The following is a 71072-nucleotide window of genomic DNA, read 5'->3' on the forward strand; positions in this document are numbered from 1 at the left end:
CTGGGTCCGGGGCTTCTATCGTCGGGGACCTCGGATTTGCAAGCAGAGGGACTCCGGGTGCTGGATCTCGACTCGGCTGCGACTCTGGGTCACCGGTGGCTTGGGATCTGACGACGGAGACAGATCTGTAGAGGAAGGTCGCAACGGCAGGGATTGGCGCGGCGTCCGGGGCTTCGGGTCGGCGATGGCAGAGGCAGAGTTGGGGCGCTCGGGTTGCGGAAGTGACTGGTGTTGCGGTGGGGCGCAGGCGCGGCGGGCTTCAGCCACCGAGCGAGCAAGAGGCGAGGTGCTGAGGCGGAGGTTCGAGCGGCGTGCAGATGAGGCGACTCGTGCGGCTCGGTGGCTTCGCGGCTGCGGGTGGAGGGCAAAGCGGAGCCGGCGAGTGTGAGGGAGACGATGAACAGTAAACGTCCCCTCACCTCTGCCTTTTTACTTTTTACCTTTTCCTTCTCTCTCTCTCTCTCACGTCACTCTCCTTGCAGACTTTTCCTTTTTTTCTGCAATTTTTCAGGAAAAGAAAAGAGAAAAAGCTCTCCTTTGACTGAAGATGGACGAGGAAGAAAGCCTTTTTCACTCTTCTTTTACTTCGACTAAGAGAAAAACCCTCCAAAAAAGCCTCCCTTTAATGTGGCCGTGTATTCAACATGTGTGGCCTCCTCCTCAAACCCTACGCATTTTTTATTTATAGGCCGCGAGTTAGATTTTAATTTTCCAAATCCATATCCACGAAAATTCCTTTTTCCAAATGTAATATTTGCTTTTGATACGATTTAGGATTGCAAAAGGATTCTTTTAAAATTTGAAATCTCGCATAAATCAATCCGTAAAATCTTTCCGAGGATATGGGCTTGGCCAATTTACTCCATTTATGCTTAAATCAATTCACTAAATTAATATTCTGAACCATCAATTTGAACCCATTTGTCACCTACCAATGTAAATGCAAATTAAGAAATAAATGCACCTAAAACTATATGCTATGCAATTAACTATTTTTTCAGAAATAAAATTAACCCTTAATTTTTTAATGCAATAAATGACTAAGCGATTCGCCAAAATTTAGGTGTCAACATGAGGCAAAGACTAAATCACTTGCAAATACGAACACTTACTTTATAAACCAGTATTAGACTACTGGTATGGGTTATAGATCCATGAAATGAGGCACGTCGTCCATATTTAGTCGTATGCCATTACGTATAGCACGTTTGTCTTGCATTGATATCCAATATTAAAAGCCTTTTTGTACCCTCTCTCTCTCTCTCTCTCTCTCTCTCTCTCTCTCTCTCTCTCAAGCGGCTTAAAGAGGAATGAGAGAGGAGAGAATGCGGAAGAACCCTAAAGAACACAACTCTTGTTTTCTACTCTCTTTTTTCTCTATTTCTCTCGACGTCCATGGTTCATGTCAATGTAAAGAAGCAAGGAGAAATTCTATGTTCTCTCTACAAAGCAAAGTTCCAGAATATTGGAATCGACAAGGGCCATCTTCATGCAATCGATTGCCATAGATTAAAGGAAGCACCCAATACTAGGCTGCACTCTCAAGAGGGACGGAAAGGGAAAGACAAGATCCGGAGATCGCCTGGACAATCGCCAGTTGAATTCCACCACTACGGCGATTATGTCTGAAAGATTATGATTTTGAGTTTGATCGCATATATTTGATGTGGAGATTGGTATTATATTTATAGCATGTACATAAGTGGGAAAATAATAATCAAAAATATTTTACAAAAGATAAGAATCTACAATATTATCACATATTGTAGGAGATTTGCTCTCTCAATGGAATTAGCACGTATTATGAAAGATTGACTCTATCAACGAGATTGGCATAGATTTGTGGAAGATGTTTTGTCCTGGGAGATATGATCCATCACACCCCCTCAAGCAAAATGGTGGCGGAGTTACCGTGAGCTTGTTGAGTAAAATAAGAAATTGGGATTTGAATAAAGGTTTTGTCATGAAATCAGCCGTTTGCGCTTGTGAAGAAGTACATTGAACTTCCAACTGCTTATTACTAATTAAATCAAGAACAAAATGGTAGTTAATTTCCACATGCTTGGTTTGTTTATGGAAGATGGGATTTGTGGCCAAATAGATTTCCCCTACATTATCGCAAGAACAAGTGGTGACCGGTGGAGAGTGTATCAAAGATCTCGAAGGAGATGTAATAGTCATAGTAATTTAGAGGTCGCATTAGCCACCCCTTTGTATTCCAATTCATGGTTGGATTGGGCAACGGTAGGTTGTTTTTCAGAATTCCAGGAAACCAAGTTGGGACCAAAATAAATGCAATAACCACTAATAGAATTGGTTAAATTCAAGTGCTTGGTCTATGCATGTGATCCGATTTACATGCAATTGGTGAAAATCAAAACACGTTTCATTCAATTGCTGCTCTGTAAATCCGCTTGACACCCGACCAATTTGCCCATTCCATAGGGGTGTTCTTTTTGGGGCTATTTATCAATAGGTGGAGCTCCGTTGGACATATTAGAGGATATTATCTTTGATTCTCTATATCAATTAAAAATATTAAAAATATTTCCTTTGATTCTCCATATCTTTCATGATTAAGTATATATCACTAATAGTAATCAAAGCAAACTAAGCTATTTTTTTAGGGTTCGATTTGGTTCGGTTCAAGGGTACCTTTTCCAAAACACCGGTGGTTCGGTTTCAACTCTTTTGAAACCAAATCGAACCAAGCAAACCTATTGTTTTTTTTTTTTTTTGGTCGAAATAAGACTGCCATTGATTTACTTAGTCAAGTTTGGGGGAATTACATTAAAAACATCAGCGCATAACAAATCAAATAATGCAAGCGGAGGGTTAAATAACCAATTAGACGGAAGACATTTAGATCTGCATGCTTTCGCGAGCCAATCAGCTGGCCTATTTGATTCCCTGTTGCAGTGGGCCAGGGAGAGGCCCGGGAACTCCTTCAGTTTTGATTTGGCCAAGTCCAAGATGGGTTGTGCTTCCCAACTGATCTCCATCGAAGTCATAATGCCTTGCACAAGTAGAAGGCTGTTAGAAAGCACTTACAAATTGAGATGAGTTCTGTTCGAGAGGAAAATTAGGGTTTCGAAGAGGGCGATAGCCTCCGCCTGCTCCTCCGAGGAGGCTGCAACTGGTTTGGTGAATCCGTCGACTAGGTGACCCCTGAAGTCTTGGCATATGCACACAACAACTCCCCTGTGCTCATCCGGCCCTCTACTCTCTCGAGAATCTGAAGCAGCTGCGTTGTCTGGAGCAAAGGACGCATCAATGTTGATTGTTAGCAAGTCTGGAGTCGGGGGTTGCCATCGGTTGGGTTGAGTCGTGTTGTGTGGCTCTCCTTTTGATTTTCGATGCCATTTAGTGTAGTTTTCTTGTAGAGCAATTGCCTTGAATACTATTTGCTGCAGTTGCAGGGGACGGTGGCCGAATATGTATTGGTTTCGGTCCTTCTAGATGCTCCAGAGGGTAGCAGCAATTTGGTCGAACTTGATGGTACTACTTGGGTCGGCCTTTACCTTATACAACCACTCATCTACTTGGTTAACCCTATTCTTGAAATTTTAATTTGCAGGGGATTTGATTTCCATATGTGGGGTGTCTAAGGGTAGAGCAGAAGGGTGTGTTCCACGGTTTCAACTTCCTATTTGCATAGAGGGCATACCGGGTCAGGTACGATCTTTCACTTATACAAATTGTCCATCGTGGGTAAAGCATTTTGACATGCATTCCATAGGAACAATTTGATTTTGGGGAGGGTTCCAGAGTGCCAGATGTGTTTCCACAGTTTGGGTTTTGTCTGATGAGATGAAGTTGCTGCTATTATATGTTTGGTGGTTGATCTTTTTCTGGTTGAGAAGTAGTCGCTCTTTATTGTGTATGAGCGGATTTGTTTTCATCCAAACCAACTTGTTTTCTGCATTAGGCATTCCTATAGGGGTTGCAAGTATTTCTTGGACTCGTTGGTCATCAAATAGCGATCTTATCATGAGTTCATTCCATTTTCCAGTCTCGGGATCAATTACATCGGCCACCTGCTCTGGTTCCCCACTTGTTGCTAGGCCACCAATAGGTTTGCTCTTTGGCCATTTGTCATCTCTAATCAAAATTTCTTTCCCATTACCGATTGAGTACATTACGTGTGGAGATATGGATTCTCTTCCCAGCAAAATACTCTGCCATCCCCATGAAGGTCTTGAGCCTTTTCTAGCTTTCCAAAAACCACACTATGGATAGTATAGACCTTTCATTACTTGGCTTAAGAAGGACTAAGGATACTGAGAAATTTGCCAGGCTTGCTTACCTAGCATAGCCTTGTTGAAAGCAATTAAATATTTAAAACCAAGACCCCCCTCATCCTTCCTGAGTTTCAGATTTTTCCATTTTTTCCAATGAATCCCAACACTTTTGTTACTAGTTTTCCACCAAAAGTTAGCAACTTTCATCTCAATAGCTTTGCAAATTGAAATAGGGATTTTAAAGATAGTCATGGCATATTGAGGAATAACCTGTATCACCAATTTAATCAATATTTCCTTCCTTGCTTTGGAGAATAAATTCTCCTTCCAACTTTCCAACTTCATGTTGTCTCTAGCAATGATCCAAGTGAACATATCTTTCTTTGAAGCCCCCCAATCCGAAGGAACTCCTAAGTGCTTTCCTATTTTCTTAATTTCTGGAACTCTTAGTTCTGAAGCCATGTTTCTCTTCAAGGTAGTTGGACAGCTTTTGCTGAAATATATGTATGATTTATTCAGATTGATAGCCTGACCTGAAGCAAAGCAGTATTGGTGTAGGATGGCCGCTAGATTTTCACATTCCAATATTGTTCCATGTAGAAAGAAAATGGAGTCATCCGCAAAAAGTAAATATGACAACGTAGGACAGCTACTATTCATCTTAATTCCTTTAAGTGTGCTATCTTCTATTGCTTGTCTTATCATGTTTGATAAAACATTGGCCACTAGAATAAAAAGATAGGGAGATAATGGATCACCTTGTCGAATCCCCCTTGTAGGCTTGAAGTAAGGTAGGGGTTCTCCATTAAAGTTGACGTTGAATGATACTGTCGAAACACACTGCATCACCCATTGGACCCACTGATCACAGAATCCCATCTTAGTTAAACATGCTTTAAGGAAATCCCATTCGATGTGATCGTACGCCTTCTGCATATCAAGTTTTAGAATAGCTTGGAACTTCCTTTTCCGCTCCCTGGTTTTCAATCTGTGTAGAACTTCCTGCACAAGCATAATATTATCTTGTATTTGCCTTCCCCCCACAAAAGCACTTTGTTCTTCAGCAATAAGGTTCGGTAATATAGGCTTGAGTTTGTTTGTCAACACTTTTGAGATGATTTTATAGATGAAATTGCATAGGCTAATTGGGCGATATTGCTCGAGTTTTTCTGGGTTTGGAATTTTGGGAATAAGGGTTATTTGTGTTTGGTTTATATCAGGATTTAGGTATCCGGTAGTGAAGAAATTCTGAGTTTCCTTGAATATTTCCTAACATAAATCTGGCCAATGACTTCGGAAGAAAAGGCCATGAAGCCCATTTGGTCTAGGAGCTTTTGTGGCACCTAGTTGTTGCATAGCTGTAGTTACCTCCTCCAAAGTGATAGGGCCGATCAGCTATTGGTTCATACTCTCATCCACCAATGTTGGGATTTGTTGAAGAATAGGTTGGAAATCACGAGGTCCCACTGACTCATAGAGCTTTTTAAAGTATTGCTCCGTCATTTCCTTTAAATGTTGGTCCTCTCTTACCCAAACATCATCTTTAGTTTTTAGCAAAGAGATTTTGTTTCTAATTCTTCTTTGAATAGCTATGGTGTGGAAGAATTTTGTGTTGCTATCCCCCATTTTAACCAGCTTATTCTCGATCGCATTCTCCAATACATCTCCTCTTGTTGCTACAATTTTTCTATTTCTTGTGTTATCTTCTTTACTGCCTCATTATCTTGAGATATGCCCGTGTAATTCATCAAGTCTTGTAATTCATTCTTCAGCCATTCAATCCTCTTTTTTGCGTTAGAGAATTTATTTTTACTCCACTTCATCAGCTTTTGTGCCACAAGTTGTAGTTTCTCCACCACATTTAATCGCTAGTAATAAATTCAATCCATGTTGCCTTTACTAGTTGTGCGCATTCCTCATCTTCTTACCAAAAGGCTTCATATTTAAATCTTTTGCCTCTTCGTTTCTACTGTGGGTTGAGTGTTAATATGATAGGGCTGTGATCAGACCCTATAGCTGGTAGTGCTGAACATTCTAATGTGGGGTGTGCAATTCTCCATTCTAGATTACACAAAGCTCTTCTAGGTGTTTCTTGACCAAGTGTTCTCCTTCTCTAGTTATTTGTCCAGGTGAATGCGCATCCTTTGCTTTCCAAGTCCATCAGAGAGCATTGGTGCAGAAAGTCTCTAAAGGCTGTGAGACAGTAATTTTCTGCTCTTTTCTTCCCCACTTTTTCCCAGTGATATAGAATTTCATTAAAATCCCCCATGCACAGCCAAGGTAGATAATAATGTAGACTTTCTCTGTGAATAGCCTCCCATAATAATACCCTCTGCTGAAATTTAACTAGAGCATGTAGAAAAGTAATATGCATTCTCTGTTTGGTTGTTGTAATTTGACATTGAGCATTGATAGCATTTGCCGAGAAAGAGTCAATAGATAAATGAACCTGGTTATCCCAGAAAATGGCCAAGCCCCCTACTATGCCTTCCGGATTCACTAAGAAACTATGCTGAAATTCCAGCCTCCTCCTTATCCGATGCACTTTTTGTTCTTGATTTTTAGCTTCCATAATAAAGATAATATTGAGCCTTTCCTGAGTCACTAGGACTCTCAAAGTTTGAATTGTCAGGGGTGTGCCCAACCCCTGACAATTCCAACTCAATATCTTTATGGATAATTCAGTGGCTTCTTAGGGCTAGCCACCAAAGCCCATTGATTTGACTTCTCTATCACTTGAATGGGAGTCTCCACTAGCTGTGTGTTCTCTATGAGTTGTGCTTTTGATGTTTGAGCACCATAAGAGCAGAATCGTTTCCCTTTTTTTGAGGAGGATAACTTGGTGCTCTTAGATTTGTGCCTAATTAGTCCCGTTTCGCCTGTTGAGTTCTCTTGCATTGCCACCTCCACTTCCTTTAGTTGTTCTTCATATATAACCATTACAGATTCTTCATCTAAACAACAACTTCCTCTCTTTTGGTGGCTTTTTTCTCCCATGATTACTAGTGCTCGAGAGGAAGGATTATGGCTATTTTCCTTTTGAGTGGTTTGATAGGCAGCAGTGTTCTGTTCACTGATAAGAGGATTTTGTTTCTAATTTTGATCTTGCACCTGTGTCTCCTTTGCAGGTATTTGGCTCTCAGGCACACTCGACCTTCTTCATGTAGATTGTTCTGTTTTCCATAGAAGATTTTCCTATATGGACTTAGCTCCCGCGCTTCTACTCTTAACCAGTGCCCAAATCTTCCTGGTAAGTTTTCAGCCAATCCTAAATTCTCATAAGGTATTTCTTTACAAAATGTGGCATAGTGGCCAATTTTCCCACATAAATAACAGTAATGCGGAAGTCTCTCATATTTAAACTTGACCCACAGCCTCTTGCTTTCTAGATTCACAATAACTCTAGTCTTCAGAGGGTTTTCCAAATTCAACTTTACCTTTGCCTTGCCAATCCTGTAGTTGTTGTTTCCCTTTGCTTCTAATTTCACTTCTATTACTTCACCCAGCTTTGATGCAATGTCTCTAACAATTTCATTTGTCACTCTCCCAAAGGGAAGGCCAGCAAAGTGTACCCAAAAGGCACAATGGTTAAATTCATAACACATTTCAGGGGAGTGTCAGGGTCACATTGCTATAATACTAGCAGGTTACTAAAGAAAGACCATGGTCCAGAGTCAAAAACTCTTTGTTTGTCAGCTTCCGACTGGAAAGAGAAAGAAAAGTAGCCAAACTCTATTACTGCACATGTAAAATTTTCAGTTCTCCAAGCTCTTTTCATAGTATTGACAAAAGCTGCATAGTTGACATTCGGCTTGGAGAAAAATTTCCCAAACAGAGTTTTTCGACATTCTAACAAATTCTCTTCTGGAATAGCACCTGTAACATCTACCACATCTTCTTCAGACCATAGCTTACCTAAGCTCTTGCAGAGGGCAGCAACCCTTCTCTCTTCCTCATATTAATCTGCCATCTTTTGTTTTCTAGGAATAGGGAGGAGCAGGAGAAAGCAAACCTATTGTTTAACCTATTACTTTTCTTCTTCTTCTTCTTTTTAACTTTTTTAACGCAAGAAGTAGCGATATATTTCTTGAAAAAATTGAGATAGGTTTGATTGAAATTATAAATTGTTGTGGACTTCGGTTCTTTCTCTTCGTTAAATTGACGCGTACTTTGAGTTGGCAGAGCCCACATCAGCCTGCAGAAAAGGCAGATTCAAGCTCCTCCCGCGCAAGGCCACCCTCGTAGCCCCGCCACTGCGCCATCACCTCTTCCGAACCAAGATGAAGGTTCAGTCTCCTTCTCTCCACCCACGCTCTGATCGAAGGATGCTCGGGAAGTTTTACTCAAATCTTTTTTTTCGGTTTCTCTTTGCTTGTGTGCTTTCGCAGCTCAACATCGCCCACCCTACCACTGGCCGCCAGACGAGGTTCGAGATGGACGATGAACAGAAATTGTTAGTTCTCCCTCTCTTTGCTCTTTCTTTATGCTCGTTGGATTTAATGCAAGTCGGTCCAATAGTGGGTTTAGTTCTTGAGTTCGACGTCGTGTGGTTGGAAATTCTTTTCTGCGCTTACAGTCTATTCTCGTCGTTTTGCTTGTTAAGACATTCTGCTGTTGGTGTTGGGGAGTGTGTTCTATGCATTGAGTTTTTCCAACCTGTCTTGATCATCAGTAGCGTATGGGATAAATCCGGATATATCCGGATTGCCCTTTTCACAAATCAGGCTTGGCTTTAGATAGAGAAAAGGCTTCATGGGTGGGGGCGGGGGGACTATAAATGCTAAATCTTGAGTAGATTTTTCACTTCTTTCCTGCTTGATAAAGAATTTATCTTATCAATGTATGTTCCCATAAACTTTGCAGTTGATGCCGAGTTTGCGTAGTCCTTGGACACTGCAATACATGTAGTATTTACAATATATGACGTGAATATGTTACATGTGTTCATTCTGCCATTGCTGTAGCCTCTTCGGTTGTCCAGTTCTGCCTAATTTATGTGTTTTTTCTCGAATGCCAAATATTATTTGCCGCTGACTAATGGCTTCCACGTCTCGTAGGCGAGTCTGTAGCCTGAAAAGAGGAATGAAATCTTTTCGTCTTACAATAGGCTTAAAACAGGGCACAAGGTGAGGTGTTAATATTGGCAGCATCTTTGTAGAGTTACTGCTACACTGTCCGATTTGGCATATTTGATGGCCCAACTTTTATTTCCCTTCTTGAAGTATAAAATAAGGTTTATTCATCATCTGGTCAGGGACCCCTTGCTTCTGCGGATACGGAAGGAGGAATGGAGAGAGGAGGAGGAAGTCTGTGCGTGGGGGCATTGTCAGCCCTGACCTTTCTGTTCTGAATTTGGTTATCGTAAAGAAGGGCGAGAGTGAGCTCCCTGGTCCACCGACACCGAGAAACCAAGGATGCGAGGTCCTAAAAGGGCTTTGAAGATTCACAAGTTCTTCAACCTTTCGAAGGAAGATGATGTCTGCAAATATGTCAACACTTACCGCAGAACATTTATGACAAAATCTGGTATGTTTCCATGATAGCGCGTGTTCCCCTTATCTATAAGGGAATGAAACTGTCATGTACAGCTAGTGACTGTTCTTTACAAATTTACCTTCAATGTCGACCCAGTATCTGTGGCCGCAAAATTATAGGAAAGAAGGTGAGCAAAACCCCCAAGATTCAGAGGTTGGTCACTCCATCGACTCTGCAAAGGAAGCATGCGAGGATTGCTGACACGAAGAAAAGAATTGCCAAGGCCAGGGCTGAAGCTGCTGACTGCCAGAAGCTCCTTGGCACCAGATTGAAGGAGCAGAGAGAACGTCGCAGTGAGAGTTTGGCCAGGAAAAGGTCTCGGCTTTCTGCTGCCTCTAAGCCATCAGCTTAGACCATATCGGTTGTCTGGAGTTTGATTTTGAGCGGAGTTTACTTTTAAGATTTTTACAGGTTTGAAGTTCAATTTTGATGGCCGTGAGGTCATCTGTTTTTTCCATTTGGATACTTTGAAGTTACCTCTGCTTACTATTGTAGTCAACTTTTTTTTTTTGGTCAAACTATTGTAGTCAACTTCGTAGAGGACTGTTTAGTACAGATACTGCATCTCTTAATAAACTAAAAAAAAAAAAAAAGCTGAATGCTGCATTATCATTCTTGTAGGAGGTAATATAATGTAATTAATCGTGCCATAAAACATGTGGCATGTCATGATTTTTGTCTTTCTCTTTGGGGGTCAAATTGTGATTCAATAAATGTACCATCGGTAGGTAATTCTCTCATCGTTATGTAACCATAATTGGTTAGCACCAATTCAGTGAATTAAAGCCATTAGATCATGTGAAGAATTATTAGAATCAAAATATTGAATGCACTAAGCCCATTGAATTAGATGCATCAAAAAATCGATCTTTGATCCTCCATCATAAATGATCATTCTATGACCAAACGGGCCCTCAGGTCTTTTTTCCTTTTTAGGTCAAAGAATCCTTGGGTCTAGAGAAGCTCTTATCCTCATGACTCGTGATATCTATTCAACCATAAGACGCAAGTAGATTAATCTAAAAGAATGATTAGTTTAACTGAGGAGGTATATGCACTAACTGAACATGCAATGCAAATTGAAAAACAATACTCAACGATAGTAATCAAATCCACACGGAATTAAAGCCATTACATCATGTGATCTTACGTGAAAAATTACTATCGAGATTTAGGATGCACTGAACCCATTGAGATAGGTGCATCTGAAAATTGATCTTGGATCCTCAATTATCAATAATCTTTCAATGACCAAATGGGCCGTTGGGCCTATAGAAGCCCACATCTCCTCATGGCAGAAATGAATTAATCGGTGTCGGAGTCGTCCGAAGTCGTTCTTGATGGAGTTGAAGAAATCCCCGCTGGAAGGGACGCCCTCGCCGGAAATCTCGAGCCGGTTGAAGTCGTCGGCGTCCGCCGCCGCCGCCGCCACTGCCCTGCCCTAAATCTTCGAGCTCCGCTAAGCAAACCCATCGGCGGTGGTCCCATCGTTCTTCGAAGCCTTTGGTCTCCCGCGGACCGTCGAATTTGGGGCGAGGGAGGATCTCCCGCCGCCGGGGGGCATGACGGGACCGTCGCTTGCCGACGGGAGGTCGCCGGCCGGGAAGAAGAGGAGGAGCGGCGGCGGCGGCGGCGGCGAGAGGACCGCTTCCATAAACTCTCTCGACCACGACATTCTCTGCATGGTCTTCTCCTTGCTCGGCCCCTTCGACCTTGCTCACTGTTCTTCCGTCTGCAAATTCTGGTCTGTCTCTCCCTCTCCCTCTCCCTCTCCCTCTCCCTCTCGTTTGGCACTTCAGTTCAATTTAGTGCCGAAAGCTGGAAAATTTCTTCGGAGTTATGGTTCTTGAGCTGTCTTTAACCCTTCGCTCGCCATTTAGTAGATGATATGTAGTGGGCAGCGCATTGGAACGAGTTGAAGTATGAAGGAATTGGATCGGAAATACCGTGAATTGAAAACTTTAGACGTGTATTTCTCGATTAGACGGAAAGTGCTGCAAATGATGCTTTATGTCTTATGGATTTCGGGGAGAGCATCATTATAATCTCAGTTCGTCTTTTTGAATTGAATATTCTCCAGACTAGTGGTTGTTTTTTGGATGGGCTTAAAATCAGCCTATGTTGATTTCAGCTAATCAAAGAATTTGGAGGGATATGCTTCATTTTGAAACGCATTTTACCCCCCTGGTTTTGCAGGAACGATATTGTCAGCAAATCCAAGTTGTTGCAGGACTTGTATTACAGGCGACGTGGCAGTTATGCACATTCTTCCGATATGCCCGCACTCTCACAGAAACCACTGAGATATTATATGCGGGAATGGGCAATACAACGTCACCAATCTTCTTTGAGAGAAGGGGATGTTCAAGTTGATCAATGGAAAGGGCATTCAATCGGGTAAGTTTTCCATTACCACTACGGTCTCACTTCCTCTCCGCCATGTTTTAATTTGAACAAAACCACCATGCATTTTGCTGCTTTCGTGATTACCCTCTATTAGCATGAGCTTTTACTCATTCTCGGGAACAAATTTCTTTATGCTCTTTTGGGAGCACGTGTCTCTGGTTGTTTACCATTGATGGGACAGGGTAGTTGGATACTTCACTTACCATGACATAGTATTTACTACCTTTTGGTGAGCATACAGCATACCATTTGCTGATAAGTCACTGAGGAAGAGAATGAATTAAATATAAGGATTCAACAATTCCTCAGTTTTAAATGATTGAATAAACGACAGGTTTTGTTTAGCAAAGAGACTAAATGAAATCTTAATCAGAACAGGTGAATTTAATCTTTACCAAGGTCGTGCAAATAGTCCAAAATAAGATTTATAGTTTCTTTTATCCATTTTTCCAATTTTTCTTGTTTAGACTAGCTTTTAATTATACTCTCTGTTAGGGTCAATCAGTGCCGAATGAAGATGGGTTTGATCCTCACTGGTGTAGGCGACAAGGTACAGTCTTCTTTGATGCACCACTGCTTTTTTCTCGGGATTTACCTGAAAGAGGTACCATTATGAGATTTACGCAGATGATTCCCTGGGTGGCTTATTCGAATAAAGCTACTGCTGATCGCAAGGAAGTCATGACTAGAACTTGTACTTCAAGACTTATTTTCCTTTGCTTTTCTTGTTGATAGAATCTCCTTTGTGTGCATTACATTGGTAGCATGAGCTAAGAGCCCAAACAAAAGATATTTGTTCTCATATAATGTAATAACATAGTTTTTTTTTTTAATTCTCTGGCCAGAGGTCTAATACAAAAGGATATTAACCTGAAATAAGAAGAAAAAGTGCAAATATTGTTCCTCCTGTGCTATCCTATTGTATTTATCTACCTTCTCATGAGCTGGTTACATGATTAATGTGTCGGGGATATGATATTTTCTATCATGCTTCTTGCCCTTGACTTGTTGCTAGCTTCTTACTATGGTGGCACATTAGATAGTAAAAATGAATCAAATAGCTTTCTTGAGAGTGGTTTTCGAATGATTCATCCTGGTGGGGGTAAACTTATCATGTCTAACTCTTGATGAAATATCAGTTAAGGTCTAAAGGCAGTGATCAATCACTTGCATAGTAGTTAACTCTCTCTCTCTCTGATTTTTTTTTTAATACTGTTCACTTGCTAAATTGTGATAAACATTCTTTCAATCTTTTATGGTGTCTAACTTCTCTTTCTCTCATGACCACTAATGGTGTGCTGTGATGTTAGGTTATGCATCTCTGGTCAGCTGAAAGCTTCAAATGCCTTGGAGAGTATGCTATTCCACATGCAGTTTCTTTAATTGATTATGAATTTGATGAAAGCAAGGTACTATTAAGATTTCTTTCTCTTGAGATGGTGGCAAAGGGAACAACCCATTCTTGCACAAATACGACCATATATGTAATACGGTTATTTCTGTGCATATGAGGTGCTCTTTTGTCTTGACAGCCTAATTTTTAAGTGTATGGTAGCTTTTCATTAAATTTGCAGTACCCTTTAATTCAGAAACATATTCTGGCAATTTCTCCACACAATCCATAATTTCCATATAAAGGTGCTTCCTGCACAGAAATGCATCTCTAAATGGCTTGCTATGTTTCCACCATAATTACTTTTTAGTCTTGCTGAATATCATAAAGCTGATGCTCTCCACCTCTATCATGTGGTTGACTAGCTGCTGGTTCTTGAGATGGATGAAGGTCTAATGATGATTAATTTTGCTTGGTTGCATAATATGTTGCAGCTATATACATAAGAAATTCTAAAAGTCTCCTGTCGACTTTCTGCAGATCGTTGGCTTGATTGGCACTCGCATAGGCATATGGAGGCGTGGGGGCCAGAGAAGCATATTTCCCTCCCGTGAAGGAACCTTTCCTAAGGGTTTGTGTCTGCGGTGCGTTGAAATCTCACTTGGATATTATTTGCCTTTTCAGAGTAATAATTTCATTAAAACCTGCTATACTTTAGATATTCGTGGGACACAGTCTATTGAATTTCCCGGATGGTTATTAACAGAGACTTTTTTACTTGATTGCATGGAAATAGGCATTCCATGTTATGGACTTGTCATTTGAGTCAGTATCTAATGTTCATATTGGAAGTGAATTTGGGATGTCTTTCTTGTGAAATATGTGGATCTGTATCTTCCAACTTTATGTAGATGAGAACAAATGGAGCTTTCATTTTAATCAACAATGCTAAAAATTACTCTGGACTATCCTTGACCGGGAAGCTGGCAAAATTGCCATACCTATTAAGCATCGAATAATTAAAGATCAGCTTTTTTAATTTTATAAGAAGACACAGTGCAATTAATGTTGCTTTATCATTCTTAATCATTCTGTCATTTGTCTCTAGGATGCCTACCTATTGAAATAATAGACTCCAGTAAGTCGGTTTCTTTATTTTTATCTCAGTGTAGTTGCTGGTGTAACAACAGATTTGATTATTGTAAGACTGACATCTGATCTGCAGTTACCTTGATCCCGAGGCAGTTGTTGGATGTGAGGATGGTACTGTTCGTGTGTTTGACATGTACAGTCGGAAATGTTCTCGAATCATTAGGTATGTTATTCTGCTTTGCTTGTTGTAACTTCCGTCAATAGAATTTCTTCAGTGAACCTAAGTTTGATGTCGATCCTCTTATGATACATTGGTAAGGTGATGATACTATAATGATTTGCTAATGATAATTCTGGTCGACTGCAGGATGCATTCTGCCCCAGTGACCTGCTTATCTTTGAGCAGTGAGCAGTTGATTTTTAGTGGTTCCTCACTTGGCAGCATCACAATATCAGGCCTTTCGTCTGATGAGCGAGTAGCAACATTGAGGCCACATGATCGCATAGGTTGTTTGCTTGCTTGTTCAGCTTAGTTTCAAGTTTTCATGTTCAATTTAGATTTTTATCAGTAAATGTCTTGACCTATGAATTTCTCATGCTTTTTCTTTACACAAATTTTGAGCATTGGTTTAGCACAAGGTTCTAAACTTATGTTGTAGGAATGCGGGTGGTAAATATTCCCCGTGGTTATATAGCTAATGCCTTCAAGGATGATTCTAGTTTGTCCTCCAACTTTTTAGTTGTTTCCAAAACTAGATTTCTTAAGCTCTTGATGGTAACTCATCTTTCAGCTAGTCCTTTTACCTGCGCATGGGGAAAAAATTTCCTGAATGTTGAATATTGTGTTGTCAATGGCCATGGTGGTATCAGTGCGGACTTGTGGGTTTTGGTTGTGTAGAAATGATTTGTTCATGGATCTTTCTTTTGGTCTGCGATGCGATACTGATGAATGTCATGATGGATTTTCATGGCACCATATCAAGAGTCTTAATATGGTCAAAGTGGTCTCATGATTGCTTATCTTCCTCTTTGCTGCATGATTTTAGGTTGCATGTGCACTTAAACATCAAAACCTTCACCATATCACGAGTCAAATTTATCTTGTTTGTCTGCACCATGCGGGTTTCTTTTTCTTCCTTCAGCTGGATATGATAAATTGCCTCAGGAAATGCTTGCACCGTATCTAACCTACTTGAACTTATCTATTTTTGACAGGCATAAAGACATTGTGTTTCAACCCTGGTTCAAATTTAGTGTTTGCTGGATGTGCTTCTGGATATGCATCTTGTTGGGATCTCAGGTACTTTAAAGTTTATGACTGTCACTTTTTCTCCTATCGTTACCTTTATGAAATTAAGAAAGTCCCACACTTACTGAACATGTAGAGTGAATGTGCGCTTTATTTAATCATGATATTCGATACCCTTAGACAAAAAAAAGGCAGCTGATAAATGAGAAGATGCTAATTGTTCAGGAAAATGGGGGTTCTGTGGGAAAGACGAGTGAGCCCGAATGTGCTGTACTCGCTTGGACACATGCAGTATGATACGTCAACGCTGGTTGTTGGTGGAATAGACGGGGTGCTGCGTGTTTTGGATCAAAGCACGGGCGAACTAGTCTCAAGTTACATCATGGACCAACCAGTATCATCAGCTTCTTCAGGAGGGGTAGAGAAAAGAAAGGGAAGAAGGCTCTCAGAAGATGCTCAAATCGACAGCATTCCTAGAGCTGCTCGGCCTCAGATTACGTGTTTGGCCGTGGGAATGAAGAAAGTTGTCACCGCTCACAATGAAAAGCAAATAAGATTGTGGAAATTTCACTAGAAGCTGCTCCTTTGGAGGTCGTTATAGGTTCTCTGGTTTTTTCTTTTTTCCAGTTGTGGAGAAAAGCAGAAAAAAAGAATGAAGAGATAAGGCAATTTGTATTGACATGATCGTAGTTGTTCAAACAAATTGAAAGAAAATTTCTGATGAGATCACTTAATTAGAAATTTGATGTATCTGGGCCTCCTGTAATTAGAGAAAAGAGTATGTTTTCTCGAAATTATTCAGTCCAAGTGGCCAATAGAAAATTTCTGCATGACAAAACCTATTTATAAATAGGCAAGAAGTGTAATTTGTCTTTTTCTTTTTCTTTTCTTTTTCCTTTTTTTTTTAATTTTCCTTTTTTAGAATTAACATTGCAATTATAATACCCTTTTTTTTTTCTTAAAAGCCATTGTCCACGCATGGTATGTGACATAATTTAGATTAAACCAAATTAATATTACGTGGCATGTTTTACAAACGTTTAAGAAGAAAATGAAATAAAATCAATTATGTTACGAAATATAGTTCTTCTACAAACTAGATCATAATCTAGAAATGAATTTAAATGGATGTCCGATTTCATTTTTAAAATTTTGGAGATTTATGTTTTTGCGTGTGGCTTATCTTGGTGAATTTAAATTATTGCTTTCATAATACGAATCATGATTTTTAGATTGAAATAATACAAAAGGGCCAATTAATTGAATGAGTTCATGCCTCTTTACGTCAAAAACAAAATCTACTTTGAAGTCAAGTCCCTAGAAAAATCAAAACACATTTGGCGTTGAGTCAAGATTGGAGGATTATGTGGGAGTGAGATAATATATGTGTCACGACCTCAAGGTTTTTCATGAACAAAAGGTCGTATACGATCCAAAAAGACCATACCAAGTTTGCAAGGGTTTCTAGAATATTCCCAAATGTACCAAATTCTAGGGTATTCTTAGTGTAAATGTGAGTAATTGGTAGATAGGAAGATGCAATATCTATCATTAGATCAAAGGGAAACCTATGATTGTAATGAAATGGACTTTTGTATAAATAAGGATTCTCTCCTTCATTTATATTCACCAAACATTTTAACAATATAAACATTATCTTCTAAAAATCCAAGAAAATTTAAGTCATGGTATGGTTCCAATCTCAAATAATCAGCCTATTGTAACTTATTGATCATATAGATATATCAAGTGTTTATGATAAATGGTAATCACATCGAAGCTACTCAAACAAATTAATTGAACATCATAACTATCATTTTACTAGATGAATAGTTACAAACTCATTGGGAGATTACTCCTTTTAAAAAGAAGTAGCTGCAAAGTGATTAGTTTTATAGGAACTTATCTTCATTTTTTAATTTTCGGCTTTAACTTATTATAGAGTTTTGAAGTGACCATTTTATTTGTCATGACAAAAATAACCAAACTGTCGTAAGTCATGGGGTTTAATGCTCCTTTATATATATTTTTTAGACAGTGACAACATGTGCATTTTTTATGCAAAAAATTAACGAATCAAGAGATATTTTTTTAGATAATTGCTTACCAAAGTAAATGAATGGAAAACATTCTTACGAAATATATGTATTTAGCATATAAGGTCATTGATGATAAAGATGCTTTCTGTTAACAACATTTTACATTTCTTTAATTGGGTCGGATCATTGTAAGCTGTTTGATTTATTGGCACAAACCACCACACTGAGTTGACAGAGCCCACATTATCATGCTATATATAATAACGAAACTCTAGTTTTTTTTTTTCGAAAACAAAATGACAGTTCTACCAACGAGAAAAACCATGCTTCATGAAATCTTCAAAACCAGGCAAATCAATCCAATTCACTAACCAGAAACTTTCCTACAAAAATGAAAAAGAAGCACGGGACGTATGGTGTTCATGAGCTGCTTGCTTTGCCGAGGGCGCTCCGACAACTAGGCCGCAACATCACAATGGACCTGATATAGGCAGTCAATACGTCGTCCGGATATTTGCCTATCTCTGCCACGATGTAAACAACAATGCGGCCGAGTAAGTCTTGTGCCTTCTACTGAAATTGATGCTAGGTAAAGATGGAGAAGTTGAACTGCTGCAGTGTCTTCTGGGGGGGAGGAAGCACCATTCTGTTTTGGTATTTTGGGTGGACAAGGAAGTAAGAGAGGGCGCTGCTAATGAAATGCAAAAAGAACTGGATTTTAGTAATGAAAAAGGAACTAAAAGCCAACAAAAAATCTTAAACTAAAGACACATTTATCTCAATATTTTTTATCGAAGTTTGTAAAATATGACATATTTACCCCAAGTTTTTTCTTATAATACAAAAAACTCCAAATTTGTATTGTGTGATATATTTATCCCAAAAATTTAATATCATAAAAAAAAAGTTCAGAGAACAAAAAAAAAAAAAAAAAAGTTCACAAGTGATGCACAAATTTATTCATAATTATTATTTGCATATGCAATCCATCGGTGGAAGATTCATATTAAGTCAATATATCTAGTAGCATTTCACTATATGTAAAAAAAAACAGAATATTTATTTATTTCTGATAAGTAACTGACATGCGAAAACATAAATCTCCAAAATTTTAAAATTGAAATCAGACTTTTTTTTATAATCGACAATCATTTAAATTCATTTCTAGATTATGATCTAATATATAGAAATACTATATTTCTTAACATATTTGATTTTGCTTCTTTTTCTTCTTAATTGTTTGTGAATTAAATGCCATGTAATATTAATTTGGTTTGATCTAAATTAGTTGTCACACTTTAAGATGATATTGTAAATTATATTATTTAAAAAGTGCTAATCACTCGGTAATTGGTTATTATAGAAAAGGAAAAACGATAAGACAAATCACACTTTTTGATTACGTAGAAAAGAGTATCATGGGGCAGAAATTTTCTATTGGCCACTTGGACTGAATTTCTAATGTAAAATAAGTCTTTTCTCTAATTACAAGAGGGCCATTTATATATATCAAGTTTCGATTTTAAAGATCTCACCATAATTTTTTCTTCGATTTTGTTGAACAACCAACAATGATGTCAACACAAATTACCTTTTCTCTCCATTCTCTTTTTTTTTTTTTTCCCACTTTCGCAAGAACGATCTTCAAAGGAGCAGTTTCTAGTGAAAATTCCACAATCTCATTGGCATTTTGTTGTGAGTTGTGACAACTTTCTTCATTCCCACGGCCAAACAAGTGATCGGAGGTCGAGCAGCTCCAAGGGCGCCGTCAATCCGATCATCTTCTGAGAGCCTTCTTTTCTGTCTCTTCTCTATCCCTCTTGAAGAAGAAGCTGATGATGCTGGTTGGTCCATGACGTAACTGGAGACTCGCTCGCCCCTGCTTTGATTCAGAAGCCGCAGCACCCCGTCAATTCCACCACCAACAACCAGCGTCAACGTGCATGTAGGCAGTCAATCCATCATCCGGATTTTTGTATAATCTCTAGCATGATGATGATGGAGAAGCTGAACTGCCCCATCTCGTAAGTGTCTTCTGGGGGAAGATGCACCTCTCCTTGCACTCTTGCATGGAGACAACATCGTCTATCGTGGCCATTGTCAGACATTATTTATTTATTTATTTATCAACAACAATTTAAATTCATCTACAGATTATGATCTAATATGTAGAAATACTATATGTCTTAACATATTTGATTTTGCTTCCTTTTCTTCTTAAATGTTTGTAAATCACGTGCCGTGTAATATTAATTTGGTTCAATCTAAACTAGTCGTCACACTTTAAGACAATATTGTAAATTCTATTATTTAAAAAGTGCTAATCACTCGGTCATTAGATATCATACAAAAGGAAAAAAAATAAGACAAATCACATTTTTTGATTATATAGAAACTGGTGTCGCCAGGCACAAATTTTCTATTGGCCACTTGGACTGAATATTATTATTATTATTTTAAAAGTCTTTTTCTGTAATTACAAGAGGGCCATGTGTATATCGAATTTCTATTTTAATGATCTCATGATAATTTTTCCTTCGATTTGATTGAACAATCAACAATCATGTCGACACAAATTGCCTTTTCTCTTCGTTCTTTTTTTTCCCCTTCCACAAGAACGATCTCCAAAGAAGGAGCAGTTTCTAGTGAAATTTCGACAATTTTATTGGCTTTCCGTTGTGAGTGGTCGGAGGTCGAACAACTTTCTTCATTCCCAGGGCCAAACACGTGATCGGAGGTCGAGCAGCTCCAGGAATGCCCTCCATCTGATCATCTTCCGAGAGCCTTCTTCCCTTTCTTTTCTCCATCCCTCTTGGAGAAGAAGCTGATGATACTGGCTGGTCCACGACGTAACTCGAGACTAGTTTGCCCGTGCTTTGATCCAAAACGCGCAGCCCGCCGCCTATTCCACCACCGACAACCAGCGTTGACGTGTCATACTGCATGTGTCCGAGCTAGTATAGCACGCTCGGGCTTACTCTTCTTTCCCACAGAACCCCCATTTTACTGTATAATCGGCATCTTCTCATTCATAAGCTACAACCGATGTTCAGAAATAGATCAAGTTCATGTAAGTTAGATATGGTGCTAGTGTCACGGCCCAAGGACCTGATGGGCTCCGAGCCAGCTCGAACAGAGGCCATGGCCTGTCTGTGACCAAGCTCGAGCCCGTCCGTGACCAAGGATGATGCCCATATGGCCAGCCGTCACATGCTACTAGGATATCCTCCATTTCTTGGAAGGGCACAGAAAATTTCATGCATGTACTTTATTTCATGACTGACTCCTCTGCTCATCTCGTTATGTTACTTTTAATACTTACGGGCTATTATTATAGAGTATCTGTTGGGAAAAAACAAGATAAATCCGAGCGGATGTACATGGTCCAGGTGATGCGACTTACTATACAGAGGAAGAGCCAAATGTGATTTATAAGATATAATAGATATAATAACCACGCTTGAGCTGCTCGATCGGTATTTCCTAATCCCTACTCCCGCATCTTTTTTCCCTTTCAGTGGACCAAGAAAACTCTCGTATAACTATTCTATTTCTCGTCTCTTATGAGCGAAGGACTTTCGCTCGTACGAAAACTCCAGCTGGGGATGGAAAAAGGAGCAAGACAAAGAGCACTATTCATCAGCTTTTAATTCTAGGTGGCACATGCTCCTCTCTAAAGTCCAAAAGCAATCCTTAGCTTCGTCCAAGTTTCTGTACATCTTTTCCGTGAACACCTGATTTGGACCCATCGAAGCCTTTCCACCCACGGCATCATTTCCTCCGAATGCTTGCCAATTTCTCATCGCTTTCCCTCTTTTAACATAACAAGCACCTCTGCTTTAATGCCATGCATGCAATTATCTTACCTGTAATACATTCTTCTTTGGGGCAATCATTAGAGAGGCTAGGTTCAGCAACAAATGAACACCAGTGATAAATCAGGCCCGAGTCGTGAGCGGATTTCTTTGCGGCTAAAGGGCTACCGGCCAAAGAATAATAAAGAAAACAGCTAAATCCTTCCTCCTGCTACATACATAATTCGATTTTCTTACAGGGGAAAACAAGATGAGAACGCTATTTACAAGTTGAGTAGAATTCACGAAACTGACCTACCTGATGATGAAAAAAAAAAAAAAACAAGATTTTACGTACAGAAGTAATCTTGAATGAATCGATGGCTGTGGGGTTAACAGACAGAACTGGGCACAGCAATTAAATAATGATGGTGGGAGCCCTCTGTACCGAATATACTCCAAGTATATGCGATAAAGCAGTGCCAAAAGCAACTTTGCTCGCCTTGTAGCCTTGTGGATAAGAATCTTGAGTGGGCTCTCCACATTTCCTCCAATATCGAGTACTCCAATAATTGCTCGACTTTCACCATTTCACACATCCTTTTGTGTTCTTCACGATCCTCTTGGGAAAAACTACCTCCGCTCCAATTTGACCCGGATCCATATCCGTATCGACACGCGTATATCCACGTCAAGAATGAAAATTTGGCCACGGCTCTAAAATCCCACGATTCCTCTCCATGCACGATTGCTTTTTCACATATCCGATTCCTCGAAGATTTATGGCTGTGCAGGCTACGCTCTTCGGAACCGAGCAGGCACTCTTGGGGTTGGCACGACCACCTCCTGACGCGATTCTATCATCTTTTGACGGTCCCTTATCGTTTCGTCAAAAAGCCTATTCTGTGGGTTCTCCGCATAACACACATAGTAGCAACTCACACAAGCATAAGGCAGTGCCATGGCAATTCTGGTCTGCCAACAAATTGCAAAAGGGAAAAGAAAAAAAAAAAAAAACCCTATCAGATGTCATCAATCAAGTATCTCGGTGATTGTTAAACACTAGTTGATCTCCTAAAGATTTTCAAGTAAGGTGCACCTACCATTAGGTACCCAACGCAGAATGCATGTAGGGAAATTGTGGCAGTGAAGCCTCCGTGTACTTTGACAGTCCAAGCAGCAGCTACGATGACACAGATTGAGCCACTACAAACGCCAGTGAGAAAGCAAATTGAGCTGGTGATGTCTGAATCAACAATGCGCACCATTTCTTGTCTCTCGAATAGTTCCCATGTATCTTGTGATGCTTTCACAAAGCCTTTTCCATACGCTGCTATCTGTTGCACAAGTTTGATTAATAACACCGGCTTGAAACCAGCAAGGTGAACTAGTTCACAATTGAGGACTAGGCACATCACTGAGGAGACGTTTGAGGCTAAAATATCTCCAAAGGATGTTACTCGAGATCTTATAAAATCAACAATTAAATTCGATAGCTTAAATAACAATCAGCATTCCTAAGTCACGAAGCACAAGAGAGTGCTCTCCTTTGAGTCTCTAAGGCTAACTCCCAAAATCATCAACATTACCTTTTTCAGATAACCTTGCAAGACCGAACTCAACCAGTCAGAGACTTTAACAATATTAACCACCAAATCCACGGCTTATAAAAATTTACTGAATTGCAGAGGAAGTATCATCTGACACTTGTTAATATATCGATTCCTAGGTGACAATAATTTTTTGCTATCTCAAAGCTATGTTGCAGATGTTATTTTTGCTATCACAAGCTATCCTCCTAAAAGATTTTATAATAAGAGATGGAACAAAAGCGAACTTCACACCACAAAAATTTTTCTTGGAGCATTACCTGCACAAAGGCCCAGCCATTACCGAATTTGAAGATGAAGTCCATCAAACCGAGGCAGCAATTTGCACAAGAAAACATGAATTCATCTTCTCCCTGAAGCAAATTTAAACCTCGAGCAACAATTCTCAGCGCTTCGATGGTCGGAACAAAAAGAGATCCAAGACAAGCACTTCCCAAATTGTACGTCAATGCTCTCTGGAAGCAAAACTGAGTACTAGATTGCATTCCTCTCAGATAATACAAAGCAATGACCCGGCTAACCGTTATATTCGCTATATTTCTCATAACTTCAGTCACCCAAGCCAAGCTCAATGCCAATAAAATTATGATCAATGGAGTAAATTTGAAGTTCAACGCCCCTATAACAGCTAAGTTCCACAGAGACATCCATAGAAATCCAGCTCCAAGCATTGCATATATGGGTCGATTTATGTCTGGGAACTTTGAAAGAGGCTCCAGCGATTTCAAGAACATAATGCAACAGAACTTAGTCCGTTGCGAAACCCAGCACGCATATAAGCCATTGCAAATGGCAAATGCAATAAAACAGACTCCTACGCCATCGGTAGGAGGCGTCTGGAAGCAAAGTAGCAGAGCTCCGGCAGACAATGATGTGACGAAAGTGCTCCACAATATGAAAGGGACCATCAACTTAGGCCATTCCCTCACAGCCTTTTGCCAAGCAAATGCAAGAGTGATACTTAGAAAGGATGCAGCTTCTACTTGTGGAACATAGTACTTCAGCACAGTTTTTTCCCATTTTTTAATGTCCTCTGATGACTCTATAAGACCTTGAATCCCCTTGAACACGAGAAAACCAACTAAACCGACTGCTATCACCAAGTGCAGGAGGAACAGGAAGAGAGAGAACTTGTTTGTGTATTTTCTTGAGTTCAGTGTTGTTATGGACTGCCCCAGAAAAACCAAAAGAAAAGGCAACCAAAAAAAAAAAAAAGTAATTAGGAAACTTAACTATAAATTGAACAGAAGCATCTAACTCTTCATATTCATTCAGAAATTCCACCAGAATTCAAAGAAATAGAAATGCTGTACTTTTGCATCTTCCCCTTCGATTTGTCAAACGCGCGCGGGCGCACAGAGAGAGCTAGACTTGAAGATATCAAGGTGAAGCATTTACCTGAGGAGTAGGTGTGGAGCGAGGGACGGAGGGATAAGAAGGGGTAGGTGTGGAGCGAGGTATGGAAGCATGAACAGGAGAAGGAGTAGTCACTCTCGTCCCTCCATTGATGACAATCCTCAAAGGGTTCGTCGGGTGCAACCCCCGCAACATCGAAGCATTATATTCCGTCGGGTGCTGATAAGAACCATCCACTCCTTTTCGAAATCCCACCTCGCCTCTCTCCACATCCTTCAATTCCTCACCGCCTAATTTCTCCTCTCTCCCCTCCTCCTCTGTTCCTCTTCCCCCACCTTCACTCTCTCTCTCCACCGCCTGCAACCACAACACACACCACACACAAAGAAAAGCTTAGAACTTTCCGTTTACCCACAAGAAAAGCTTCAAACTTTATCCATCAGAACATCAAAAAAAAAAAAAAAAAGAAGAGCAAAGACAGAAATGGAAATGGGAGAAGCCCCAGCGAGAGCAAAATTACGGGTTCTGCAGTAGCCCCCATGACGGAGGCGGCGATCTTGATTCACCGGCGACGGCGGTCGTGGTGGTGTCCGGAAGGCTGGAAACTTCGTGTATTTTCGGGTGGGTGAGGGCGTTGGTTGTTTCTTTTTGGGCACTGATGGTGGTATCGCTATTGGTCGAAGCTGTAGTTTTTTAAGACAAGAATGCTTTTGAATCTTACCTCACTGTGTATCTCAAGGCCTAGGACCCCGCGCCCACCCGAACAGGAGACCCCCGTGGCCATCGCCACGCGCTCCGAGCTCGTCTCGACGGCACGCACCAATCGCGCGTCCCGCTGTTCTAAGAAGACATGTCTGACTGACGCAAGGTCTAAAACATACATAAGAGCACGTGGAAATGAAGGTCTGCATCCGCCGTCCGTTTGACGCGTGCAGCAGCCTCGGCCCGTCGCCTGCGAAGGGGGGCATCGGTGACACCACCACACCAACCCTTCCACGCAACTCCCGCCGTTCGTGTTTGACGGGAAGAGCGTTGAAATTTAATTTTGGAAGCGTTTCGTGAAGATTCAGGATATGAGTAATTGTTGCAGGCAGTAACGTGGGGCGATGATACTTGCGAGAACGAACGCATTGAGTTCACTAAAAAGTTCCGTCTCCTTTTCAAGTTTACTACTTCTGTGGATTCGGCAATCACGGGAAATTCCGTTTGCTATAATGCATGGGATATGTTCTGTGCGGACGAGGCACCGCTCATCTACTTTGCTATGAGTTCTCGTCGACTCCCAACATTTGCAAACACGTTATTGCTATCATACCGAGCAGTGAAATGTCAGAGAATCGCTAAGTTCTGAGATCGGTTCACGATATGACCTCGATCCTGGCTACTCGGAGTGGTTCTTCAACCGTGTTAGAGACACAGAGAGAGGGTGCCCTACCAAGGTTCTTACAAGTTAATAAGCAGAACATAGAAAATCAATTCAATTGGCAACCAATTCAGAGCCCAAAGTCACCCCATGAGCAACCATTTCTGGTTACTTTGACAGATGACATAAGCAAGCGAGCAACCGTTCAGGCTGTTCTTAGAGGCCCAAGAATCAACGTTTGGGTTCCATCATGAGCGAAGTAAAGTACAAGCACCTTTTTATATACTTATATATATATAGGTATTGTGTGCCCACTGATTTTTCCAAAAGTTCCCACTTCCTTTCCAGTTGCACAACACAAATTGATCAACAATTGCCCCATAACACTTGGATTAATAATGTACTAGTAAGTCGGGGGTTGTCATTACTAAATAGTACATAATTGTCCTACACTTATATAAATGAATTAGTTTAGATGTCAAAGATACGCCCACCAATAACGACTAGATAATGATGAGGATTGGTTTGGTGCCAACTAATCAAATATTCGTATTTGAACTATCTTTGATCTTATGCTGCAATAAATGTTTCAAAAGGAATAAAATTTTCAATACCATGACTGATCGTAGAAAATATGCACACTAATCAATTTGAGCCGTATACACTTTTCTCTCTTTCGCTGCCTTCCAATTAACCCAAGTACATGTGTGAACATAGGACTAAATGCACGAGCTAACTAATGGGATTCTCTTGCTTCAGACAGAGCATGGCAATCAAGAATACGTCACATGCTCAATTGGGCATTAAATTAGAAATAGGTTCATCGAAGTTGGTGGAGGCCACATCGTGCTCTGATGATTAATGCGGGGCTGCGTGGGACATAGTCTCACGGCCATCATCACGTGCTGGCTGACCCTGTTTCTCTGAACATTTTAGGACATGTGGGAGGAAAATGACAAAGTGGACTGTCTCGCTGCTGACTTGGATCCACCTCCGCAGCTCGTCAATAATGACCAACAAGTCAAAACTCCTCATTTTCTAACCACTTTGAGAAAGAATATATTGGATGGACATGCATGCATGACGCTAAATCGATGAAGAGTCATCTGTGTTTTGTCATTCAAAGTCCGGAGTAGAATGAGATTATGATTACGTTAACTTGGGATAGATTAAGACTGATTAATATATAGCTCTGACCTCGCATTATTCAGAAAGCTGCGTTAACAAATGATATGTAGAGGGAGATGAGAATGCTGCGGCGTGAGGCTTCTGTCTAGGACCTCAGAAATAATTGGAACAGCTATTTCATATCAGTTGCAAGCTGAAGACTACTAGAAATAGAGCATGAGGAGAAAGATTTACCCATAATTTGTGATAGCTTTGCAAAAATGAAATGAAAGCGATGGCACAATCCATTCCTATAGTCTTTTGCACTCTTAGATTACAAGATTTCCCTTCTTTGGCCTTCAGCAAAAGCTACATACATATATCCCAACTCTAATAATCTAGAGAAAACAAAGAGATTTCAAGGGACAATAACACGTATTACAATTTCTATAGGAAGAACTGTCAGATAAGTCAGTCCACCATCCCAAAATTTGGAGTCGCATCTGTCTCCAAACCCACTCATTTGTCTCCAAACCCATGTTCCTTGTGACCTTGACGATGATTTATTTCTTCTCACCAGAAGTGGATTCAGATGGGGGTTTGACGATGCTTAGCTGGCCACCTTCCTTGTTAGCAGCGGTGGCTGCTTTCATTTCGTTGCAGTGATTTATGAACTTGCTTAACTCCTGCATCATTCAATTAGAGGGAAAATAGGAATGCTCAGGTTAATGGATTGATTTTCTTCCTTTTACCAAGAATTAGACTCGACGAGAATACAATCATAATCAATTAGAATAGAATAAGCATGATCAGAAATCAAATGACAGAAGGAAAACCATTGTTCCTCAGAGTGCACTAGTTTAGACAGTAAACTCATAACAAAACCGAACGCAGGTGCAAGCCAAGCAACTATCAAAGTGGTGGAAAGTGCATTTTTCTGGAGGCAAGAAGAGAGGCCAAACATCGAACCATAAGAGATTGTCAACCATGTGTATCAAAATTAAAACCACTAAATTTCCTTGAATGTCTACAGAAATCACAAAGGACACACTACAATCCTCTGCTGGTTCCAAAAGAGAGGTGGCAGACCAATAAGCTCTTGGCAGACTGAATTTGTAGAATAGAACAAATGCTACGAACTCTGTTTAGAAAATCAAGTAACATGAGTGGAGTTTGGACAACAAACTCACTCTTGCAAAAGAAAGAGCCAAGAGCGTCGGTTTTTTCAACATGAAACCAAATTCTCTCAACACTCTAATCAATCCATCGTAACAGACCGCTCTGCCCAGAACATCTAATTGCGTTGAATCAAAACCTTTCGAATGAGATTGCCAACTCTACAATATATAATGACTATGAGGGAAGAACAGAGAAAGTAATCATCAATCATCGCTTCACGATCAAATTCCCCCAAAGCAAGCAACTTTACTTCCCAAACACTGATCGGAAAACCACAGGACATATGGACGAATCGAGATTGAAGCTAACAAATCGACCTAACCAAGCCCGCAGATTCCATTGACTTTCACAAATTTAAGCTCTGGTGTGAGCGAGGAATACTTACACGATCCATCTCCATGTCCTTAGTGACCTTCAGTGGCTTCACGTTCCTCTTCCCTGCGAAATAATCAGAACGCAACCGCATCAGAAGAAGAAAGAACGCTGAATCGCATCCAGTCTCAAAACTCGTACGAACCCCAAAAAGACGATACCTTTGCGGGTTGGAGGGGCTTTCCCGTGGCGATTGGGAGGGATGGTTTTCTTCTTCTGTTGGCCCTTGAAAAGATTCGATTTCTGGGTCATCTTCTGCTTCTACTTCTGCTGCTTCTTCTTCTTCTTCTTCTTCTTCTTCTGCTCGGGGTGTGCCGATTTCGCCGTAGCCGTTAGGGTTTCAGATCTTTGTTCCTGGCTTTTTGGCTATGGATGAATAATCAGTTGAGGTCGGCTTGTCTGGCGGTGTCGGCCCAAAGCCAAAGCCCAGTATCATAACTTAAAGCCCCAATTTAAAGCCCGATTTAAAGCCCGAAGAAACATGACTCCATCGAATCAACTAACCATAATCCGAAAAAAGACCCGAAAATTAGATGTTAAAATTGTTGCACGCCTTCCATACTAATCATAAGTTATGTAGGAGGTTTACACATTTTAATTGCCTTTTATTATTATCTTTTTTTTTTTAATAATCCCAAATCCGCATCTACCATAAAATAAGGATCTGTTCGTTTTGCGAAAAATGACTTTTAAGAAAAACATTTTCCGGATTTTCCGGCGTTCGTTTCACTGGAAAATGAACTAGTTAAAAAAATATTTTTTATCATTGGAAAAGATAACATTTAAAAGTGAGGAAAACGTTTTCTTTTTGAGAAGTGAAAAACATTTTGTTTCTTTTTACCAATACATTTTTGTTTTATTTTTATGCTTTCTTTTTCTTTTTTCTTTTTTTTAAATCGAGTTTTTAATTTTTTTCTTTTCTTTTTTCTTTCTCTTCTTCTTTGGTAGGGGCCGACTAGCCACGATATCCGGCGATCGGCCGCGGCCAACGGCCAACGACAAGCCGGCTTGAGCCTCACCCCAGCGGTGAGGCTTTGCCTAGCCCAATCTGGCGAAGCCGAGATGGGGCCTCACCGGATTGGGCAAGGCGGAGCTCGTCGGCTGGGGTGGAGATCGCGGCTCGCCGATCCGGCGAAATGGGCGGGACTCGGGCCTCACCCGAGCTCGCTAGAGGTTCAGCCGAGCTCGCGAGCCGTGAGTTCGCCGAATCGGCATCGGGTCTTGGTCGGTTGCGGGCAACCGGCCATCATAAAGCAAGAAGGAGGCTATGGTGGCGGAAGGAGGAGAAAAGGAGGTGGCAACAGAGGAAGGAGGAGGAAGAAGAAGAAGGAGGAAGGAAAATAAAAAAAAAAAAAAAAAAATACAAATTTCGATAAATAAAATAATTTAAATTTTTTAAAAATATAAATAATTAAAAAATTTATTTAAAAAATAAAACTAATTTTTGGTCAATTAAAAATATTAAAATTCAATTTTTGATAATTTTTCCCAAACAATTAAATTAGCTAACGAATGATGGAAAATATTTTCCACTTAAAATTTAAGTTTCGGTCGAAGACTGGAAGATAGAGTCATTTACTGAAAAAATGACTTTCAGGAAAATGTTTTTTAGAAACATGATATTTTCCGTGAAACAAATGAACCCTAAGATTTGTGCGCAGAAGAACACCACTACAATATGTCTATCTAGACTATTATGTAAAGTGAGGAAGTCCTCTTCCTTTTCAGAGATTTTAATTACCTCTTTCTTCCTAAAAATATCGTTATTTACTGATTTTACAAAATATTTTTGTACTTGGATGTACCTCAAAGCTCAAACATTTCAATATTAAAATTTGCTTATCTTCTTTTTCACAACAAATGTCCTTAAAAAAGATATTACAGCTTAATATTTTTATCCCTACTTTCTTTCTATTATTCAGTAATACAAATATTTCATGACAAAGTGATTTTGCTTAAAATTTTGAATGTCAGTTTCTTGTGCATGCAAGCGCTATAGATGCACATTTGCTAATTCACGAGAACAAAAGTGGACATGTGATGCTGGGAATATCACGATTTAATTTTCATCCATTATTTGGTGAATTCATGATCTTTATTGTACGATGTAATCTCTTTTTAGATTATCTTTGAATTAATGAAAAGTTGAGACATTTTTTCTCAATGATGCTTTGTGCATGTATGTTTCATAAGTACTATTGTGGGTTTTATTTATGTCTTTCTCATTTCCATGCGTCGGTTGGTATTGGAACCAGGATGATCATGGCAATTCACATGATTCTCTCTTTCTTCTCACTTTGAAAATTTGAGAAAAATAAAGTAGTCTAACGATTTCCTCTTTTTCCAAATTCTTTCCCCATGATTAGATAGATATTCATACATGACTAATGTAACATTGAAAATATTCACAAGGTTTCTTCTTGACCTTTTGTTTCAGTACACAAATTGTGGAAAGAAAAATTGGCAAAGAAACTCTGTATAAGAAGTGAGACAAAGGATCGTATTTTGCACCCTGAGATGCAGCGGTAAGATCACTCACGAGTCACAACATTTGTCTAAGTACACGATTGCGATACTCCCCCAAAGCCCAAATGGGAAAAATGTTCCTGTAAGCAGCATAGTTTACCATACAGTTCTTGTTAAAAACTCCTATAATTTCCTGCAACAGAAGGAATCCATTATATGGTTAGCAGAACACACCATTAGAAATTGAATCATCAATACTGGTAAGTTTTATGAGTGTTGGTGTTATATCAACATGGTCCTCTCGGGGTTCAGTGTACTGTATACCTGTTGTGGGTAATCACCGTTTTCCATCTGTGCGTTGATCAACACTGTAGCTGCGCGATGCAAAGGGGTCGGATCTCTCGCAGCCTGACCAGTCATTGTTAGGACCGTGAGAAGAGAATTATTAGCACTTACTTATCTCAAGGACAAGGTTCTATGTACCTGTCCAGATTCAATCAGAGCCAACATAGCCCAACTGGTATTCACTAAGTGTGTTTTGTTTCCTTCCAAGTTCGTATATTCCTATAACCAGATCAAGAAATACTGGATGTCAAACGATTAGTCATCGCAAAAATAGCTGAATTGTCATCTCTTCATAGTCAAAGTAGATTACGATCGGCATTATGCTTCAAGATGTCGTCAAGGAGTAACTCTGCACTAGGCTTTGACAGTTTGGATCAATTCCAAATACCTTATTTTGGGAGGAAAGGTAACTCTCCCCAACCGCCCGATTCGAGTTGTTTGGATAGTAAGAAATGGCATGCTCTTCTGATGCTTTCGCTGCTTTGGTATGTTCTACCTCCAGCAACCAATCCGTTTATCCCAAACCATGTTCCATAAGTGTAACAGACTCCCCAAGATCCATACCTGGTTTGATTGTCAAGGAAATTTGACTAGGTAGTTTATATATAAAAATGATTTCAGCGGTGTAATAGCTTGGCCTCAGACTAGTTGCAAGAAACTGTCTCCCAATGCTACTCTAAGATAAAATATCATAAAAACAGAATTATAGGTGAATTAAGCTCTTTCAAGTTTTCATGACAAAAATAGTTGATGCATGACAACACGGGACATTTGGTTACCCAAATGTTAAGGGACACTCGATTACCTAAGTTTGGACTCCTCTAAGATGATTATAACTTGGGTAGCAGTTTGAAGGAGGAAACTAACCAACAACCGTCAGGTAACTGTATGCTTTCAATGAATTCCGTAGCCTTCAAAATGGAATCCTCGATCTCTTTCCTTCGGTGGCTCCGATATAACTTAGCGAACACCTTAAGACATTGAATCACTGCAGATGTGCATTCCACGTACCTAAAAGATGAAACTTATTAGTCAAACAACAAAGGAGACAACTGACAAATAACATAATCACAGTTTTAAAAAATGTCATGCTATCTGCCGTTGTATCTTATACCGATAAAAGTGAATTGTACCGATGCGGCTGGAAGGTAGATTTACTGGACAATGTTTCATTTGTGTTCACATCAAATAACTAAGTTCTCCAAGAAAAATTTATAAAATAATAATATTAATAATATTAATAATAATGATAAAATAAAAAATAGAAGTTTTGGGTCATAATCTTACTGATAATCGATAACAATATCTCCAAATGTCTCTGATGGATTAATAGTCTGCACAACAAATGAGCTGTGTGTCAAGACTTTTAAAAAATGACCGATCTCTCCATATGTAAACCAGATAAAAGAGAGCCAGAATTCTACCTCTAACCACGCATATGATCTTGTTGGCTCATACGACGCAAATCCCCCGTTTTGGTTCTGTCACATCATTGGTGTTTTTCAAACTCATCCATATCTGACTATAAATAATGGTCCCCCTATCCTCATTTTCTTCGGTTCCATAACAAACTAAATTCAGAGTACCGAATTTTTGGAATTGGGGACTAAAATGAAACATTGTTGTTTGCTTCTCATCAGATACAATAAATAAGAGTTGAAAGAGAAACGGATTTTGAAAATTTGCAGCGAAGTAAGCGTTAGGTAGTTAGCTATTGTTAGACTATAGTACCTGATTAGTTAAGATCAAGTTAACAGCATCAAATAGTTGTTCAACTGCTATTGCATTTCCCACGATGCTTGACTCCATTTCTGACAGTAATACTGCCGCCTGCAAAGTCACTGTCCTTAAGTTTTTCGTGTGATAAGAATACCAACGGCAAACATGAGTCACTTTGGCATAAGTTCTAACGAGAAAAATCATTTTGAAGCATAAAGAAAATTACTTTTAGTGCTTCTGCAGTGCAGTCGGATACGATCCAGCCATTTTCGGGAGTAGAGAAGGGCCACCCGCCCTTACGCACGTCACGGTACCAATGGGCCAGATTTCCACTGCTGTTGGCTCTGATCTTTACCAAAAAGCAGAAAGCTTTCGATTAGTTGTGCTGCAGAACATCAATATGCATGTTACAAGTCATCAGACAAATGTGTAACTTAAAAATGACCAAGAACTTTACTGGAAGACAAGTACTTGAGAGTTCTTGATAAATTCATGTGCCTTCTTGAGGGTCAACCCACATTCTTCGGCAAGATCGGTAGCTAGGAGAGCTTGAACGGAAAATGTGGCATCCCACAGTTGGGAGCCATTGTATCCCTGTTAGTGCAGCCAATTTGACAGCTCATCTTACCAAATCCATCAAAAGTGTGCCTTATACAGAAAGCACAGCAGTTAAAGGTTTTCATAAAAGTTATAAAATCGAGTACCTGCATTTTCATCCCATCTTCAGCCACCCATAAATAATCCTTGATTCTAGAGAGATGATGCTTGTATTCTTTTGAATTGGGGTTCTCTGCCCAACAACAGACCATGTTCAACACCTGTCCCCGGTGGCAAATATCATTTTTATGTTTGACTAAGGCGAAAATATGGTGCTCCAAGCCACTACTTTTTACATCGCTAGTTAAATTTAGTCACCTTACCTTATTTACAGGACCAAGGCAAATGTAGTGGGTATTCTCATCTTCATAGTGGATGTGATCCATTACAGTACTTAGAGCAATCTGTCTTAGCTTAGAGAAAGGCCACTGTGCTAGAAGTGGTTCCACAACATTGTGTAGACAACTCCAAAGCATGTCTTGGATCCAGGGGTGAGGACAGTACAGATCTTCCTGAGGAAAATAGTAAGAAGTCACTGTTCTCCATTGTTGTCTTACTCTTGCACGCAATATAAATCAAAAGTAAGAGATTTTGCTATGCCATCATCAAATGATACCTTAGCACATAAATTTCTAGTTTGGTCCCATTCAATCTGATTGTAAGGTTGCACATAGAGCTCCTTCCGAAGGGACAAAACAAGGGGACTCAATGAAGCCACAAATCGTTTGCCATACAAGTATGACATAGGCAAATACACCATCCGGCAGTGACACCACATGCGTCCTGTTGAAGAATTAGTCATCCTTGTTTTTACATATTTGAAGCACCAAATTTTGGAGGATGAAGCTATGTATTATTTGAAAATCTTTATATATAAGATTGAATTCATGGAGTAGGGGACCTTCAAGATTTCACCAGCTTTGGAGGTCAATTTCAATTAATGGAATAAGCATATTTCTATTGGCAATATGGAGAGCTGATCAGCACAACCCCAACCGCGATCAATATATCACAGGAACTAGGAACCGCTACTTACAAGCAATATGAATATATACATAAGAAGTTAAACGGCAAACGGGACAGAATTCTACAGCATTTTAGATGGTACGGCTGATCTGTGCCGCTAAAGTAATTAGACTGAGCCATATTCATTGTGCGCAACCATGTATGAACACTTGCTTCAAGCAAAACAAGGAGGCACCGTTAATAACCTGGATGAATTGGAAGAATGTGAGGAAGCAGCCATATTTCAGGAGGCAGAGGATTGTTGCCCCTCCAATCATAGACTCCCAGCATCTGCACAAAATATATGTCAAACCATCCCAGTCATAGAAGGATTCCGACGAGGACAAAAAGCATTCATATATCTAGAAAAAATTATACTTTTCGCTCCGATACTTTTATTTTTTTCAATTCAGTTCTACTAACAAATTCTCAAATAGAATGTCTCTCATAGAAAATCCAGCCAAATCTAGCTAGCAAGACCGTCGAATGATGTCGTTGAAGGATATGGATAAATTTCCAAAGGGCATCTATTTTGGCTAAAATTTTATACATGTCACTCTTCCACGTTGTTTATAAGGCTGAAATTTTTCTATGCACATCCAAATAAGCATTTGCATACTCTATGTGCATCATACTTTACCATCATTGGATAGGCACATGAGCTGAACTTGGTTGAATTATGTATCATAGAGACTTGATTAGAATACTTGTGAAAGTAAAACAAATTGTCCGGACAAATTAAGGGTATGAGAACTCGACTAGAAAATGCGCAAAAGTAAAGGATGAAAAGTGGAACGTTTCCATAAATACAGTTCACTTCCTACTTTGGTGTCGAAGGTAAGAAGACTGACCGAAAGCCACAGCTTGCCCCAGGAGGGAATGGAAGTGACTCCACCGCGATCGAGAATCCAAGCTCTTGCTTTTTCCATGGCCCTATCGCTGCCGGTTGTGTCCTCTCCGAGCAATCGGAGAGCGACGTAAGAGAGCCCTGTCCCAAACATGGTGCTTTTGCCCTCAATGTGTAGTCCCCACCCTCCATCTTCATTCTGCAACTTCCAATCATCATCAGTTCATCATCTACCTTCTCTGAAACTGTTTAATTCTCCTCCATTTTGATCATAGCTTACCTGATGGTTATATAGGTAACGTATCATCTCTTTACAGTGTTCTGAAGATAGAACCGAGTGTAGATCTCTCGTAATATAGAGGCCAATAACCTGGTATGCATATGATTTGACGTTTTAGTACTCAAGCAGATACTTGACTTGTTTCTTTTTGTTAAAGAGAACAAAAGAAGAAATTGGCAGACCAAGCCTGGGAGGAGAAACAATGGACCGCCATAATCACCGGGCCAATGACCATCCTCAGCTTGGAGAGTCGAATAAAACTTGATGGCCCTCTTCAATGTATTCACCACTGCTTCCTCACTTATGTCTTCTTCTGCACCCATACTCACCTTCTCTATCTCTTCCACTCTTGACTTCTCTTTCGCCAACTGTAATCATCAATCAGCACCATCCATCGCACCAATTTTATTTTGTTTTTCTCTTTAGTAATTTAGATCTTCTTCAGGACAGGATTGGTTGTCCTTTTATTCTTGTGACTAATCACTCTCAAACAAAAGCCTTTGGAAAGAAAAGACTATAGGTATGAGTGCATCAAGGTGTCAAATATTAAAAGGTAATGACACCAACAGTCCTCAAATATATTTCTCCCGACTTACTTGCGACTCATGACTCTATCATTACCCTGATATAAAGAAGCGCGATTTGAATCTATATTCCTACGATTTGAACTTTCTACAATTATACACCGTGTGATGTCGTTAAGGTACGAGAACAAGTTCCTTAGGCTCATCTCACATCTGGTTATATATGTCAATGAATGAAGTCACGGTTAACTATCTCATGAAAAAGTCTCCCTTATTGGCTTTTGCATGGTTATGCTTTCTTCGTGTGCCCAGTTCTCAGGGTAGAGCCGACAGTGTTAAGATATGAGCTTGGACTTGTTGTAAAGTAGTTAATGGTGCAATCTTTCAAGCCAACATCTCATTCTTCGGCTTTCTGCCCCAAAGGCAGGGTCTTCATTTTCATAAGGAAATCAAGAAAAGAGAAGGGAAGTCTTGGATTTTTGAATGATCGTACCTGAAGCCTCATGAGGAGATCAGAACTTTGCTTCACATGATATTGATTTTGAGTAAACTCTTGGCGCGTCTTTTTAATAATAGCCAATTCATCTGGTGTTCCTGCGTTTGGCGTGAACTCCCAGAATTGTCTCCCAATGTTGTCATAAATGCTCCTCACCTCAAGATCATCTCCTTGGGAGCACTTGAGTTTCCACATTTCCCTCCTGAAACTGTCCTTCTCAGAAAAGGAAGTAAAACGGAAATGTGAGGCTTCAAGTCCAAAGGCAATTGACTGTGCGGTTTACTTAAGCTCATCATACACACTGGAGTTTTGCATGCTTGTGATTTTTCTCCGTGATTAATTGCTCAAGTTAACTTACATGCACAGCTGCTTATCTAAAAGTTTATGATGTAGAATATAGTATGGCATATACTTCATATCATGCTTTCCCTCAGGCGAAGGCTAATTTGATGATGAAGACTGTAAACGTGCAAACCCGATGCGTCTGGGCAATAGAATTTAAATCTCTAGGGTATGATCAGAAGAAATCCTAGGATGAGAGAAGCTGAACTTGAGCCTTCAGGATCCGATGAAACTTAAAAGTTACATGCACAGCAGTTTGCCTGAATTTTTTTTTTTTTTTTTGGTCAACAACTCGAAAGTTTAAACGACGGTGCAAAACATTTTTTTTTTTAATATCTACAACAGCTCGAGCAAACGGGAATTCTTTCCCCTTTTTCCTGGTCCCCGACGATGAATCGTGGGAAACATTTTCAATGTTTAAATGCAACAAAAAAAATGGAAGGGAGAACTTGAACTGACCCTGTTTCTGAGGATCGAACTGAAGCTGATGAATCGAGTCTAATCAAACAACAAAGTTTGGTGGGTATTCAAAGGCCGAGATGGATGAATCCTTTTATAGGCCAATGTCATGTTGATTTGGCCATTGAGTAAGGACCCGCACATGATTCTACGTTTCCATTTGACCTCAGCAAACGCTATATCCGATATCCTGTTCCAAGCTATACTAAAATAAACCAGCTGCCTCAATCACGCCTAATCCTTTTGTCCTGCTGCTGCTGATAGAACCAATGTGCATTGGAGCCGGCAGTGAACGTCTGGCGTCTTTCTTTTTCTTCTCATCTTTTTTTACCTTTCTATTTGCTGAGAGATATCTCTTCGTTCCATCTGGACAAGTTTCTCGGACAGGAAACCCTTCGAGGCCAATCATTAGAAGCATCTTTACATGATCTTGGGATGACTTGCACATTGACAATCTTGTATATTCGCCCTCCGGAACTCCATTTCAAGCAACATCTTGACAATGTCGATGTAATAGTAGCATGACTCGAAAATTAAATCTGATCGATATAAATGTTAAGTAATAGTAAGGTATCACATTTTATTAATCTATCATCTGACCTACGACGTCAAAGTGATAGTAACTAATGAAACTTTTGATAAATTTACTTCTCAAAACTAAATCTTAGCAACATAATTAGTAACATACAAGTCAAGCTAATAGCATAAGGATCATGATAAATGAAGGGATTTAATTCATAATGCGAGTATATAGGCATTTCGCTTATGTGTGTATTTAGACACGCGAGACTTTTTATAAGGGAAGGAAAACGTCAGTCGGCACAAACATGCATGCGATGAATTGATGTTGTAGCAACGTATTTTGAGCATGCTCTTCCTTTTATTGCCTTTTTTTTTTTTTAATGTTTATGGCTTTTGCTTATGAATGCAAGGCAAAAATAAAGTATGATTTATTGACTTGATAGCTACCATCATCACAAAAATTTTGGAAAAAGTATAAAAAAATCATAAACTTTTTGCATTTGTGGCAATTTAATCATAAACCTTTTATCGGTGCCAATCTAAAAAGCATTGATACTTTTCGAGAGTCTTTGTGTCCGACATTCTAATACGCGTCCAACATGTTCTAACACATGATCAACGAATGTCGAAAAATCTAACATGTGATTAACTCTTTCCAATAATCTCTAACACGCAGTTTCAATATGCACGAGATCAATTTTAAAAATTTCCAATATTTGAGGGGTCAAAATGTAAATATATAAGGAAAAAAAAAAAGGAGGCAGGGATGGTGGTTGGGCCCCACCACCGCTGTCATTGCCACTATTGGAGGAAGTCGATGACCTCTCCGACCCTAGGTGGCCCAGGGGAAGGGCAACTCTTGCTGGCTAGGCAAGGGCTAGCAAGGCTCACTTAGATCTAGGTGATGCCTCAGTTGAGGCTTGGGCAACATCGAGCCCTCGGTCGGGCCTAGTGAGGGTCGCCGACCCTCGCCTAGGGTTGGGAGGCTCGCCAGCCACAGGTTAAGGCTAGTGTCACCTAGATTTGGGCAAGCCTCATTGGCCCCAGCTAAGGCGTTGCCCATATCTAGGCAAGCCTCACTTGGGTCTCGTTTGGGCTAGGGAGGGCCACTCCCTTGCCATAGGTCATTAGCCCCCTTGACGGTGGCTAGGCACGCCATTAACAATAGTAGTGGTGTGCTCCATGGTCATGCCTCCTTTTTTTTTTTATAGAATTATTTTAGCTTTTTTTTTTTACAAAAAAAAAGCAATAAAAAAATCCCATATAAGATAAATAAATAAATAGCAGCAATTTAATAATTTTTAGAATTTAATTACATTTTTGTAAAATTTTTAGGATTTGTAGTGCACGTATCTCTAAATTTAATAGTAGAATGTGGGTTGCTTATTTTTCTTTAAGTTTTATAGATTATTATAATGGAATGTAATTGAATTTGTCAACTTAAAACAATAAATGACATTAACAAATATCGGATTAATTTTTAGTGTAAATTAATTCTAGATTATTATTATTATTATTATTATTATTATTATTCATTTGTGCATTTATATATAAAACATGTCGAAATGTGTCGAAGTTTTTTATTTTTGAGAAATAACGTGTCGGCGTGTCATATCGTGTTGTATTACATGTCCATATACATAAGTGCCAATTAATCATAAATATTTTAATTTAGTATTAATTCAGTTATTCCGATTAATTTTGGAACATCAGATACGTATGCGATGAGTTGACATAATAGCAACGTATCGTGAGCGTGCATTTTTATTAAGGTCCAATCACAAAATGTCGCGTGTAGACGACGTGGACATAACTAAAAAAAATTAAAAATTAAAACTCTCACTTTCTTGTTTTTTTCTCTCTTCTCCCTCCGCCGTCGACAGCTAGCTCCTCCATCTGCAATCACCACATCCAAGCCAATCGTCCATGGTCGAGCCACCCACTCTGTCATCGCGGCGGCTCGCATTCGTTGCCCGTCCATGGCCGAGCCGGCAACCCACTTCGTTGTCACTCGCGGCCACCCCTTCGTGAATGAGCAAACCCCACAATAACTTGGAGCTCGTCCACTCACTTCCCCAGGCGATCCATCAAGCAAAGGTAGAGACTTTTTAAGTCAATCTCACTTTGAGACTATCAATGGCGTAGCCATCGAAGCATAAGGCAATGAAGTGAAGGTCCATCACATAAAAAAACAAAGTTGAGATTTTTAAAGGCCATCATATATGTCTCTGTACAGATTTGGATATAGGCGTTGCTACAAATTTGTCCGACAACTCTTTTTATGATTAGATGAAACTAGCAAGTGATGCCGACGCTCGTTTATGGCCATCGTTGGTGTCGTTCTTCAAGATCTGGAATTCTAGGCGCCCGCTAAAACATGACAATCCAAGGTCCATGGTGGCCGGAGGAAACCTGAAAATCCAAGGTCCATGGCCACCGGCGGGATTCATCACAGCTCACGGTGGAAATCCAAGGTCTCTAGCCACCAGTGGAGTCGTTGGCACTCGCGGAGATCTGGAAATCGAAGGACCATGGCTGCGGATGGCTAATGACAGGGTAGAAGGGAGAAAAAAAAAAGAAGAGATAGATTTTAATTTTTTTTTTTATGTTATGGCATTTTGTGATTGGACCACAAAAATGCATGTACAATGGCATTTTGTGATTGGACTCAACAAAAAATGCATGATTTTTTTTTTTTTATCGGAGGTCTTGATTTATTGAGTTGATAGTTATTATCGTCACAAATTTTTTAAAATTCTAAATATTTTATATTTGTGTCAATCTAATAATAATTTTTTTATTGATGTCAATTTAATTATAAATATTTTGATTTTGTGTTAATTCAGTCATTCTAGTTAATTTTATCTAGATTTTGTTGATATGGATATGGATCGATTAATATGACACAATCGATGTTGAAGTGGATAATTTTTAATAATATTTTAATATTATTAAAAATCTTTTATTTTAGTCAAACACGTTGACATCACCTAAACAATACTGCTCTGACTTATGGAGTGCCTAACGTGATTGTATTTTTAAGGGAGTGGAGAGGGATTCGTTAATGGGTCGGCAGCAGACCTTGCGTTAATTAAGACGCAAATGGTGCATCATCTAATTTTTAGTCATTCATCTTACATGCATTATATAACATTATAATGTTAAAGATTGTAAATGAAGTTTTGAATTTTGATTTTTTTCGATGCTTCATTGATGTATAAAATGAATTTAAATGGATACACAATTACATGATTCCTTAAGTTAAGGAAAGAATCCTCAAATTGGGGAAAAAAAATAAATTCAAAATTTGAATTTGAATTTGAAATTTTGAGAGAGGTGGAAGAGATTAAGTTGCTTGATCTTAAGATGATATGTTATCATAATGCACCTCCTGAGTTACTACCTAAGAAGTACCAATACTTTCTAAAAGCTTTTGTGTCATGTCCGACACTTAAATACATGTTCAACATGTGTATGATATGCTTCTACACACTTCCACATGTTCCGGCACACAGTCAACGAGTGTCTGAAAATTTAACATGTGATCAACTCTCTCCGATACGCATGGGGTCAATTGTAAAAATTTTCAGTAATTGAAGGGTCGAAATATAAATATATGAAAAAAAGAAAAAAATGGGTAGGGATTATGGTTGTGCGCCGTTGCTATTGCCATTGCCACTATCGGGAGGACCAAGTGAGGTAGTAAGGGGGGGGCCCTCGTTGGCCCGTGCGATCACCAACTAGGCAAGGGCCAGCAAGGCTCGCCTAAATCTGGGTGATGTTGCGCCCTCGCTCAGGCCTAGCGAAGGTCGCCGGCACTTGCTTGGGGCTAGTGAGGCCTCGCCTAAGGATAGGGAGGTTTGCCAGCCATAGGCAAGAGCTAGTGTTGCCTAAATTTGGGCAAGCCTCGCCAACCATAGCTGAGGCGTCACCCAAATTTGGGTGAACCTCGCCCAAGCCTCGCCTAGGCCGGCGAGGGCTGCTCCTCTCCGCTGCCTACTTTTATGGACGGGCGGATGGTAGACTCGAAGATTGACGATTTAGCCCTAAATAGAGCTTGGTGGTGCAACTGCAAATTTCACAACCCGATATTCACATCAGTTTCCCGTAACTTAAAAAAATTGACTGAAAAAACAAGATTGGGAAATTCAGCCAAGGCGGGTCCTAGACAGGGAAAAGAGAGCGCTCAAATGACTTGAGAGAAGGCCAGTGGAGTGCCAACCTAAGTAGCATCGACACTGATACGTAACACGCGACACGACACGACACGACACACCGACATATCGTTTATAAAAAAATAGAGAATCCGACACGTTATGACACGTTGTATATTAATATATATTTTTATATATACATAATAAATTATTATTTTTATGATTATTTCAATCAAATTAATTTGAATCAAATTCATAAATAAGTAAATAATTAAAAAATTATTGAATGAATTTACATTAAAAACATTAACCAGCCATTTATTAATATCATTCATTGTTTCAATTTAACAAATTCAACCATATTTCAATAAATCATAAAACTGGGAAAAAAAAAAAAAAAAAAAACAAGCGATCCATGGACTCACATGTTAGATATCCTGGAAGTGGAAAAAAAAAATTAAGGGGTGAATTGTGTATCAAGAGAAGTGGGAGTCAGAAGAGAAGAGAAGACTATGTTTTTCTTCTTTGTCCATTTATTATTTTTATTATTGTGTTTTATTTTTTCACACACACACACACACACACACACACACACACACACACACACACACACACACACACATATATATATATATATATATATATGTTGACATCTCGTTTATTGAATTTTTAAAATTGATATTGATATCGGAATTATGTGTCGGAAACTCGTATGTCATAATTCCGACTCGAGTGTTGAAAAAAGTTGATCAAGTGTCGGATTTTCCGATACGTGTTGACTAAGTATCGAAGAGTGTCCGAGAGTGTCAGACATGTGTCAAAGTGTCCGACATGACACAAAGGCTCCTAGAGAGTGTTGGTACTTCATAGGTGCCGGCTAGGTGTGCAGAGAGACCGCCATTACTGTCGCGAAGGGAAGAGAGAGAGAGAGAGAGAGAGAGTGGTGATGTCCTGTTTATAGGCTAAAAAGATGAAGCAGGAAGAATTGATGAGAGAGAATAAACCTCGGAAGACATTGCGTGTTGTTATTTTTTTTTCTTCTCTCTCTCTTTTTTTTTTTTTTGAGGGAAAAATTGGTTTTTATTCCTCTTTTGCTTTTAGAATTTATTTTGTTTGTTCGGATAGTTTCTTACTTTTTATTTTTTCTGATATTAAATAGATGCATTTTGATTTTTGTTGCTCGGTAATATCTAAAATTTTCATAATATATAAGTTGGATGTTGTATATTTTTTTATATATAATTTCCCATAATTTATGGAATTTAGTTATGATTATAACTTTTAACGGAAAATAATTTTTGATTTTCACTTAAGCATAAAATGAATTTGTACATTTTATGACATGCGTCCATGTGCCTATAAAGGCTAAATTCCTTATTTGTAGTGCGATTTTCAGCATGAATCATATAGGTAGTATTGAGGCACATGATTTTAATAGCCGAATGTTGATTGCTTGTTTTTTTCTTCCAAGTTTTGTGGATTATTGAAATGGAATGTAGTTGAATTTGTCAAATTAAAATAATAAATGATATTAATAAATATTGGATTAATATTTTTAATGTAAATTAATTGTGGGATTACTTATTTATTTGTACATTTATATATATATAAATATATTTAATATATAATATGTTGGAAGTCTCTATTTTTTGATAAATGACGTGTCGATATGTCGCGTCGTGTCGTATTATATGTCGCGTGTTTGTATCAGTCCTACAAAGATTACTACATATAACGTAGAAATAGAAGAAGACGAGCTATCGGTCACATAATAGAACGACATTCTCTTCCTAATAATGCTTCAAGAGAGAGAAAGCATGGATTTTTCGTTAACTTCTTCTAAAAGGTACTTATATCAGCAAATACAAGCTCGTCTTCATGTAACTCCATATGTATGTTAATATGTACGCATGTGTACGCGGACGTGTGTTGAGTACGTGTGAGTTCAATGCGCATTTTGATCCATTCAAAGCTTGTTTTGATAACGAGGGTAACTGACATCAAATATCAATTATCAAATATCCATCCTTTATGTTTCATGATGATGGAAGCGTATGAGAAAGCATATGCTTTTCAACGAGGGATCTAGAGACTGCTTATTAGAAAGATGTTGCTATTGATGGTTAGATATCTTAATGTGTGATAAGTGTCAAATGGAAAACAACATTGTGGAGTTTTCTGTATACTTCATTAAACTATATATGAACCTATTTATTGACTTTACAAAGTGGCTATCTATAGTAACATATTATTACAATAGAAATTACAATCAATCATAATAACTAAATTATGATATGAGAGATACTTAGAATCATAGAGAGACACTCGAGTAAATAAATATCTAACAATGTGATTCACGATTTTTGTTTTGGCCACCACACACGAAGTACGCATGGTCTCTATCAAAATCACTTGTTCTTTTAGTGTATGTTCATTTTTTTGCTGGAGTTTCAAGTTTCGGCGTTTCTCTGCTTTTTTGGGGTTGAAGATTTAGCTAGTTTTGCAAGGTGGGCTCTTTTTAATTGCTGAGGAGCAGAGGAAATGCAAAATGAAATTGAGATATTTTATTCTTAGGGTTTGTGGTACATCTTCAAGATGGAGTGGAAAAAAAAAAAGAGCGTTCTTTTTTTTTTTTCTTTAATATAATCACTTAAAGTTAGAGCCTCTTTCAAAAAATGTTTTGTGAGATCATGCTCTTAGGGTCCATTTGTATGAAGAAAATCAGTTTCCAAAAAATTATTTTTCAACTTTCTGATATTTGGATGACAGGATATCAATCAATTTACAAAAAGGTTTTCCATAAACAGAAAATAAGTTTAGATTAGGGAGAACGACTTCCCCTTTTGTTAAGAAGGAAATCGTTTTTCCTAAATCGCCAAACAAATGAAAATTTTAAAATAATTTTCATAGCAAATATTTTTCTCTATCAAGAAATTTTTAGTGAAACTCATGGAAAATAAATGATCTTGAAAGCATCTAAAAATGATTGGTTGTATCCCTCCATAAAAATAATCAGACATAAATTATTTTTTGTGATAGAAATATTTTTATTAACTAATTATTTTGAACAATATAAGCGGTCAATTTTAGAAGGATATTTTTCAAATCATTAAACAAACCGAGCCTTAGCGTTTCTTCATCTTCCGTGCATTAAGGTGAACGGTCGGCTATATGAGTCTAATCTACAAATTTCTCTCCTTTTCCTTTTCACCCTATAAGACTAGAAGGCAAGGTAGCAATCGTCACAGGTGGCGCAAGCAGGATCGGAGCCAGCGCAGTGCATCTCTTCCACGAGAACGGCGCGTGGTTGATCGTAGCTGATATCCAAGACGACCCGGGGCAGGCCCTAGCCGGCAAGCTGGGCAAAAGAGCCAGCTACGTCCATTGTGACGTCACCGACGAGGAAGACGTCCGCAACCTCGTGGACACCACCGTGGCCAAACACGGAAAGCTCGACATAATGAACGGCAACGCTGGGTCCCTGGACAGTCTTGCTGTCCGGAGCATACTAGACACGGCCAAGACCGACCTGGACAAGCTCTTCGGGGTGAACGTGTACTGCGCTTTCCTAGGAGCCAAGCATGCCATGAGGGTCATGATCCCCACCGCGAGAGGGCTGCATGCCCTTCACCGGCAGTGGTTGCACATCCATCGCTGGCCTTGCGACCCACGCATAGGCGGCCTTGAAGTACGCCGTTCTGGGTCTGGTGAGGAACTTGGCCACCGAGCTCGGGGAGCACAGGATAAGGGTCAACTGCGTGTCGCCTTACGTGGTCGCAAGGACCGGGATCTTTGAGCAGACGGAGGGGGACAAAGCTGAAATGGTGAGAGAGAAATGGCTGAGCGAATTGGGCAACTTGAAGGGACAGACTTTGAATCCCGAGGGCGTTGAGCGAGCGGCTCTTCGCCAGGCTAGTGACGAAGGCAATTACGTGAGCGGCCAAAAACTTGGTGGTGGACGGCGACTACAACATTGTCAATCCCACACTTGAGGCGATTGGGCGTCGGCATAATAATTAGGATAGGATATGATAAAATAATATATTAAATCATCTGGATGATAAAGACGGACATATCTAATCCTATCAAGTATTTGGCGCACTTCAGTATAAGATTAAAAAATAAATATAATATTCAATTACATTATAAAATTAAAAAATAGAAAATTCAATTAATTAAAAGCCATGAAAAAACCCTAGATCTAAGAATTGTGGCCACCTCTACAGTGGCCCCCATTTAAAACGGTGAGCACCAACATGGTCATGCAATAGTGATGCAAATCGGTAAATCTTAGACTACGATAGAAAGGGTGCATAGCGGAATTTTAGGTAACCACCAGAGTAGTCTTTACATTGCCTCAAACCGATCGAGGTCCCAGGTTGTCAACGATACCAAAGATTTAGAGCTACCTCATCACCATCACAATCTTCCCCTCTTCCCTTGAGACGTCAAACGTAAAGATTCTATCGTTGTCAATGAGGTGGTAAAGGTGGACCCAAAGTTCTAGCTACTGATGTTTGAAGGGGCACAAGCAATGCTTCAATTAGTTCCACAGATGCCTACAAGAAAACTTCTACCCAATTGGTCTCAAAAAGCCACTCTCGGTCATCATATTCAAGGAGTCCATAATCCAAAGGAGGGGGCACCCAATTCCTAGCATACGAGAAGCGAAGATGGGAGAAGAAGTGGCAGAAGAGGGCTGACAATGAATCGGAGAGGTAGAGGCGGAGGCATCCATTTGACATAAATGTTTATGACATCTTCTCTTTTTGTTAAGTTCTTTCTTTTCTTTAAAAAAAAAAATTTCTTTTCCAATTCGGGCTTATCCTATCCCCTTCCCCCAGATTTTTCTCCAGCATTTCATCTAGATGTATCCGAGTTTGTCCAATCCGATGGACATTCCCAAACATCAAATATGATAACAAATTATCCTATCCAAATTCAAATCCAAACTACCAAATGCAGTCTTAGAGCCACCTTCGAATGAACATAGTTAAATTTTGTGATAAGTGCATTGAAAGTATTAAAACTTATCATGAAAGAATAATTGAATACTAAAACTTTCAAAGTGTAATCAAATCTTGAAATTTATTACGAAAGTATAATAGAGTTCTAGAACTTTAAAAAGTGTGATCACATCCTAAAACTTGTTGAATTGCTCTAATCAAGTTCTTCGGTTGATTGCATTTTTTGAAAGTTTTAAAACTCGGTTATATAATCATGACAAGTTTTAGGACTTTATTGCATTTTTTTTTAAGTTTTATAACTTAATTGTACTTTTGTGATAAGTTTTAGAACTCAATTGCAACTTTTGAAAGTTTTAAGATTTGTTTCGCTAGTTTTGGATTTTGCAATGAAATATTTTTTAGCTAGTGTCATAAATTTATTTTTATTAAAGAAAACTCAGATTCTATGTTAACTTTAAACAGAGAGATTTAAATACGAATGAGACTATATATCATATAATCTCCAATCTAAAGAAGTCGCTTGATACGCCTAACATGAGCTCAATACCAACGATAGTCAATGTCTAAATCTAATGAATTGTGTCATCTAAACTCACTTTAACATAATAATGAAAGCCCATTAAAATTAAAGGGGTTTATACAATATTGAAGATGATTCGACAATGTTGGATGTTAACAAAAACACTTAGAAAACACTACTCCCTAATAGGTTCGATGACATAACGTTAAAATCTAATCGACGATGCTAAACGATGAGGATAACACCTAGTAGACACCATTCTTAGATAGATATAAGAACATAACGTTAGAATCTACTCGACAATACTCGATAGTGGTAACAACACCTAGTATGCACTGCTCTTAGATGAGTATGAAAACACAACGTCGGGATCTAATTGACAATGTTGGATAGTGGGTTAGCATTGGAATATAAACAAAAGTACTACCTGGGTTATAGATGCTCATTAAAATTGAATTAATGATGGGAATCTTAAACTACAACTAAGCTATACTAATTAAGGATAAAAGTAAGGTAAAGTAATTTTATGTGTTGTTGGAAGGCTCTTTGTTGGATTGCCTATGGTATTTATAGGCCAATTTGGTAACTGTCAGTAGTCAATTACTTCCTCCTCAAGAGTCGTGTCACATTCTATGTTGAACCACCTTATTCACATATGATTTCTAGCTTATTCAACAATACTTTTATGGTCATGGCTTGTCCAACAAGAATTAATTGCTCCACTTGAATTTGGCATCCTTTTAACTATTCTGGCCTTAATTTACCATCAATGTTATGTCTTCAACAGCATCTCTTGACTTCAACATGTGGCAACCAACTACTTTGTCATAAAATTATGTGTCTTTGCTTGTATGTCCATCGAAATTTAGCCAAGGATTCTCCAAGTCCTTGGCTATCCTCTGTTTTCACGACCACTATGGGTTGAGCCAATGTAAATTACAGCCCACATACAGCAATGATGGCGATTTTAGAATTTTATGCCCCTTGTAACCAGCACATGTTTGTAAGGGTATTTTTGGATGTCAATATATGCCCCCTTTTAAAAGAAGTAAAGTGGGAGTTTATTTCTTTTAAAGGAAATACCTCGTTCTACGCACAATCTACTATGAATGATCATGATACATTTCTATTCTCTGACATGTCTGTAGCCGATATGAATTAATGGGTCCTATTGCATCTTGACACCTCACTTTGGCTTTGAGTAGATATCCTTAATTTTGAATCGTTGTCTTCTACTCTGAATAGAAGAATACGCCTCATCGTCTTCTTTTGTACTTTTGTCTTCTTTCTTAAACTCTAAACCCTTCATATTCTATTCAAAAGTTTTCCATGGCTATTGAAGCTTCCAAATTTGAGCCCAAATCTTATATCTTGAACTTCAATCGCATTCTTCACACCAAGGAAGCCAACTATTATCGATTTCAACTGTTGAGCATTGTAGAGTAGCATCCAAAATCATTGGTCCTTGGGCCTAACTTGTTAAATCACAATCATGTTCTATCATCTCTCAAGCCTTGTTTTTCAACCAAGAGGAATGAGAAACTCCCAACATAGTATTCCTTTGGACATTTGCCCCTACCAATTGGAGCTTCCCTCTATTTGAAGAAAGCTTCCACGCTTGGTACTTATGATTGCAGGATGATTTACCCACCTGATTGACATGGATGAATGCGGGCATAGAGATGGCACTAAAGGTTAGCATGTTGTCTCATGACTTTAGTAGGGGGGTTAGTGAGTTCTATTGTCCACTTCTGGTTCCCATCTACTAATTGTTTTTGTTTCCCTTGGGGACCCATGACTATGACCCTTTTGGATGTTTTTACTATCTCTAGGTTTGTCCCATATGGTATTCCTATAGATGAAATAGAAGCCCTTGAGGACTTCTCCATTCCAAATAGTGTCCTTCTTTATGGGACTTTAAAAAAAAAAAAATGAATACCATAAAACTTCGGGTCCTACTCATCTTAAAGAACAAGCTGCCTTTTTTGCTTTTTTGGCTTTCGAGATATGTATTCTTTAATCAAGCCCTCAACGCCTCAAAGGATTTCTTTAGACTTGTTGCTAACCTTGCAATGGGAAAGAAAGTAGCTCTAGGTCCACTTGTTTTAGCTATCTTGTATAGGAGTCTCACCCATGCTGCCCTTTCGATGATATCCAAAGAAAGCAGAGTTCTATCTAGTCCATTCTAGATTTTACAAGCATAGATGGCTCTCTATTTCCCCTTCTTATTCAGCAAAATTCCTCTTGCTCTTCCGTATAGTCCATCGTTGAAATCTAAACAGCCAAAACCTCAAAGCTTTGGTTGTTGATTACTTACTTTATTTTCTAGGAAGGTCCTTGATGACACTTCTCCATTTGTTTATTAGCTCCAAGAGATCTTAAATTTTGACTATGCACATGTTGAACTCTTTCCTTATGAGGCTCCCGAGTTCTATTACCTTTTCTATGTGGATACTTAGTATCTGGATGATTTTGATGCATTTTTATTGTGTGTACTTACCCTAGTTGACCTATTGCTAATCGCTTACTTCATGGAGTATCCATTGATAAATAAACAGAAGTACAACTCCAAGAAAGACAAGCCCTTTGTCTGTTGCTCTCAGATAACTATGACAATGCAGGATCGATTCTCTAAACTTTGCAGTTTTTCTAGTTTTGTCATCTATCTATTATTTCAAGTTTAGGACATCATGGAATATTATCGTATAGCCTAGAAATTAAATTGACATGTACTAAAAGTTTAGGGACAATATTAAAAGTTCAGGGATGGTGTTGTATGATAGGCCAAAGTTTAGAGACCATTTATGTCAATTTCCCCATAGCATGAAATTAGAATAGATAGCTAAACATCTAGAATGTTTATTGTCCGATCATTTTGTATGAGGGAAAATGACACAAATGAACCTTGAATTTTGGTCCAATTTCCTATGTCGTCTTTGAACTTTTTAATTTATTCATTTTGATCTTTGAACTTTAACCAAATGTACAATGTTGCCCCAAAAATTTTATATTACTCAATGTGATCCCTAAATTTTTTATACATGTTTGATCAAGGAAAATGTTCAACATAGTATTTGAGCCTAAATTAATTGAAGGATAATATTGGAGATGTTCATATAATTTAAGGAGTAGATTGAACGTTTATTGAAAGTTCATGGACCACATTGAGAAAATTAAAAGTTAAAGATGGCATTATATATTCAACTAAAGTTCAAGCATCACAGTGAATAAATTAAAAATTCAAGAACAATATTGCATATTCGGCTAAAGTTCAAAAATTATTTGTGTACCTCCAATAGACCTCTGTCGGATCCATTCCAATCATATCCTGTACCCAATTGGCCCATTGCATCAAGTCAAACCCCTTTGTTAAAATAAAGGTTGGGTCCTTAGATGCTTTAGGCTCCGTTCATTTAACGAAAAATGAGGTGTTATTGCTAGAAGCCATATTCTAAGAAAATAACAATATTTTCCGATGTTCTATTGAAAATTGAAAATGAACTAGAAAATATTTTCTATTGTTTGATGTGGAAAATTTGATTTTATTTTCCACCATGAACTCCTTTTTTTTTTTTTTTTTTAAAGTCGAATTTTAATTATTTTTTTCTTTTTCTTTTCTTTTTAATTTTTCTTGGCCTCCTTCTTTTCGGTCAATTGCTTGCCACGGTGATGGTGATCGCTAGAGGCTCATGCTTGCCAATTAGGCGAGCTTGAGGTTGTAGGCCTTGCTAGAGCTTGATGAGCCTCGAGCTCACACGAGGCTAGTGAGCTCAATGACTTGCTAGATCGATGAGCCGGAGGCTCACACTTGCTGATCTGGTGAGGTCAACGAGCTTGAGGCTCGCCTGTGGCCGGTCGTTGGTCATTATCGTGGCCGGTGACCGATTGAGATAAAGGGAAAAAAAAAAAAAAAAAAGAAAAAAAATAATTAAAAATTAGAATTAAAAAAAAGATAAAAAGAATAAAAGAAAGAAGAGGGGGCTAGTAAGGGTATGAAATAAGAGAAAGTGAGTGAAGAAAATTTTTTTTTCTACTTGAAAAGCTGAAAACATTTTCCCCTATTTTGGAAGTTTTTTTTTTTTTTTTTTTCTATTAGTGGAAAATGCTTTCCTAACCTATTCATTTTCCTTGAATTGAATGCCGGAAAATTTAGAAAATATTTTCTTGGAAGTTCTTTTCATGAAACAAGCATAGTTCAAATATGTACATCATTTTTTGGAAGTGGACCAATTCAACCAAATTGTTAAACCTCTTACAATGTCAAATTGGGGTTGTCATAATATTCCATCGCACAAACTTGGAGCATGCTCGAAGAAAGAGAAGGAATGACTTCCTCCCACAATTTGTATATATTAATGAGGTTTTAGGAGGAAGACTAATGGAATTCGAGATAAATATGCTATCGAACACTTTGGCTCTTCCTCTCAGCCATTAAATAAGACTGCTTGTTCGTCCGGGTATACCGTTAATCTCCATCTTAAGACTCTCTTGGCCTTTGAAAATACTTAAAAGTGGCAAGAAAAGTATTGCCGACAAAACATATTGCAGACTGGCAGAGAATATTACAGGATTAACAAAAGCTGAAAACAATCAGTACAAACTCAATAATGCATTATGACATGTCTCTTAGATAATTATCTTTCGACAACGCGATCGTTTCGGACAAGGACTTCCTTGCATACGTATGAGCGCTTATTCTTGAATCTTAGAGACCTTAATATGAAAACCACCTCCGAAATCCAACATGGGAGTCCGTGCAACTTCTCCTCCCTTTACCTTTACCCACCTGTGTGAAACAAATCATTAAGCTAAGTAAGAAATTTAGGAAAATGCAGAATATAAGGAGGAAAATTGAAGACAAAATGTATCACGCGCCATGATAAGCAATTGCTATATTATGTGCTCCTTTTTCATTTGTGTGACTCTATATCCATCCTTTTCACTTGGATAGGGATTAAGAAACCACTTCGAGTTGTAAGGAATCATATCTCAACTTTGCAGGTAACTGAACAAAAGATCGAAAACAGTAAAGATGTGATGACACCTGGGCGCACATCAAGAACATTGTTTGTAATTTGAGCATCATTTCATTGTAGCGTTTACCTATACTTTGTCACCAGAACTTGGAGAAATACAGCATACACAGCTTTGGTAAATTCAGCTCCAGCGCATGGCCTCCCACCCCCTCCAAACGGTATATAATAATTCGCTCTCACTTTTTCGATATCCTGTTGCTGTTTATGTAGATGTCGATGCAGGAAAGAAGAAAGAAGAAATTGTTTAAGTCAGAAGTAATGAATCAAATTCAAGCTGACAAGCCAAATGTATAGGAGATATTTTAATGGGTGTGAAGGGTGCTCAAGGAAAAGATGCACCGCCTCTTTTCTTTAGGAATTTCAGATTCTGATAAGTTACTATTAAAATACATAGATAATTTTTTATTATAGAAAGAGTGTTAAAATATATGATTAATAGATTACCCATCTAATACTATCTAAAATATTTAGGATGACGCTTATCTTGGAAAATCAAGGGAGATACTTATCTAGGAATACCTCCTTGCTAAGCCTAAAAATAGCCAAAGCTCTCAATTAAGAAAGTGAGCTTGTCTCCCATAAGTGAGTGTGTGAGAGTGTGCTTGGCACGTAGGCTTGAGTGAGAAGTTCTTCCAACCGATACTGTACGAGAGTGCCTCTAATAACAAGAACGTGCCTTCATTAAGTGAACTTTTTGTCTTTCTCAACAAGTAGTATCAGAGTCATGTTTCAGCACCCAACAAATGGTACCAAAACCATGCTTTAGCACCAATAAATGTGTCTCGTCACGGTTATCTGCTTATTAGCAAATCGATATTGTGAAATGAGGTATGCATGAAGATCAACCGTTACCTTCCATCTCGAGGGATTAAAGTTTAGGGGGTCTACGAAAGCTTCTGGGTTCAGATGTAGACCAGTTTGAACCATGATAATCGTCCAATCTTTAGGGATTATATATCCTGTCAAACAAAGATGAAAAATCATAGAGTTTTGTGTTTTTATAAGTACATGGTCCGAGACCTAGTTCTGATGTATGTCATGCATGTGTTTATAGCAAGACCATCTTAGTCTGACTTAATGGAAAATAGATAAGAGACTTTACCATTCCAGTGAATGTCTTTAAGTGCTCTTCTAACAATGCCGGGCGAAATGCTAGCCAATCTGAACGACTCATTGATCACCTATGTATAATTCCAGCAGTTAATTATATATAGTCTTCAACTATATAGAGAAAATTTCCAACAAAAAAAGAGGAAAGAAGGAATCTTCTTGACTCACTTGCATCGTGTAAGCCATTGATTTGTATTCTTCCCACGTAATTTCTTCTTTGCCTGAAATCCTTCGGTTGCGAAGCGCTTCCTCATTTTCCTTCTAATGGAATGGCAGCTTTCTCATGAGTAATTTCAAAGAGAGATCATCATCCATTCCAAAGTGAGAGTGTGCAAATGAAACTTGGTCGCAAAATTTCGGTCACTAATGTATGGATTAATTAAATTAACAGTCCAGGGCAATTAACTTACAATTAGTTCTTGAACCGCTCGAGGGCTTTCTGTGATAAGCTTTATGGTCATGGTTAAACCAGTGGAAACTGTTTCGAGGCTAGCAACCATTAGCGCAACCATCAGGTAGGTAATGAAATCACGCGTGAGAAACGTCTGAGTTTTCATGTCCTCCAGGAGATGGTCAAGCAAGTCTCTTTTGCGTATTCCAGGCGATGCAATTCTTTCGGTGATCTCCCGTTCAATGATGTTCAACAGCTTCTTTTGACTCTGCCATTAAAAGGTAATCTTTTTTACTTCAGTTGCATAAGTACTTGCACACAACAAATTCATGTGAGCCAGGTATATGCGAGCCAATGGATCATGTTGATCTCTGAAGGGTTCCACTGAAATTATTGGCTCTCATGCATTAACTAGAGCCAAAGAAGGATGACGATAGAATCAATGTTTGCACCTTTAAACTCTCGTGAAAGGTCGTGCCAGGAATGTTTATTGGGAGAGACATAAGACCTTGATAGAGTCTGCTGATGTCCCCCGTTAGATTTTCCCCTGTTCTCTCGGCATCGTAGCTAAATAAAAGTTCTGAAGTCAAATTAAATATCATCTGCCAAATACACAAGCCATTAATGTGTTATCGTAGGAAATGGGTGTAATCATATTGGTCGAACGAATGACACCTAAACACACTGATAACCATGAGAAAAATATAGTGTTAGCGTTCAAATTCTAAATATGACTTATGTTTTGATACCATAAGAATTATGTGAGACTATTGTATGTTCTACCTAAATATAACAGATTCTTACCATGGCACAATCACGTTTCACCTCTACAAATTCTCGAGTTGACCAAGCATTTAAGGTTTTCTCTGCCATGGCTTGAAGTTGAGGAAGGAGCTTATCTTTGAGTCTCTCAGGACCAAAGTGATTTAGGATCACATTAGTTACATGTTTGTGTATGTACCCAGTTACATTCGTCTTAACTTCTAAGTCTGTAGTAGTGTCATGACCTAAGAGCTTGGCAAATGCATCTAAGTACCACATTTCTACTGATTTCCCTTCTTCAAGAAGAATGAATCTATTGAAATCAGGATCTGCCGATATCACTGCCGGTCGACCCACCAAGTTCGTTTTGAACAACGTTCCGTACCTTAAAAGAAGAAGAAGAAGAAGAAGACAAAATCAAGGAAGTCAGACACAAAACCACACACATGCCCCCCTGCATCATCACCATACAGTCAGGTCAGAGTACCTTTTAGTCCTTTTCTTGAGGAAAGGAGGTATGTCAACGGATTTGCTAGGCATGAAGAACTCAATGGTCTCTCCTATGAGGGGAAACCCCATGGAACCAGGAGGGAGCTTTCCACCACTAGAACGAATTCTCCATTTGTACTTCCAGTGGGAAACTGCGATTGCAATTAAAGCCATAAGGCCCATCACGATCTCAAGTTTGGAACAAACCACATCGTCTAGCTTGCAAGCAAAAGAAGGCGACTTGTTTGTAGGGGTTTCCCCTTAATTTCTCTGGAGGAAGTGACAAGCAACAGGAAGCACTGGAAATCTGCGAGCAACGAGCGTTCTCAATGAGCCGCTCTAAATACTAATTGCCCATCCCTACCATGTGGCATCTCTAAGATTGAAATAATCAGAGCGGTTCATCAGTCGCTAAGGAATAGATTAGTGAATTATAAAAAACTAAACTCGAGGATCGTCCTGCGCTAAGGGAAAGTCAACCCCACCTCGCTCAAGATAAGAAGATATGATTAATGGCAGCTTTTAACTTCAATTGCTGATGTAGGGGATAAGAATAGTAGAAGTGTCAAAATTTTTGTACGGCGTACACTTAAGGCCAAAACTTATTTTTGTTAATTTAAGTGTCACATTGAAATAAGATCGCTTACTTAAGTGTCACTTCCGGCCAAATGTCCTACATGGATTTTTAAAATTTTTTTGGAATTTTTTTTGCTTTTTAATTTTTTTTGGCCGGTGAGGGTCACTAGTGACCCTTGCTGACCATGAAATCCTTGCCTAGATTGGGCAAGTGTCACCTTGCCCTTGGCCACAAAGGCACTAGGCAAGGCCATTGAGACCTCGCCAGCTATTGATGAGGCTACGAGGGCCCTCATTGGCTTTGGGCAGCCTTGGGCGAGGGTCCTTGCAACCTTGCCCACTATTGACAACACCTCAACGCTGTCACCTAAGGCCTTCGCAACGAGAGCGAGGCAGTGAGAGCCCTCGCCAGCCATAGGTGAGGCCTTGACAGTCTCGCCTAGATTGGGCAAAGATTTCACAACCGCTAAGGGTCGCTGATAACCCTCACTAGCCCTAAAGAAAATAAGCAAAAATCAAAAAATCAAAACAATTTTAAAAATAAAATAAAATACTAAAATAATATTTTTTGATGATCATGTCAACTTTTTCAAGGGTAAATCGGAAATGACACTTAAGTGATCAATTTTTCAAATTTATGGCATTCAAGTGAATTTTTTTTTTTTTTTTTTGACATTTAAGTGAGTATCATATGAAAATATTGACACTTGTACTGCTCTTATCCCTTTATATAGTGTTGTCGCTAGCTTTCGTATCTTCATTTGTCTTGAATTTTGATATCTATTTTAGTCTTCCTGACCCTTCCATTGCTTCTGTATTCGTGAAGAGCATCGCTTGTCTAGGAGGGCCAGTTCGAGGGCTTAATTGACGCCATTGAGACATAGAGACTTATTTTTTATTTTTTATTTTCAATTCGAATTTTTAATTATTTTTTTCATTTTTCTTTTCCTTTTAATTTTCGTTGCCTCCTCCTTTTTGGTCAGATGCCGGCCGTGGCGATGGTGCTCGCTAGAGGCTCACGCTCGCCAATTATAAAATTTTAATCACGCGTGCAATGCAACAGAAAATGACGTTGACAAATAAAAAAAAATAAAAAGGAGGGACAAATTATTTTATTTTAGTTCCCACTTCTTTTCCTCTCGAGAAAAAAAAAGAAAGATGAGAAGGGCAAACGATCATAAAAGTTTCCGTGCCTTCCATTAAAAATCTTACGAGAATCATACGATACTCTTCCTGTTAGCTTGATCAATACCACGATTCTTATTTTATTTCGCAAACTCAAACCTATATGGAGTTGCCCTCCCGTTACTCTGAATTTGACTTAATACTTACAAAAGGATCATGATAAATAAAGAGATTACATTCATAGTTTGAGTATATTGGCATTTCACTTATTGTGTGTATTCGGACAGACTTTTCATAAGGGAATCAGACAACACAAATATGCATGTGATGAATTGATGTAATAGCAATACATTGTGAGTATGCTCTTCCTTTTTCTTTTTTTTTTTTTTTGCCTTTTTGGTTGTTTATGGCTTTTGCTCATGCATGTCAAGGCAAAGATAGAGTACAGCCGTCATCATCACAAATTTTTGAGAAAAGTGTTAAATAAATCCTAAATCTTTTACATTAATACAAATTTAATCATAAATTTTTTATTTATGCAAATTTAATAATAAACATTTTGAGTTGGTGTCAACTCAGTCTTCCGGTTAATTTTGGTTAAATTTTACTGATGTGGCACGGTTTATACTAACGTAGATAATTTTTAATAATATTTTAATATTTTTTTGAATCTTTTATTTTATACATTGTTTATATTTTCTTTTCTTTTCTTTCCCTTTTAATTTTTCTTTGCCTCCTTCTTCTTTTTGCCCAGCCACGGCGACAGTGCTTACCTAGGCTCATGCTTGCCGATCATAAAATTACCACGCATGCAATGCAACAGAAAAGGACGTTGCCAAATAAAATAAAATAAAAAATAGGGATAAATTATTTTTTTCAGTTCCCACTTCTTTTCCTCTCGAGAAAAAAAGAAAGAGGCTGATCATAAAAGTTACCGTGCCTTCCATTAGAAATCTTATGAGAATCATACGGTACATCTTCCCGTTAGCTTGATCGATACCGGGATTCTTATTTTATCTCGTAAACTCGAACCTATATGGAGTTGCCCTTCTGTTATTTTGAATTTGACTTAATACTTACTAAAGGATCACGATAAATAAAGGGATTACATTCGTAGTGCGAGTATATCGACATTACAATTATTGTGTGTATTCTAACATACGAGACTTTTTATAAGGGAAGGAAAACGTCGGACGGCAAAAGGAAAATGTCGGACAGCACAATTATGCATTCGATTAATTGATGTAATATCAATGTCTTGCGAGCACACTCTCCCTTTTTCCTTTTTTTTTTTTTTTTTGGTCTATGGCTTTTGCTCATGCATGCAAGGCAAAAATAAAGTATGATTTATTGACTTGACAGGTTGTCGTCATCACAAATTTTACTAAAAAAGTATAAAAAAGTCATGAATCTTTTGCATTAGTGTCAATTTAATCCGAAATATTATATTGATACCAATTTAGTTTTAAACTTTTTGATTTTGTGTTAATTTAGTCATTCCGGCTAATTTTAGCTAGATTTTGCTAACATGAACACCGATCGGTGATGCGGCATGCACGATGCCGACGTTGAGAACGTTTAATAATATTTTAATATTTTTAATCTTTTATTTCATATAATATTTATATTTTCTTTTCTTTTTCTTTTTTCCCCTTCTTGCCCTTCTTCCTCCAGCTACTCACTGGACCTCAGCGACCAACCGGCGGCACGGCCCGGCAAGGTTGAGGTCGACCTTGCCAGAGGTCGTGAGGTCACACCTACCGAGCTCAAGTGGGTTGGGCGAGGGCAAGCCTTGCCAACCGAATGCGATGCCTCCCACATGGCCTAGGCGGCCTCGTCGGATCGGCGAGGTTAGGCCTTGCCTATGGCCGGCGGGCTTGACCCTTGCCGGATCCGACGAGGTGAGCCTCGTCGCCTAGCACAAGGCTACCCTCATGGCCTAGGCGAGGCTCAACCTCGTTGGATTTGGTGAGGTTGGGCCTTGCCCATGGCCGGTGAGGCTACCCTCGCGACTTAGATAGCCTCGAGGCCAACCTTGCTAAAGGCTGGTTGAGGCTCGACCTCATTAAATCTAGTGAGGTTGGGCCTTGCTTGTGGTGGCGAGGCCATCCATCGCCTCTAGCAAATTGCCAAAGTTTAGCAACCGTCTAGAGGAAGGAGGAGGAGGAGAAGGAAGAAAGAATAAGAAAAAGAAAGGAAAAATAAAAATAAAAAATAAAAAATAAAAAATAATATTTAAAGTTGTTCATATTAGCAATAGTTGTGCCACATTAGCTAACCGGTATTCGATTAGCAAAATCTGGCCAAAATTAGCTGAAAGGGACTGAATTAGTTAGGGGTGTCAAGAACCGAACCGAAAACCGAACCGAAAAAATCGGTTTTTTCGGTTTGGTTCGGTTTTGATTCGGTTCCGTTAAAAACCGAAATATCTTTTATCGGTTCGGTTTTATCGGTTAACCAACCGAATCAACCATGAACCGATAAAATCTCTTTTATCGGTTCGGTTTATTCTCTCTGTCCCGTTGGTCCCGACTCTAGGTTTTATTCTGTCTCGACTCTAGCCCTCTCCTCTCGTCTCGTGTCTCCTCTTGGTCGGCTTGGAGGTGCAACGGCGACGGCGGCAGGGACGACAACTGCAACGGCGACGGCGGTAGGGCCGGCGATAGCATTATAAAAGCCCCTCGCCACCTCCTTGTCCGAGTCGTCCACCTCCAATTCCTACTCCAGTCGCCGCCGCTTCCTCGCCCTCTTCCTCTCCTTCTCTCTCTCGAGCCATCGAAGGTACCTCCTCTCTTTGAGTTCACCTCTTCTCATCCATCGCTTCTGCGATCGTGGGTCGTCGTCCTCGAGGTTCCGGTTTTGCTCTCGCATCTCTAGCTCGATGTGCCCGGCTTTGTTTGGTAGTTTTCGGTTCGCCTGTTTCGGTTTTGCTGATGCTTGGACTTCGAAAGATGCGATTTTTTTTTTGGTGCGGATTGACATCCTTGTGGTTTGCGAATGGTGTCGGATCTCCGGACGGTGGTGTTGGTGTCTCGATCTTGTAGTTGAAGGGACAAAATTACACTTGGGTTGGATCTTATTTTCGTAGGGAAGCATGGCGTTGGCTGGAATTGAGCTTGTTGATGGACTAAAGGGTCCTTTCTTTTTCACGCTTTGAAGGAGATTAGATGGTCGGAGAGGAAAGATGTGAAGTGTCTGCCCGTTTGTCTCCGAAGTTGGGAGGAAGCGATTTGTGGGCTCGGGGGAATTATTTAGTTGTTTTGTAGTAGCATCGGTTTGCTTCCTCTTTTTGCCCAAATGGAAGGAAGTATTTCTCATAGATCGGTTCTGTTCACTTTAATCCAAGTCTTTCAAAGCGATGATTGGTTGGGTGGAGTCTGGCGAACGGAAGGGAAGTGAAGCTGTTTGAAAACCGAAAACCGAAACCCGAAATTTGAAAACCGAAAAACCGAACCGAACCGAACCGAACCGTTTACACCCCTAGAATTAGTACTAAGTCAAAAGATTCAGGATTAAATTAGCACCAAGTGAAAATGTTTATGACAAAATTGATATCAATAAAAGGTTTAGGACTTTTTTGACACGTTATGATTTAATATAAAATTAGACACCCATTTTAATTCATTTCTAGATAATGATCTAATATGTAGAAAAACTATATTTCTTATCATATTTGATTTTGCTTCCTTTTATTCTTAAATGTTTTTAAATCACATGCCATGAAATATTAATTTGGTTTGATCTAAATTATTTGTCACGCACCATGCGTGTACAATTGCTTTTAAGACCGGGAAAAAAATAGAGGTGTTATAATTGCAATGTTAATTAAAAAATGGAAAAAATTCAGAAAAATGGAAAAAAAAAGGAAAAAAAAAAAACAAGACAAATTAAACTTCTTGCTTATTTATAAACAGGTTTTGTCAAGCAGAAATTTTTTATTGCCCACTTGGACTGAATAATTTCGGAAAAAACATACTCTTTTCTTTAATTACAAGAGGCCCAAGTACATCAAATTTCTAATTAAGTGACCTCATCATAAATTTTATTTCAAAGAAGGAGCAGCTTCTAGTGAAATTTCCACAATCTTATTTGCTTTCCGTTGCGAGCGGTGACAACTTTCTTCATTCCCACGGCCAATCACGTGATCGGAGGCCGAGCAGCTGTGGGAGTGCTGTCGATCCGAGCATCTTCTGAGGAAGCAGTTGATGATACCGGTTGGTCCATGATGTAACTCGTAACTAGTTCGCCCGTGCTTTGATCCAAACCACGCATCACGCCGTCTATGCCACCAACAACCGGCATCGACGTGTCATGCTGCATGTGTCCGAGCGAGTACAGCACATTCGGGCTCGCTCGTCCTTCCCACAGAACCCCATTTTCCTGAACAATTAGCATCGAATTTCGAGACCAAATAAAGCCCACATACACTCTACATGTTCAGGAGTGCGGGACATTCTTAATTTCATAAAGGTAACAATAGCAGAAAAAGTGAGTCATGAACTCTTAAGTCTCTGAGGTCCCAACAAGATGCATATCCGGAAGCACAGCCAGCAGATACTAAATTTGAACAAGGGTTGAAACACAATGTCTTTATGCCTGTCAAAAATAGATTAAATTCAAGTAGGTTAGTTACGGTGCAAGCATTTCCCGAAGCAATCTATCATATCCGGCTGAAGGAAGGAAAAGAAACTCGCGTAGTGTAGACAAACAATATAAATTTGACTCATGATATGGCGAAGGTTTGATGTTTAAGTGCACATGCAACCTAAAATCGTGCAGCAACGAGGAAGATAAGCAATCATGAGACCACTTCGACCATATTCAGACTCTTGAGATGGTGCCATGAAAATCGGTCATGACATTCATCAGTATCACATCGCAAACCAAAAGAAAGATCCAACAAATGATTCCTACACAACCATGGCCATTGGACTTTGAGTCAAGATTGGAGGACAACGTGGGAATGAGATGATGTAATTGTCAGGACGTCCAGGTTTCCCATGAACAAAAGATCGTGTGTGTGACCAGACCAAGTCTCCTAGGGCTTCTAGAATATTCCTAGGGTGATACATAAGTTTTAGAGTATTGTTGGTATAACTGCCAGCAATTGGTAGATAGGGAGATGCAATCTCCATCGTTAGATTGAAGATAAATTTACGGTTGTTATAAAAGGGACTCTTGTATAAATAGGGGTTCTTTCCTTCATTTGTATTCACCAAATATTCTAACAATAAAAACATTTTTTTTCTGAAAATCCACGGAAATCTAAGTCGCTGCAAGGTTCCAACCCCAAACAATCGGCCTATTGTAACTTATTGATCATATAGATATATTGTAGAGTTTTGAAGGGACCATTTATTTGTCATTAAAAACATAACCAATCTGCCACAAAATCACGGTGTTCAATGCTCGTTTATATATTTTTCTAGATAATGAGGATATCTGCATTTATATGCGAAAAATTAATGAATCGAGAGATATTTTTCTAGACAATTGCTTGCAAAAGTAAATGAATGGAAAATATTTTTACGAAATATGTATTTAGCATATATTGTGCTTGATGATATAGATGCTTTATAAATGGTATAAATAATTATTTTCAACAAAATTTTTAAATTTTTATTTTCCAGAAAATAAGTGGACCATGAATAATTTTTTTGGGCTAGATAGAAATACTATGAGTTTTCTTTTTTCTTTTTTTCTTTTTTTTGAAAGAAATAGTATGAGTCCTTGGACAGAATAACCAAATTTGTCCAATTCTTTAATTAGGTCAAATCATTTTGGGCCGGCTGATTTATTGGCCCATATCGCCACATTGAGTTGGCAGAGTTCACATCAGTCCTATAAATAGCATGCCGTAGTTAACAACGAAACTCTATTTATTAATCACTGGGATTCGCCCCAGTGGCCACCCTTTCAACATGGAAGGGGGAGGTGAGAGGTTCAAATCCTCACATTCCCAGGGAGGGATGGGGATGGGAATGAGTAAGTTTCAGGAGTGGGTTTCGACTCCCACGCTCTGCAAGAGGCAGGGCAAAAGTCTGAGAGTGAGTGTAGAGTAGGCATAGAGTAGGACTGACAAAAAAAAAAAACTCTATTTATTTTATTTTATTTTTTTGCTGTTGAAAACAACAAAAATCTAGCTTCATTTTTTTGGTCGAAAACAAAAATAGAATTCTACCAGAGAACAAAACCATGTTGTTATGATCTCTTCAAAACTAGACAAATCGATTTGATTTACTAAACGGAAAGCCCGTGTAAGTGGCGTTCATGAGCTGCTTGCTGAGGCAGCTCAGACGATGAGGCCACAACACCACAATGGACCTAATGTAGGCAGTGATTTTTTTCTATCTCTGCCATGATGTACGTGACGAAGTGGCCAGTGGCCACGTAAGTCCTACGATAAGGCCACAACACCGCTATGGACCTAATGTAGGCAGTGATTTTTTTCTATCTCTGCCATGATGTACGTGACGAAGTGGCCAGTGGCCACGTAAGTCCTACGATAAGGTCACAACACTGCAATGGACCTAACGTAGGCAGTGATTTTTTCTATCTCTGCCATGATGTACGTGACGAAGTGGCCAGTGGCCACGTAAGTCCTACGATAAGGCCACAACACCGCAATGGACCTAACGTAGGCAGTGATTTTTTTCTATCTCTGCCATGATGTATGTGACGAAGTGGCCAGTGGCCACGTAAGTCCTATGATAAGGCCACAACACAGCAATGGACCTAATGTAGGCAGTGATTTTTTTCTATCTCTGCCATGATGTACGCGACGAAGCGGCCACGTAAGTCCTGCACTATGTACTGGAGATGGGACCAAGTATGATGGAGAAGCTGAACTGCCGCATTCTGCAAGTGTCATATGGGGGAAGAAGAACCTCTCGTAGTACTCTTGCCTGGAGATGACATCGTTTATCGTGGCCCTTGGAACGAACGCAACCATTGTTGGTCTCGGAAGCTTGGGTATCGTCTTCGAGGCTCATGAGCGGAAAAGATTCTGCTTTGGTGTTTTGGGTATTTTAGGTGGACAAGAAGAAAGAGAGCTGGCCGCTGTTAATGAAACGAAAAAGGAACTGGATCGCGGCAATAGAAAAAGGAAGTAAAAGCCATCAACAAATCTAAATTACTGGCACATTTATCCCATCCCACCCCCCCCCGCTTTTTTTATTATTTTTTATTTGATCAAAGTTTGTACAATGTGATATATATACCCTAAGTTTGTCACTGTGATATAAAAAACTTCACACTTGTATCATGTGACATATTTACCCAAAAATATAGTATCAGAAAAAAAGTATAAAGAACAACAAAAAAAAAAAAAAACTTTTCACAAGTGATGCACACCCTATTTATTATTTGCATATGCAATCTATTAGTGGAAGATTTATATCAAGTAATTATATCTAGTAACTTTTCACTATATGTCAAAAAATCATAATATTTATTTGTGTCTGATAAGTAACTCATTTGCAAAAACATAAATCTCCAAACTTCTAAAAGTGAAGAGTGTGGAGGCAGCTACGGAGGTGGGAGAAGGGATAAGTGTGGAGCGAGGTATCGAAGCATGAGTAGGAGAAAGAGTTGTCACTCAAGAAAATTGTTTAAAAAGTCATAAATCTATTGTATTTTTACCAATTCAGTCTTAAACCTCGCCCAGGCACCGCCTAATGAGGGTTGACCTTGCCTAGGTTAGATGTGGCGAGGCTACCCTACTTGGGCGAGGGTTGGCCTCACTAGATTTAGCCTAGATGAGGCCGACAGTTGCTTGGGTAAGGATGAGCCCTCATGAGGGCTTCCCTTGTCGGTTTGGCCTAGCTGAGGTCGACGCTTGCCCAGGTGAGGGTGAGCCCGGCGAGGGCTCCCCTTGCAAAATTTGGCCAAGGTAGCCTCACTTGGCATTGCCTTCCCCCTCGTTAATGCCCGGCGAGGCTAACCTGGCCTGGACAAGGGCTGACCCTTGTCAGCCAATGCTTGGGCGAGGCTCCCCTCGTGGGGGCTTGCCTTTGCTTGGCCGGGCCTCGACCGATCAGGCCTTACTTGTGGTGGGCAAGGCGAGGCGATTGGTTGTGGTCAATGGCCGGCCACTAACAAAAGGAAAAAAAAAAAAATAATAATTCAAAAAATATTATAATTTTATTAAAATTTGTCCACGTTAGCGTTTGTGATCCTATGTGGCCCTACTAGCATCAATGTCAACATTTTCTAACTAAAATTGATTGGATTAACTCAATTGGCAATAAGTGAAAAATGTTTAGGACTAAATTGCAAAATTAAAAGATTTATGATCGAATTGGAAAAAATGCAATAAATTTCCGTCCCTCCATTGATGACAATCCTCAAAGGGTTCGTTGGATCCAACCTTTGCAAAATCGAAGCATGATATTCTATCGAGGTCTAATAAGAACCAGCCACTCATCTTCGAAATCTCACCTCACCTATGTAGGACTAATGGGAAATGTTGCCGTGGTTTTTAAAATATTTTCTCTCTCTTACGTGACAATGAAGTGACTTATTTTGTAATTTATTTAGCCAAAATATTAATTAAATAAAATAAACAAGTATTTCAAAAAACCAAAAAAAAAGAAAAGAAGAAGGAAAAACAATGGAACTACAGCCAAGGCGGTAGCCCTTGTTGTTGCCGCCTTGTTGTCGGAAAGGACCATCGGGGTTGGCCGGGGCTAGCGGGGTCGCTGAGACCTTGACTAGGGCCGATGACCCTTGCTAATGGCAGGCAAGGACTCGGCAACCCTCGCTTGGCTATGGTGGCCCTTGGTGAGGGTTGTTGGGTCGTCGGCCTCGGCTAAGGCCGACGACCCTCGTCAGTAGCAGGAGAGGGCTGTGTTGTGAGATCCATCGATTGGATTTGGGCGTGGAGTGTAGAGGCCCTCCACCCAAATTGGGGCAAGGGTCACCCATCTAGTTGGCTATGAGCTCTCATCGACTCCCAACATTTGCCAATACGTTATTGCAATCACACCGACGAGCAGAAAGTCAGAGTTGCTAAGTTCTGAGATTGGTTCATTGTATGACCTCGATCTTGGCTTCTCGTTGTGGTTCTTCAACTGTGTTAGAGAGAGAGAGAGAGAGAGAGAGAGAGAGAGAGATGCCCTACCAAGGTTCTTACAGGTTCATAAGCAGAACATAGAAAACCAATTCGATTAGCGGGGAATAACGGATCCTCGAAAAGTGGATTCGACACTAAATCGAACCCCTAAATCGAAGCGGAAGACGAGCCCGGGAAAACAACACGTATCACCGATCCTAAAGCACACCACGGATTCAAGCGTACCTTTTAAGCCACATATTAGACACTGACACCGATAGAGGAAGAGAAACTTGGTCCTGTTCGATCCGGTGAAGCAAATTCGCCTTCGCGCCTCACTGTTTGCCTTTTGGGAGAGAAAGCGAGAGAGAGAGAGAAAAAAGAAGAAGAAGATGCGTACGTATGTTTTATGTTTTCTTCCAACAGGTACGTTCTCTCTCTCTCTCTCTCTCTCCTCCTTTTATATGTCCCTCCTTCCACGGGCCGTATTCCCGTGGGTCGGGCTTTTTGGGCCCAACTTGAGCGGACGGGCCTTAAGCCCATCACTAATAAAACCATTATCTCCCACTCGCACATGGTGGGCCGAACATGATTCTCTTTACCTCTCTTCAACATTCATACCGGTGAATAATCCGTGCGACCAGCATACTTTGAGGGCTCGTTGCTATACATCTGTTAGGAATATATAGCAGCTCATAATGGGCGTCACGCTTTGAGTAGATTTAGTATGCAGTACCTTAGATCGATCGATCACATTTTATATCTCTCTTGATCTCTTTTAAACATGATATATATATATATATATATTGTATTCACAATTATAATTATCCCAAAGACAGTCATAATTGGTCGACCAGTGAATACAAAACTACAATGTGATTCCCCAAAATCGATCTTCCTCTTTCATTCAAACTCTCAATTTCAGTTCAGCTTGCTTTTCTAGAAATGTCCCATTAGATCGAATCAACTCATGACCATTGGCAACATCCTAAGATAGCAAACACTAAATAGAAACCTTGAGAATAAGTAAAAGTCATGAGGGCACTAAAATTTGAGGAACTATTTTCCTCAAGAGTCTCACACGTCATAAAAGTTGAGATCAAACTTTTTGCCACTCTTATTGGTCGGCTTATGCATACATAGTATGAAATACGTATTACGGTATTAACTCCTTTCCCATGGAGCGTATGTCTACACCTTTCAATACCGTACAAATGATAGTTCAGACATACCCAATGTCTAACTTGAGTTCATGTATCTACTCTTTTACAAAATTTATCAGAACTCACATCTGGCATCTTAGACAGATAAAGTAAAATATGTGGGGTATTTTACTTTCGGACATAGTAAGTATTATGTCATCATTTTAACACTCAGTTAAGGCGACATACGTATTTTAAGCTTGAGCTCTCGATTATCACCTAGATAATAAGCTTAAAAACAGTCTCATCTCTATTTATCACAAAGTAAATAGAGGCGATTACCCGTGTGAGTGGGCTAATCTTTTATCTGACCGACATACTTTCTCAACTTAAAGTAATGCACTGAGCATTAAGATGCATAAAGATCAAACAAAGATTCATAGGCATTAATAATGAAACAACACTAGTTCATAAATGTGAACAACTCGGGAAATTACAATCCAAGTACATCGGACTCTACGCAATCCTAGAGATTTTACATGACCACAAAACACATCTCTAGGTATTGGCTTTGTCATAAGATCTGCTACCATTCTATGCGTAGATATGTACTGTAAGTTCACATCCTTTCGTGCAACCATATCTTTTATAAAGTTATACTTTGTATCTATATGTTTGGTCTTGCCATGATACTTTGGATATTTGGTGTATGCTATAGCTGCTTGGCTATCACAGTTAACCAATAATTGATTTGCAGCTTTCTCAATAACACTTAAATGATCCAAGAATCTCTTAAGCCAAACTCCTTCTTGTACTGTTGCTGATAATGCCACGAACTCAGCTTCCATCGTGGATAAGGCTATGCACGTTTGCTTCTTACTACTCCATGATATGGCGCCATTGCTCAGTAAGAAAGCAAATCCTGAGGTAGATTTCCTTTCATCTAAATCTCTTCCCCAATCAGCATCTGAATAGCCTTCAAGTCGCAGATCCTTTCCTTGGTAATTCAACTTATAATCAGCAGTTCCTTCAGATACCTCAGTATTCTCTTAACGGCCTTCCAATGTGCTGGACCTGGATTGGATTGGTATCTACTCACCATTCCAACTGCAAAACATATGTCGGGTCTTGTACACATCATAGCGTACATCAAGCTCCCAATAGCACTAGCATAAGGAACATGTTTCATTTGTTCCTTCTCTTGTGGAGTCCTTGGACACAGTCTATGGCTCAATCCTTCACTTTTTGCAATAGGAGTGTCTATGGGTTTACAATCTTGCATACGAAATCGTTCAAGAACCTTATTTATATAGGTTTCTTGCAAAAGAGATAATGATCTCTTCGAACGATCTCTTGAAATCTTTACTCCAAGAATGTATGTAGCCTCACCCATATCCTTCATCTCAAAGTTGGAAGACAACCAACTCTTGACAGTATTAACAAACTCCATATTGCTTCCAGCAATCAGTATATCATCAACATATAATGATATGATCACAAATTGATCCTTGGATCTTTTGATATATACACAATGATTCTCATCAATCATTGTAAAATCATGTGCCATTATGTTATTATGAAAACGTATATATCATTGTCTTGATGACTGCTTAAGGCCATATATCGACCTCAAAAGTCGACATACCTTTTCTACTTGGCCTTTCACTATGAAACCAGCAGGTTGTTCCATATATATTTCTTCCTCTAATTCTCCATTGAGGAAAGCAGTCTTTACATCAATTTGATGTAACTCAAGATCCGGACTAGCCACTATTGCCGGAATAATGCGAATCGAGGTAAATCTCACTACGGAGAAAACGTATCTTCATAATCAATTCCTTCCTGTTGATTATACCCCTTTGCTACAAGGCGAGCTTTATGCCTTTCAATCGAGCCATCAGCCTTTCGCTTTATTTTGAGAACCCACTTGTTCCTAATAGCTCTGCGTCCTTTTGGAAGATCAACCAGTTCCCAGACTTGGTTTGATTTCATTGACTCCATTTCCTCTTCCATTGCATTAATCCATTTTTCCTTACTAGGGCAATTCGAGCCTCATTAATATTTCTTGGCTCATCCTCATCTTGCGGAGCAACCATAAAAGTTTCCCCTTCAATGTCAAAACGTCGACGGGGAATACTTTGGCGACTTGTTCGCCGTATGGGAGATTGTACACTTTACACATCATTCCCCATCATGCTTCCACTTGGATTAGGTAATGATGATGTCGTCTCATCATGTGGTTGCAATTGAGAATGAGTTGAATTCAATTCATCATTTCTCATATTACTCTCACTTGAACGAACTCCACTAACATCATTATCCTGATCCAAGGTCTCAAATAGGGAACAATCTTCCCCTATTTCGTCATTCTTAGGAAATTCATCCTCTAAGAATGTGACATCTCATGATTCAAACTCAGTTATACTCCCACTTTCCTGCTCACCTATGAACACATATCCTTTCGAGTGTTCTGAGTACTTTATGAAAATACTCTTCTTTCCTCTGGGACCCAATTTCCCAAACTTGTGAGAGGACTCATGTGTATAAGCAGCACAACCCTATGGCTTAAGAAAACTTAAGTCCGGTTTTCTACCTGTCCATAACTCATATGGAGTGGAAGTAACTGATTTAGAAGGCACACGGTTAAGTATATAGGCAGCGAGCTTAACAACGCATCACTCCAAAAGGTAATAGGTAAGTTAGCATGCGCCATCATGGACCTAACCATTTCCAGTAGGGTTCTGTTTCTTCTCTCCGCAACACCATTTTGTTGAGGAGTATATGGAATAGACAACTGTCTTTCTATTCCTTTTTTCATCACATAATTTTCTGAACTCATCAGATAAATATTCTTGACCTCGATCGGATCTCAATGCTTTTATTTTCTTGTCTAATTGATTCTCTACTAGGTTCATAAACCTTTTGAAACAACTTATTGCTTCAGATTTATGAGAAATCAAATAGACATATCTGAATCGAGTATAATCATCTATAAATGTGATGAAATAAACAGCCCCATGCCTTCCTTTCACATTCATTGGACCACAGACATCAGAATGGATTAAATGCAGAGGAAATTCAACTCTTTTACCCTTCCCAAATGGTTTCCTTGTCATTTTCCCTTCTAGGCAATGCTTACATATGGACAAATCGACTTTTTCAATATTGCCCAACAAGCCCTTTTTGGCTAGTCTATTCATACGCTGTTGGCCAATGTGACCAAGTCTAGCATGCCACACATTCACATCATTATCATATTTATTAGGAGACGTGAGAAGGGAATAACAAACATTTGCATTAACATAATCAATATCTAATACAATGAAACCATCTAGAAAATAACCACAACCATAGTAATTTGTATCCAAAAACAAATTCACACCTCTATTATAGAAGTTCATATTAAAACCTAATTTAACCAACACTAATACAGACACTAAATTCCGACGAATCTCCGGAGCATACAATAC

At 39.2% G+C, this 71072-nt stretch overlaps 5 protein-coding genes and 1 pseudogene across 5 annotated transcripts; 2 read left to right on the top strand and 4 right to left on the bottom strand.

The window, feature by feature from the left end:
• Positions 1 to 11103: 11103 nt before the first annotated feature.
• On the top strand, positions 11104 to 16706 carry LOC104454608 (F-box/WD-40 repeat-containing protein At3g52030). Its single transcript, XM_010069512.3, has 9 exons — positions 11104 to 11520; positions 11973 to 12173; positions 12678 to 12732; positions 13493 to 13591; positions 14056 to 14159; positions 14741 to 14830; positions 14975 to 15114; positions 15823 to 15907; positions 16082 to 16706. Exons 1-9 carry the CDS (start codon positions 11339 to 11341, stop codon positions 16428 to 16430), a joined length of 1305 nt encoding a protein of 434 aa, XP_010067814.2. The 5' UTR covers positions 11104 to 11338; the 3' UTR covers positions 16431 to 16706.
• A 5123-nt stretch (positions 16707 to 21829) lies between these two features.
• Positions 21830 to 25352, bottom strand: LOC104454595 (protein PNS1). Its single transcript, XM_010069499.3, has 5 exons — positions 25176 to 25352; positions 24698 to 25012; positions 23560 to 24468; positions 22793 to 23026; positions 21830 to 22664 (listed from the first exon to the last, which is right to left on the bottom strand). The coding sequence occupies exons 1-5, from the start codon at positions 25194 to 25196 to the stop codon at positions 22485 to 22487; spliced, it is 1659 nt and encodes a 552-aa protein (XP_010067801.2). The 5' UTR covers positions 25197 to 25352; the 3' UTR covers positions 21830 to 22484.
• Positions 25353 to 27363: 2011 nt separating this feature from the next.
• LOC104454612 lies at positions 27364 to 29029 on the bottom strand. The gene is made up of 3 exons (XM_010069515.3): positions 28838 to 29029; positions 28690 to 28742; positions 27364 to 27811 (listed from the first exon to the last, which is right to left on the bottom strand). Exons 1-3 carry the CDS (start codon positions 28926 to 28928, stop codon positions 27689 to 27691), a joined length of 267 nt encoding a protein of 88 aa, XP_010067817.1. The 5' UTR covers positions 28929 to 29029; the 3' UTR covers positions 27364 to 27688.
• A 2189-nt stretch (positions 29030 to 31218) lies between these two features.
• LOC104455962 (cycloartenol synthase) lies at positions 31219 to 37150 on the bottom strand. Its single transcript, XM_010070661.2, is given in 19 exon segments — positions 31219 to 31335; positions 31467 to 31550; positions 31626 to 31706; positions 31876 to 31897; positions 31899 to 32051; positions 32355 to 32498; positions 32775 to 32821; positions 32912 to 32968; positions 33219 to 33317; positions 33433 to 33555; positions 33678 to 33800; positions 33911 to 34024; positions 34127 to 34315; positions 34420 to 34586; positions 35015 to 35099; positions 35660 to 35854; positions 35936 to 36025; positions 36118 to 36303; positions 36953 to 37150. Coding segments are annotated over 19 exon segments (2274 nt in total).
• A 3522-nt stretch (positions 37151 to 40672) lies between these two features.
• On the top strand, positions 40673 to 46452 carry LOC104455963 (annotated as a pseudogene).
• Positions 46453 to 52611: 6159 nt separating this feature from the next.
• Positions 52612 to 56699, bottom strand: LOC104455959 (cucurbitadienol 11-hydroxylase). The gene is made up of 10 exons (XM_039317987.1): positions 56502 to 56699; positions 55706 to 55926; positions 55261 to 55603; positions 54909 to 55058; positions 54476 to 54724; positions 54234 to 54326; positions 54058 to 54136; positions 53808 to 53914; positions 53023 to 53153; positions 52612 to 52705 (listed from the first exon to the last, which is right to left on the bottom strand). Exons 1-10 carry the CDS (start codon positions 56697 to 56699, stop codon positions 52612 to 52614), a joined length of 1665 nt encoding a protein of 554 aa, XP_039173921.1.
• Between the last annotated feature and the right edge of the window lie 14373 nt (positions 56700 to 71072).

Source organism: Eucalyptus grandis, chromosome 7 (assembly GCF_016545825.1).
Source record: "Eucalyptus grandis isolate ANBG69807.140 chromosome 7, ASM1654582v1, whole genome shotgun sequence".
Classification (NCBI taxonomy): domain Eukaryota; kingdom Viridiplantae; phylum Streptophyta; class Magnoliopsida; order Myrtales; family Myrtaceae; genus Eucalyptus; species Eucalyptus grandis.

What these genes read in the sequence shown, in the direction of transcription:
- LOC104454608 (XM_010069512.3), top strand. Translation starts at nt 11,339, where the DNA reads ATGACGGGACCGTCGCTTGCCGACGGGAGGTCGCCGGCCGGGAAGAAG. An exon ending in ATGAATTTGATGAAAGCAAG is followed by an intron (nt 13,592 to 14,055) that starts GTACTATTAAGA and finishes GACTTTCTGCAG; the next exon opens with ATCGTTGGCTTGATTGGCAC. An exon ending in AAATGTTCTCGAATCATTAG is followed by an intron (nt 14,831 to 14,974) that starts GTATGTTATTCT and finishes GGTCGACTGCAG; the next exon opens with GATGCATTCTGCCCCAGTGA.
- LOC104454595 (XM_010069499.3), bottom strand. Translation starts at nt 25,196, where the DNA reads ATGGGGGCTACTGCAGAACCC. An exon ending in TGGGGGCTACTGCAGAACCC is followed by an intron (nt 25,013 to 25,175) that starts GTAATTTTGCTC and finishes TTGTGGTTGCAG; the next exon opens with GCGGTGGAGAGAGAGAGTGA. An exon ending in GCTCCACACCTACTCCTCAG is followed by an intron (nt 24,469 to 24,697) that starts GTAAATGCTTCA and finishes TTTCTGGGGCAG; the next exon opens with TCCATAACAACACTGAACTC.
- LOC104454612 (XM_010069515.3), bottom strand. Translation starts at nt 28,928, where the DNA reads ATGACCCAGAAATCGAATCTTTTCAAGGGCCAACAGAAGAAGAAAACC. An exon ending in AGCCCCTCCAACCCGCAAAG is followed by an intron (nt 28,743 to 28,837) that starts GTATCGTCTTTT and finishes ATTATTTCGCAG; the next exon opens with GGAAGAGGAACGTGAAGCCA. An exon ending in AGGACATGGAGATGGATCGT is followed by an intron (nt 27,812 to 28,689) that starts GTAAGTATTCCT and finishes TGAATGATGCAG; the next exon opens with GAGTTAAGCAAGTTCATAAA.
- LOC104455959 (XM_039317987.1), bottom strand. Translation starts at nt 56,699, where the DNA reads ATGGCTGGCGAGGGCTCTCACTGCCTCGCTCTCGTTGCGAAGGCCTTA. An exon ending in CCTTTGTGGCCAAGGGCAAG is followed by an intron (nt 55,927 to 56,501) that starts GTGACACTTGCC and finishes TTTGCTTGCAAG; the next exon opens with CTAGACGATGTGGTTTGTTC. An exon ending in GAGCGGTTCAAGAACTAATT is followed by an intron (nt 54,327 to 54,475) that starts GTAAGTTAATTG and finishes CCATTCCATTAG; the next exon opens with AAGGAAAATGAGGAAGCGCT.